General features: G+C 44.8%; 1 protein-coding gene across 1 annotated transcript; it reads right to left on the bottom strand.

Annotated features, from left to right (window-relative positions):
• Nucleotides 1-921: 921 nt before the first annotated feature.
• MEI1 (meiotic double-stranded break formation protein 1) lies at nt 922-48,042 on the bottom strand. The gene is made up of 6 exons (XM_033932829.1): nt 47,989-48,042; nt 28,901-28,982; nt 25,055-25,164; nt 16,986-17,117; nt 7,376-7,485; nt 922-1,057 (listed from the first exon to the last, which is right to left on the bottom strand). The coding sequence occupies exons 1-6, from the start codon at nt 48,040-48,042 to the stop codon at nt 1,012-1,014; spliced, it is 534 nt and encodes a 177-aa protein (XP_033788720.1). The 3' UTR covers nt 922-1,011.
• Nucleotides 48,043-72,089: the final 24,047 nt, after the last annotated feature.

A 72,089-nucleotide genomic window follows, 5' to 3' on the forward strand; every position in this document is an offset into this window, starting at 1 on the left:
CTAACAGAGCTGCTTGTAAGTATGACATCTCAAGCATTTTCAAAAGATTCACAAGAAAAATGACAGCGTTTTATATTTGTAGTACTGTAATCCAATACCTGTGTACAGTGAGCGTTGAGGTCTGAGGACTGGAAGGGATATGGTGGGGGACAGATGTGGCTGCTTGGGTATAAAACTTAAAAAAATGATTAGAAGCAATGTTATGGATGCTGCTTTGATTCTATTTGTTACTCTGGTACTGGAGGGGGGAGGGGGGTACTTTTTGCATATTTTCATACGGTTTGTATTGCTTTTTTCTCTTGTGCTTGGATTTCAATAAATGCTTCCAAAAATATTTTTTAGAAAAAAAAATTTAAAACAGGTACTTGGATAAGTTAGAGCAGAAACATAAAAGCAGAGGCAGTTGAAGATAAAGAATTAACAGGAGTATGGGTAAACAGAGATTTGGAGAACGTGATTCAGGAGAATACTAAATAATGGTAAGAGAAGATATACAGCCGTGGTAGGTTGTGCCTAACCACTGCATGTAGCTCCAACAGAATTCTATTTGACCCATTCATTAGCAGAATTTTATGGGGTACTCTGTTGGCGATAAGTCCTATAGAATTCTGTTGTGTTTCTTTGTCATATTAAAAGAATATTTGATTACTGCTCTATTCTCCACTTCTAGCATTTCCTCCTCCACTTTACTAACAAAGTGATTTACAGAATACATCAAAATACATCCAAGGTCCATACAACAAAACATCCAAATATTAACAGCAAATAGTTAACAACCCACACAGGAGCATCATCACTAATACTGTAGATAAAAGGTGAAATATCATTATAACTTAGGCTCCTCTGGTGATGCTAATGTAACAGCGTAAAAGAAAAAAGCACATTTGGAACAAATATACCCACAATGCACACAGTTCAACAGGCTGCAACCTTCATTAGCCCAGAGGCAAGAAGAGATGTTTCAAAAATATCCAGATTTTAGGCAGGGAGCTGTGTTTTTAATGCCTTCTCTCAGTTTGCCACGTGTGAAAGAGAGACAGCAACTCCTCCCAAATATCTGATGTATGTAGAATAAAGGAGCATATATATATAACATCTTGCCAACAAAAAGAATAACAAATGATTTTCATGCAATTATGACTCTGTATATTTGCTCATTCTGAAAATTCTAATCGCCTTTCAAAGCACAATGGTATTATTATCCATTGATGCGGAGAAAGCTTTTGGCAAAATTCGATGGGAGTTTTTATGGTCGGTGCTGGACAGGATGGGGCTAGGCAGGGGGTTTGAGCAGTGGATTAGGAGTTTCTATATGGAGCTGCGTTCATGTCTTTGAATTAATGGGTACTATACTGATTTTTTCTCTATCAATTGCGGTACCAGACAGGGGTGTCCTTTGTCACCGCTCCTTTGTGCTTTTTACCTGGAACCCTTAGCATGCTGTATTAGGGATCATACAAATATTAGGGGACTGCATAAGGGGGGACGGGAATACAAGCTTTCTCTGTTTACAGATGACATTCTTTTATATGTCTGAGATCCGTGTAGTTCTTTCCCAGTGCTTATGGAGATGTTTTGGGTGTTTCATCAGGTCTTGGGATTTACCATCAATATGGCTAAGTCTGAATTCTTGGGGGTCTATATAGAGCAGGGATCTCAAAGTCCCTCCTTGAGGGCCGCAATCCAGTCAGGTTTTCAGGATTTCCACAATGAATATGCATTGAAAGCAGTGCATGCACATAGATCTCATGCATATTCATTGGGGAAATCCTGAAAACCCAACTGGATTGTGGCCCTCAAGGAGGGACTTTGAGATCCCTGCTCTATATAGACCCCCAAGAATTCAGACTTAGCCATATTGATATAGAGGATGAAATTGAGCAGAGGTTGGTAGATGCATTTCCGTTTCAGAGAGCACGGGAATATATTAAGTACGTGGGCATACAACTTTTGAGGATTTGTCTCGGTTATATGAGCATAATTATGCTTGGATTGTGCAACTAGTTAGAGCAGACTTACAGTAATGGTGGGGATTATGGCTCTCTTGGTGGGGACGTATTGCTGTGACTAAAATGAATATCTTACCGTGGTTATTATTTTTATTCCAAACTCTTCCCGTTGCGGTTCCCAGGGGGGTGTTGAAGGCTTTACATAGGGAGTTTCAGCTGTTTATTTGGCAGGGTAAACCCCCACGGATTGGGCAACAAGTACTTTGGGCAGCCCGGGAGGAGGGTGGTAGAACTGTCCCAAACCTACATTGGTACTATCTGGCTGCGCAACTTTGCTTGGTATTAGACTGGGTCATAGCGGAGTTCAAGCTGGGAGTCCAAATTGAAAAGCTATGTACCATCTTGTTTGTTGAAGCATTGGATGTGGGCCTCCTGTTCGGATATAGAACGGTTGCGGGGAGTGTCTAATCCTTTTTTGGACATTTAGTAAGCACTTGGGGGGAACTGTGTAATAGTGATCAGGGCTGCAGGGGAATGTCTACTTTTAGCACCTGTTCAGGGGGAGCCGCAGTTCTTTGTAGGGCAGGCACGGGGAGCTTTTTGTAAGTGGGAGGAGAGAGGATATTTTACTTTTTGGGATGTGCTTAGAGGTGGGACAATTCCTACTTTTGATGCGATGGTGACTAGAGATGAGGGGTTTAAGGACAATTTTTTTGTTTACATGCAGTTACGCCATTTTATGATTTCTGTAGGGTGGGGGAGGGGGCAATTTCAGGAAGTGGAACACTTTGAAAATTTCTGGGGTTTGCTGGAAAGGACGCCTTGTCCTATTTTGGTTATCTATCAGTATTTGCAAGGGCAGACTGTAGTACAATTTCCCTTTAGGCAACATTGGGAGTCTGACTTACAGGTGAGGTTTACGACTGATGATTGGCTCAGGATTTGTGCAGAGGTACAGAAAGTATCCCATTTTGTTTTAGTCCAGAAAAATGCTTATAAAATTTTAACAAGATGGTATTTGACGCCAGAGTGGGTGCACCTCATATGTCCTCAGGTTCTTAATTTAGGCTGGAGGTGTGGGGGGAGTTCAGGATCGTTTTATCATATATGGTGGGATTGCCCGATAATGTCTTTCAATGACGACGGTTCTGACTCAGTGGGTACAAGACCCAGTTCATATCTTGCCCCAAGCCTGTTTGTTAAGTACCCATAATAAAAGGAGCTGGCCCTGGCAGACTAAATTGGTGCGTATGGGACTTGCGGGTGCTAAGTGTCTTATTGCACAGTATTGGAAACGCTCCGTTGCTCCTACTAAGGAGGAATGGCTACTTAAATGCAGCAAGTTGGCCCAGATGGAATGTATGGCAGTTAAATATTTGGGTTTTTATGAACAACAAGAGAGTACTTGGCATAAAATATTTCAGTGTCTTTGAACCAGGAGTCCCCAAAGTCCCTCCTTGAGGGCCGAATCCAGTCGGGTTTTTAGGATTTCCCCAATGAATATGCATGAGATCTATGTGCATGCACTGCTTTCAATGCATATTCATTGGAGAAATCCTGAAAACCCGACTGGATTCGGCCCTCAAGGAGGGACTTTGGGGACCCCTGCTTTGAACATTCCATGGATGGGGGGAGGGGATATCTGGTGGGTCCGCTGAAGAAACCACAGAGGGTTCATCCTAAGGGGCCTATGTGTGTGATGGGTTGGGTGGGGGGGAGGTTAGTTGTAAGACATGTGGGTCTGTTAAGAATGTGTAGGGGTTGGTGATTTCCTTAGAGGTTTCGTTATGGTTTACATAGGAATGTCCGGAGGAGCTCTTATGTATATACTTTGCATTCTGTTTTGCTCTGTACACTCTGAGGTGTTTGTGGGGAGAGACTGCACTTATTATTATTGTGGGGTGTTCCATTTGTATTGTAACTATGATTGTTATCACAAAAAATTTCTAATAATTAAAAAGAAAACTAGGAGGTAAAAACCTAACATCAATACCAACAGAGTAGTGAGATCTATGAAAAACAGCACAATATAAAAATGAAATATTGTGAATTGTCTATCAATAACAATAACTGTTTATTTATAGAAAATGGAAATAAGGTGATCCTGTTTATTGGACTAATTTTAATATATTTTTTACTAATTCAGAGACCAAATTCCTTTCCTCAGGTCAGTACAGGGATACTGTAACAGCAGCATAATTTACTGACCTGAATAAAGAGGTTTTAACCTCTGAGAGCTAAGTGAGAAATGTATTAGTCCAATAAAATGACGGGCCTAGTGTACTTGTGTGCCTAGGGGCCCTCAATGAATTAATCCTGCCCTGGGTATTAGACCCCTTGTATGTATTAAGTTAGGATAATAACTGGTATTGTAAACTGTACTTTAGTTATAGCAAATCATAACCTGTTAACTGTTTATTATGTACTAGTCTTTAAGCCCATTACATTAACTGGTACTAGAATAGATGTGTCTGTCTTTCTTTCTGTCTCTCTGTCTCCTTAGCCGCTGTCTGTCTTTCTGTTTCTCTCTCTCCTTGGCCACTTTCTGTCTCTCTCCCTGGCCCTCTGCCTATCTCTCTCTGCCCCCCCCCCCCCCCGCGAGCAAACCAAGATTGCTGCCTGCCCCCTAGCACACCCACCCCCAAAGCAGCCCCTTTACCCTCTCCCCCTCCACTTCTTTCTGTCTCTCTCCCTGGCCCCCTGCCTATCTCTATCTCTCTCTGGCTCCCCAAGCAAACCAAGATTGCTGCCTGCCCCAAGTAAACCCCTCCCCCCAAAGCAGCCCCTTTTCCTTCTCCCCCTCCACTTCCCTGTGCAGCAGTAGCAGCTAGACGCCTCGCAGCACCTCGAAGGATACATAGAAACATAGAAAAAGACGGCAGATAAGGGCCGCGGCCCATCTAGTCTGCCCACCCCAATGACCCTCCCCTATTTATCTCTGTGCAGAGATCCCACGTGACGATCCCATTTCTTCTTAAAATCAGGCACGCTGCTTGCCTGGATCACCTGAAGTGGAAGTCCATTCCAGCGATCAACCACCCTTTCGGTGAAAAAGTATTTCCTAGTGTCGCCGTGCAATTTCCCGCCCCTGATTTTCCATGGATGTCCTCTTGTCGCCGTCGGACCTTTGAAAAAGAAGATATCTTCTTCTACCTCGATTCGGCCCGTGAGGTATTTGAACGTCTCGATCATGTCTCCCCTCTCTCTGCGTTCCTCGAGTGAGTATAGCCGTAATTTATCCAGCCGTTCCTCGTACGGGAGATCCTTGAGTCCTGAGACCATCCGGGTGGCCATTCGCTGGACTGACTCAAGCCTCAGTACATCCTTGCGGTAATGAGGCCTCCAGAATTGTACGTAGTATTCCAGATGAGGCCTCACCATGGATCTATACAATGGCATAATGACTTCAGGCTTGCGGCTGACGAAACTCCTACGTATACATCCCATGATCTGCCTAGCCTTAGATGAAGCCCGCGCCACTTGATTGGCAGTCTTCATGTCTTCACTGATGATTACCCCTAAGTCCCGTTCTGCAACAGTCCTTGCTAGGATCTCGCCATTTAGGGTGTAAGTCTCGCATGGATTTTGGCTGCCAAGGTGCATGACTTTGCATTTCTTGGCATTGAAGCTCAGTTGCCAGGTCCTAGACCATTGCTCCAGTAGGAGTAGGTCGTGATTCATATTGTCCGTTGTGCTCTTGCTTGTTATATTACACAGTTTGGCGTCATTGGCGAATAATGTTATTTTACCGCGAAGCCCCTCAGCCAAGTCTCTTATAAAGATATTGAAAAGAATCGGGCCCAAGACCGAGCCCTGCGGCACTCCGCTGATCACTGCCGTCGTTACGGAGGGGGTGCCGTTCACCACCACCCTCTGAAGCCTACCACCAAGCCAGTCCCCAACCCATTTAGTCAAAGTGTCACCTAATCCTATAGAACTCATTTTGCACAATAACCTGCGGTGAGGGACACTATCAAATGCTTTGCTGAAGTCCAAGTACACAATGTCCAAGGACTCTCCAACATCGAGCTTCCCCGTCACCCAGTCAAAGAAGCTGATCAAGTTGGATTGGCAGGATTTCCCCTTGGTAAATCCATGCTGACGGGGATCCCGCAGATTCTCCTCATCCAGGATCATATCTAATTGGTGTTTGATTAGAGTTTCCATTAGTTTGCTCACTATTGATGTGAGACTCACTGGTCTGTAGTTCTCAGCCTCTGTCCTGCTCTGTCCTGCTCTCGCCGCCACTTAAACCACCGCACGTGCCTCAAACCCCCACACGCACCGCAAATCGAACATGGGCACGGAGTCACAAATCACGTTGTCAGGGATCATGGTGTTGTAAGTGCGCATGCGCACTTAGGGTTTTATTATAGAGGATGTATATAACCTGTAACCCATTCTGAACTCTTTGGGGACAACATGATAGAAAACAAAATAAAGAAATTAAAACTTACATTGAAAGTGTTTATCAAATTTATAACTCTCTTCAATCTTTTGAATCTTTTAAATATTTATTTTTATTTATTCATTTTATAACCATATGTGTCTAGAAAAGAAGGATCCCCAGAAGCCCAGAACAGGTTACAAGGATACATACACAAAGTTTTCAGGAACAGAGATACATACATTACAGAATAACATGCTACAGAATCAAAATACAAAGTAGAATCAATAACTTACAACTACATAACGGCTAAGAATAGTGGTAGAAAAACTTCAGACACCAGCACTTAAGTACGCTTACTACAAATGACCAGCAGGTAGTTGTCAATCATAGGTTAAAAAAACACCACTTTACTTAAATGCACAAACACAAATCTTGCTTCACAAAATATATGAGCTTACGATTAAACAATTTTATTGATGCAAAAAACAAATATAATCACCAATGGCAAATTTAGGAATATAGCTAATACAAAGAACATCTAAAGTCTTGCATCAATTTCAAATGGTTACATCAGAAGACAGAATAATATAGAAATATTGACACTGCAAGAATGAAAATACAATAGTGAAAAATTCATAATATAACAACATTCCTACCCCTCCACCCCCCCAACCTTAAGAGATGTGAACAATAGAGAGATTAGGCCATGACTATACAAAAAGAATAAATAACTCTTCGACAAGCCCAACAGAGGAATAACCCAAAGAAACATTATAACACACCAGGACCCTGAATTATTATGAACCCCAGCTTAAAAGGCACTCAAATACTATAATACTAAGTGCTTAAGCTGAAACACTTATCTGTCAGATATGAGCCAATTAAATTAGGTGGCAGTAGGGTGCCTACAATTGCCTAACTTCGGGCACTGTTTCTAGACTTGGGCCTTTAGTATTATTTAACTATTTGGCTTTAAATCACTGTTTAGCATACCTGCTATGGTTTACTTTTGCATTCTGTTTTGATAAAAGGATACACCAGATCTGGCTGGTCAGACTGGGTCTTTGTCCTGTCCTGCAACTGTTCCAGTAGTGTCTGAATAATTGTCCTATCTTCTGGTTCAAGGCTGTTTATACAGTTCTGCAGCTGAGGAAAGCATTAAGACAGATGCATTTAAACCCTAATTTATTAAACAAAAGGAATCACCACTACTTAATCAGTATCTTTACATTCTTTTCAACCCAAAATGCATGCATACAAACACACACACAGAGGAAATGGAAATAATTCTATGAAGAATCTCCACTTGCTTGCCCCACCATGCTGCCACACTCGTATTCATAATGGGCTACCTCTTAATGTAATGTAATGTAATGTAATTTATTTCTTATATACCGCTACATCCGTTAGGTTCTAAGCGGTTTACAGAAAATATACATTAAGATTAGAAATAAGAAAGGTACTTGAAAAATTCCCTTACTGTCCCGAAGGCTCACAATCTAACTAAAGTACCTGGAGGGTAATAGAGAAGTGAAAAGTAGAGTTAGAGGAAAAATAAAAATAAAATAAACATTTTAACAAGACAGCATTGATCTAAATACTTTGGAAGGTAGAAGAGAGGAGAGAAAGGAATAGAAGCAGAAGGGGGAGCCGTTGAACAGTAGAATTCTGGAGAAATTTAAATGATAGAAATAGAACAAAACAAAGACAAAAGGCAAAATAATGATTCAGATGTTTATTTTCTAAACTATAAATTCTACTGACTGAACTACATAGCTTTCTTAATGATTGCTATGTGTATCAGCACTGTTACCATGGGGAAGTTGCACCCTATGGATAAACTGCAAAATAAGTCCTTTGAAATCTGACAGTGACATATGCAGGGCAATTCTGTAACATAGGCACTAACATTTATTTACCCATTATGCAAGTAAATGTTAGGAATAATGATTGTGATGGAATGTATAAGAAACTGCTGTTCTCCTTTAAGCACGCTCCCTCATGGGGCCGCATAAAGAGGCCCAGCTTTCTAGTACTCACCAGGAAAGGCATAGTTCAGTCATGGGAGATAAAAACCTAGAGCAGAAATAAGCCAGAGAGGCCTAAAGAAGGAAGAAGCAGACCTCCAGAGAGCACCTATAAAATATACATTTGAAGGACCAGAGGAGTAGCTGCAAGGTGCAAGGCTTTTCTTGCCTCACAACACTGTTTTTCTTTTGATCCACGCTATTAAACATTTTTTGTTCCCTTTACACCAGCGGTCTCAAACACGCGGCCCACGGGCCGCATGTGGCTCTCCAGGTTTTATTTGCGGCCCGCGGTCTGGAGGCATCATTCTCTTCCTTTTGGAGCAGCAACCGGCTCGTTCGTTCAAAGCCGCGGGTATCATCAGAGAGGCTTCAGACGCAGGCACAGATCTCGCAAGGAGCCGCCACCCGCGACTTTGAACGAACGAGCCGGCCAGACACGCTGCTGCTCCAGTGGCGTACTAAGGGGGGGGCGGTCCACTGGTCTCTTCCCTGCAGGGCCGACCAACTCTGGCAGCCCAACGTCAATTCTGACGTCAAGAGGACGTTCTGGCTAGCCAATCGCTGCCTGGCTGCCCGGAACGTCCTTTCTGACATTAGAATTGACATCGGGCAGCAAGAGTTGGTCGGCCCCGTGCAGAAGAGAAGCAGGGAGATGGCCTGTTCCCGATAGCAGTAGCAGCAGCAGCAGCCTATTCCGTGGCGGCAGTGGCATGGGGAAGGGCAGGAAGGAAGGAAGAAAGAAAGAAAGAAGGTGGGGTGGGGACAGGGAGCCAGAAAAAAAAGCAAAAAATGGGGCACGGAGGAAGGAAGAAAGAAGGAGGGGGGACAGGGAACCAGAAACAAAGCAAAAAATGGGGCACGGAATCAGAGAAAGACAGACTTAGAGAAAGAAAGAAAAAGTTGGGGGAGGGAATGAGGTCTGGAGGAGAGGAAGCATACAGGAGGCTGAAAGAAGGGAAGAAGTATTGGATGCACAGTCAGAAGAATAAAGTGCAACCAGAGACTAATGAAATTACCAAACAAAGGTAGGAAAATGATTTTATTTTCAATTTAGTGATTGAAATGTGCCAGTTTTGAGAAAGAAAGGATATTGAACTTTAAATGTGAGTGCTGCATAAAAAAATAGAGTACTTGGAGGGCCGCAGAAAAAATAGTTAATGCCTTATTAAAGAAATGACAATTTTGCATGAGGTAAAACTCTTTATAGTTTATATATCTTTCCTTTTAACTGTTAAAGGAAAGTTTTATAAACTATAAAGAGTTTTACCTCATGCAAAATTGTCATTTCTTTAATAAGGCATTAACTATTTTTTCTGCGGCCCTCCAAGTACCTATAAATCCAAAATGTGGCCCCGCAAAGGGTTTGAGTTTGAGACCACTGGGCTAGATGGACTATTTATCTGACTCAGTATGGCTATTCTTGTGTTCTTAAGGATTTCGAGTCTGTGTTGCAATGCTGCAACTATAGTGATCTTCTCATATAAATATTGAATATGTCATAAATCACCAGTCATAAAGTACAACCAAACAAAAAATGGCGTTGAATTTAACAATTGTGACTAATTCTCCTGCTAGTGCTGTTAAGGATTTTCAGACTGCCAACCAAGTAGCATAACTCATCGTAGTGCAAATCCTCATTAACCCCAGCCTAGGTTTTCTTAGTGTACTTATACTTCTTAGTGTTTCAATCTTAATATTTTATATAAATTTTGTGCAGATTTGGAATATATATATTTTTAACTTTATTCAATTAATATATTTTTTTAACTTTATTCATTTTGTACTCGCAGCAGCAGAGTTTGAAAAGGCAGGCATAAGTTATGTATCTTCCCGACCTTGATAAAAAATAATGAAATGCATCGGCAAGGGGATGAACTATGCACAAGCTAAGTTAAAAATATATTTATTCCAAATCTGCACAACTACCTTTATGCTCTCATGTTGCTGGAACATGAACAGATGCGTATTTCCTTTAAACAGAGGTGATTACATATATTCTTTACATCGAACTCGTAGCCTAAATCTTAATTATTTTTGACACCTAGAGTTGAGATGGGAGGATTTGGTTGCTGCGCTTTACGGGAGGAGGGGAAGAGACCTTGTCTTTTTTTATTGTGACACTGTGGAATGGGCCTTCCTTCCCTCCCTCCTCCTTGCCGGGGTCCATAAGAACCCAAGACCTTGGCAGGGGTTGGTTTGGCTGCTCTGCATTGGGTTTTTGGGTGGGTGGGGACTTTTGGATTCTAATTGGGGGGTCCATTGAATTCTTTATAGTTCAAAATTTGATGATATATGATTTATCTGCTATTCTGTATTTTTGAAGTGCTGTTCTTTGTACTGAGGTTGGTTGGGGGAGGGGGGTTATTTTTGATTTTGTAATCCATTATCATCAATAAAAATTGTTTGAAACTAAAATCGATCCACTTGTACCCGTTCTACACCGCTCAGGTTTTTGTAGACTTCAATCATATCTCCCCTCAGCCATTTATTTTCCAAGCTGAAGAGCCCTAACCTCTTTAGTCTTTCCTCATACGAGAAGAATTCCATTCCCTTTATCATCCTGGTTGCTCTTCTTTGAACCTTTTCTAGTGTCCAAGGATCTCAAAGTGGCTAAACAATGTGACAAGGTGGTGGCTGTAGCCAGAAAGATGCTAGGCTTTACAGATAGAGGTATAACCAGAAGAAGAAAGGAAACATTGATGCTCCTGTACAAGTTGTTGGTGAGGCCTCACTTGGAGTACTGTGTTCAGTTTGGTGGACCATATTTTGCTAAGGATTTAAAAAGACTTGAAACAGTTCAGAGAAAAGTAACAAAATTGATATGAGCTTTGTGCCAAAAGACCTATGAGAAGAGACGCGAGGACCTGACTATGTATACCCTAAAGCAGGGGTGCCCAACGCGTCGATCGCGATCGACCGGTAGCTCAGGAAGGCAACATGAGTCGATCGCAGAGCCCATCCCGGGCTCTGTGATAGACTCGTGTTGCCGTCCCGATCTACCGGGCCTATCAGCCTTCCTCTCCCCGACGTCAAAAACGCCGACGCCGGGCATTAGGCTGTTTTTTGTCATTTCGGGGGGGGGGGGGCGTGGCGGCGGCAGCAGCAACAACCTGAAAAAGAAATCATCCTGGCCCGGGTCGGTGTCATACTCCGGAACTTCTACCTCTTCCAGCAGCCCTCTCCCTTCTACCTGCTTCCGGCCACACCCCCTGTTCCGCGGCTCTCTTCGTCAACTCAGCAGCAGCGATCGACACAAGCTTCTGACGTCGGGGCCTACCCTCTGTGAGTTCCGCTTGTTTCAACTTCCTTTTTCCACAAAGGCAGGACTCGTAGAGGGAAGGCCTCGATGTCGGCAGCTTGTCTTGATCACCGCTGCTGACGAGTTGCTTAAGAGAGCAGGGGGGTTTTGCCAGGTGCAGGTAGAAGGAAGAGGGCCAGATGCAGGACTCGTGGTTGAGGGAGCAGAAGAGAGAGAGAAAGAGAGAGGGGAGGGAAACAAAAGAAAATATTTCATACTGGGCTGGGCCGGAGTGGAGGGAGGGTGGAAAGATTCTGGCTACAGGGTGCATTAACAAAGGAAAAGGGGGGAAAGCTGAAAATGGAGATAGTGACACAAAGAAGAGAAAGAATAAGCAGGACCTACTGAATAAGGATAGAGATACAGAGGGGACATGAAGAGGAGGTGAAATAGAGACATAGAAGTAATGCTGAAAAAGTGTGTGGGGGGGAGATAAAGACATTGAAAGGGCAAATGGTGAACATGGGGTAAAGACAAGGACAGAGACAAATGAAGATTCTGAAAAAGTGGTGAGATAGGGATATAGGTGAGATGGACACAAAGAAGGGTGATGCTGGAAAATAGGTGGAATGGTAATTCTGATAGACACAGAAGGGAAATGCTGGATCAAAGAGAGATGGGGGTCAGGCTGGATGGAATGAGGAGAAATGCCTTGTTGGCCCGGAACTTCCTCTCCTACGTCAGAATTGACGTCAGGGAGCGGAATGCTGGTCAGCGCGATGCTTCTGCAGGGAAAGCTTGGGACGGCGGTGGCTTGGGGGCTGTTCCCCGATGGCGGTGGCAGCAAACCGAGTGGCTTGGGGGAGGGCACAGAGAAAGAAAGAAAGGGGGCAGACAGGGAGACAGAAAGAAGGGGAACAGGGAGACAGAAAGAAAAAGTTGGGGGAGAGAATGAGGTCTGGAGGAGAGGAAACATACAGGAGGCTGAAAGAAAGGAAGAAAGATTGGATGCACAGTCAGAAGAAGAAAGTGCAACCAGAGACTCATGAAATCACCAAACAGCAAAGGTAGGAAAAATGATTTTATTTTCAATTTAGTGATCAAAATGTGTCGGTTTTGAGAATTTATATCTGCTGTCTATATTTTGCACTATGGCTCCCTTTTACTAAACCGCAATAGCGTTTTTTAGCGCAGGGAACCTATGAGCATTGAGAGTAGCACGAGGCATTCAGCGTAACTCCCTGTGCTAAAACCTACTATTGTGGTTTAGTAAAAAGGGAGGGGGTGTATTTGTCTATTTTTGTATTTTGTTACTGAGGTGACATTGCATAGAGTCATCTGCCGTGACCTCTTTGAAAAAACCCGGAATATGAATAATTAACATTTTCTCTGCCTTTCAGTGTGCTTTGTGTTTTTTTTTTAATTTTATTGTTGGTAGATCATTTTGACTTAGTCATTATAAAAGTAACTCGCAAGCCCATAAAGTGTGGGCACCTCTGCCCTAAAGGAAAGGAGAGATAAGGGTAATATGATACAGATGTTTAAATATTAAAAGATATTAATATGCAAACAAACCTGTTCCAGAGAAGGGTATGCAGTAGTATGAGGACAAGAATTGAAATTAAAGGGGGCCCACTTATGGTGGTGGATGCCTGGAATACATTCCTACAGGAGATGGTGGAGACAAAAACAGTAACACAATTCAAGAATATGTGAGATAGGGCCAAAGGATTCCTACATGTTAAGAGAATGGAATCAAAACAACTTAGCTGTGCTTAGGCAACAAATCCAGTAGATGAGAAATAAGGCTAGTGTCATGCAGACATCTACGGCCTGTCTCTCGATTATGGCTAGATAGATCTGGTTGGGCTGGAATAGGCTCTGATGGCAACTCCCCATCATAAATAATTCTCTAATCTCTTATTTGTCCTGTTTATCTGTCTTGATCAGATTGTAAGCTCTGTCAAGCAGAGATTGTCTCATACGTATTTAGTGTACAGTGCTGTGTATGTCTAGTAGCACTACAGAAATAAGTAGTAGTAATAGCTCCAGTAGTTGAAAATTAAGCCTATGCTGGGCAGACTTCTACAGTCTATGCCCTAAAAATGGCAAGGGCAACTCAAGATTTAAGTATTCATATTTTGGGTAGGGAGTACTGCAAGGCTGGCATTAGTGATTGCAGCAGCCATGTGAGGGAGGCAACCGCAATGGGCAGGTGTGAGTGGGCATCGCTCTTGCCTAATTCCTCACTGGACCACCAGGCAAACAAATAGCTTGCAAACATGGGGGGGAGAGGGCTTGCTATTCTGGCAGGATGAAGGATGGGGGATGGAGGTAGATCTAGCAGGGGCTCCAGATTTAATTTCCAGTGGGAGGGAAGTGGGAGAATGGGCTTTGGAAGGATCAGAAGGGGCAAGATCTTATGTGGGTCCTAGCTGATATTCAGATACGACTGAATATCAGTTGGGACCCATATAAGCTCTGGTGGTTAGGATCTGATGAATTAGTCTTAGATATTTCAATGCCTGTGGCTAAACATGGCCCAACATTGACTATCTGGGTAAGGTGACCATACGTCCCGTTTTGAACGGGACCGTCCCATTTTTTGATCCCCTGTCCCGTTGTCCCCACGCACAGCTTCAGGACACTGAAATGTCCCGTTTTCACAAAGAGCGTCCCAAAGCTGTGCGCGGGGACAGTGGGACAGGGATATGAAGCAGTGTTCTTCCACCACTGGAGGTTTCAAGTTCGGAGGGACAGGGATCTGAAGCGGAGGGACCTAAAGCAGTGTTCTTCCACAAAAATGTCCTGCCGGTCCTTGGAGATCAGGGGGCCTGATGAACTTGCCTGCATCAGTGCCAGAAGCGTCAGCGCAGCGATCAATTAGGCAGCCTTGGGGCTTTTGCTGAGTCGCAACTTCCTCTTTCCTCAGAGGCGGGCACGACCCATCAAAGGACCCAAGGCTGCCTAATTGAATCGCTGCACTGATGGTATTGAAAGCTACTAGGAGGGAAAGGGAAGAGAGGAGGGCAGAGGGGAGAACAGGAGGGACGGATGGTTGGACGAATCCCCGCTTCCTGGTACCGGCTCTGTTCTTGCAAGCCCGCCTGTTCCCCGAGTCTTGTACATTGCACGCTGGAACATGAAGTTGGCCTGCACTTTTCCCTGGGAGGGCTGCAATTGCTCACAAATGACAGCAAATAGGTTCGGCCTCCAGTAAGATATTTGAACAGGAGTACAACCTGCAGACGCACACTAAATTTCACACTTTACCCCTCCCTCCCCCCCCCCCCCCCCCCCCCCCCGTTAGAGCTTCTTTCAGATCACTGGTCTTTAGCTGAGCTCACATCCAATAAGATCAGTGAGAAAGTGGTGAGCAGGATGTGAGGCCTCAAAATGTAATTTGTTTGAACTGGAACTTCTCTTTTTTGCATTAGGGTCATTGCAATGATTGACCCGGACCACAAGTCACATAACATGGCTCCTTTTGGAACGCTACAACAACCAAGACCCCTGATTGTGGCCATCTAGGCATAACTTCCATGGAATGACCACAAGTACACCCTCCCCAGATCTGTTCTTCACTAATTTGGGGACCAGGCATTCTGACCCAGAAATTGTAACTGAAGACTGTTGCAGTTGTCATTTGATCAAGTGGCAAAACAGCCTTCTTCTGCCAGTGTCAATGTATCATATGGTATCCACAGTGGAAATGTGTACTGGGGAGTTAGCTCTGCCCTCTAAAGCAGTGTTCTTCAACCGCTGGTCCGCGGATCGGTGCCGGACCACAAAATAATTATTTTATTTCCACTGTAAAAAGGTTGAAGAACACTGATCTACAGGTAACGCTTCTCCCTGCTTCGCCGATGCAGAAACAGATCATTTGCTTGCAGCAGCGAATACTCAAGCCTTCCCCCCGACGTCAATTCTGATGTCTTAGAGGAAGTTCCAAGCCAACCAGGTAGCGATTGGCTGCCCCGGAACTTCCTCTCCAACGTCAGAATTGATGTCGGGGGGGGGGGGGGGGGGCAGAGAGAAGACTTGTAAGCCTGGCGCTTGTGCAGTGCAGTCGCTGCACATGCCTTGATGTTGCTGGGTCAGGGAAGCAGGGTGGCTTGGCTAGGGTGCGTCGGGGAAGCAGGGTGGCTTGGCTTGTCGGGGGGCAGGGGAAGCAGGGTGGCTTGGCTTGTCAGGGGCCAGGGGAAGCAGGGTAGCTTGGCTTGTGGGGGGCAGGGGAAGCAGGGTGCGTTGGGGAAGTAGGGTGACTTGGCTTGTTGGGGGCAGGGGAAGCAGGGTGGCTTGGGGGGCATGGAGACAGAAAGAAAGAGAAAGAAATGATAGAGAGGATGCACAGTCAAAAGGAAGTGCAACCAGAGAGTCATGAAATCACCAGATAAAGGTAGGAAAAATTATTTATTTTAAATTTAGTGAGCAAAATGCGTCACTTTTGAGAATTTATATCTGCTGTCTATATTTTACACTATATTTAATGGGATCCGGAGGATGGGGGGAATGGATCCGAGGGTCTTGTCCCGTTTTGAGGAAAAAAATAAATGGTCACATTATATCTGGGGCTAATTCTGTCTGCGGTGGTCAGCATTTAAAAAAGCCACTGACTTCCACAGGCCGAATATCGACCCAAAGAAAATATATGTGACCTATGAGCATTTAGCTGAAAGTACTAAATTTAAGAACTGACCAAAAATTTTGCAAGGCTTTTATAGTATACATGCTTGCTAACACAACTTTCTGTAGAAATATTTCCTCTCTTGAAATTGCAGTATATTAAATCCTTGGGGAAAAGATGTACTACTTCAATACTCCAAACACACCAGGTTTTTTAATACTTTTTTGTTTTGCTTTACTTTGCTAAGCTTAAATCTGGCCCTTGATTTGGTTTAATATGTTTATACTGCAACTCTACAACTTGAAGTAGTTAACACTTTATACATACACAATTCAAATCCACATTATACATCTCAATAACATAAAAACAATCAAATCAACAAAGATCTAAAAACTGTTAATCTAAGATTACACACAGCTGTTTCAATACTGTCATTTTAAACTGCCATTCTTTCAATGCTGCCATATCATTCAGTACTGCCATAACAGTATCTCCCTCCTACATTAATCATAAGCTTTTTGAAACAATAACATTTTAAAACCTTTTTTAAAGGTTTTCAAATTATGCTCTAGTCTTAAATAAGATGGTATTGTATTCCACTGTTTCAGGCCCAATATTGAAAATATAGAGGACTGGTACTCCTCCAACTGGACCTCCCAGAAGGGTACATCCAATAGTGCTACAGGGTATATTGTATCAAGCTTTATATACTATCCCCCCCCAAATACATATTAATAGTCAAGGGCATTACCTGTATTAGAAACAAGTGTAAAGCATGGTAAGTTGGTAAGGGAAGATCTAGGACTTGCAGCTTCGCTGACTCTTGAAGGATGTGATTAATCTCATGTTGACAAACAATATTTCTGCTTTCATACCTTACAAACTTGGAAATGAAAAAAGAGTGGTTTCATTAAATACCTTTGTTTTTCCCCTAATTAAGGCTTCTCTCTCCTTTGACATTTCCTTCTTGATTGTGGTATAGTCTATTGGCACAATTAATACCAGTTTCATTTTAACTCAGAGGTGGTAGTATCTATGGGGTCAAATTTAGTGATTGCAGAAAATAGAGAAAATGCCAGTGGCTGATTTTAAATTAACATAATTATTCAGCACTTCCATGAGGGTAATTTTACAACAGGGTACTGGGTGGGGATAGTTAAAATTAGTTCAATTTGTTCAAATACCAAGTTGTGAAAGACTTATGGGGGCTACCACTTGAGTGACAGTTTCTTGGCAGACTGTTAGTGGTATGGTTTGCCATTGCCTTCCCTCATCAACGTTAGTCCTCGTCTAAAGCCAGGTACTCATTTACCAAATAAAAGTGGATAGATGGCTGAGATGGCCAGACTGGATACCCAACAGAAATCCCAGTGTAGTATTCAAACTCAGATTGCGGGCGAGCAACCCAAAAACTGCACCACTTAAAGTATGCACCTCTTTATATTACTACTATTTTCTATGGGGGTAATTTTATAAAGTAGGCACCAACATTTACATTCCAGGAATGCATGTAAGAGACCAGAATACTGGCATTTATGCATGCGTGTGCACACATATATGGCAATATTCCAGCTAAAACCTGTTCTTTAAAATGGTGTCTAAAAGTGATGGTATGTAGCTTGAAAAAGGGCATATGCATGGGTGGAGTCTGAGTGAGTATGGGTGAGATACACAGTTACATTTGTAAATTACTGTATAGAAGAAGCAGACAACATATAAGAAGAGTAGGGAAAGCAGGAGTAGAAATGGAATAGCAAGCTAAATAATGAGAAGCATAGAGGAGTGACAGAAGGAGGAGAATAGCACATAGAGAGAAAGAGGATAAAGTCAGACATCAGTAAAAGAGAGGAAGGGAGCAGATAATGGAGAGAAAGGACACGCAGATACCTAGTTCACCCCCAAGGCCACAAACATCACACAGGCTATAGGCCACCCCCACATCTATTTACAATGCTTCACTATTGAGGAAAAGTATATCCTGCAAGAGAGAGGGTAATCAAAATTGACATTCTGTGTGTGTGTGTGTGTGTGTAGCTATGCCCAGTGGCGTACCTAGGGTAAGTGGCACCCGGGACCCATCATTTTTTGACACCCCCCCTATGTAAAAAAATATTTTTTGTAATAACCATGAAACGGAATAAATGGTCAGAATAGAAACAGGCAATGAAAATTTTCTTTTATTGAACCTCATATATGTAACCATTATTCCAAACATAACATAACAATTATGTCTGAATTGTCATGACATCAGAAGTACATATGGAGTAGTTGCAGGTGATGCTTGGAACAGTTCTGATTGTGTTAGTTCGGTTTTATGTGTTTTTTGAATAGAAGGGTTTTTATTTCTTTTTGAAGGTTTTTTAGTCTGTGGTCGAGGTCAATAGGTTGTAGAGTTGGGGGTCGAGTGTTAGGAGGTTGTCGAACAGTTTTTTTCTTTTGACGTTTTTGGTTGGAGGGTGTGTGAATGGTGCGTGAGTTCTCCTATGTCTGGTTGAGGTGGATTGAATTATTTAGCTGAAGAAATTAGCTACCCCCCCCATTACACACACATTAATTCTCTTCCATTTTTGATCCCATTATAAAAAAACACTGATAAGTTCCCAGAAAAAAAATACATTAAAATAAGAAGTGAAAACAAAGGCCCCTACAGATGAGAACATAACATAAGAATAGCCTAACTGGGTCAGACCAATGGTCCATCATGCCCAGTAACCCATTCTCATGGTAACCAATCCAGGTCACTAGTACCTGGTCAAAACCCAAAGAGTAGCAACATTCCATGCTACCGATCCAGGGCAAGCAGACACTTCCCCCATGTCTTAATAACAGACTATGGACTTTTCCTCCAGGAATTTGTCCAAACCTTTCTTAAAACCAGCAACGCTATCTGCTTTTATCATAACTTCTGGCCACTTCATTTTAAGCTTTCCTTCCAAACAGAGACCTTGCTAGATGTCAAATACAGAAAGAACAAGGTAACTTCACAAGGACTTAGCTGTGCAGGAAATGTGAATCTCCTCATACATGCAAAGGTCTGGTTTTTGATCACTACATAGCCTAATGCCACACAAGCAGTGCTGTTACAAACATATTCTGAAGGTCAATGCTAAGGTTAACAAAGTTTCCTTCCTTGGACCACAAGGAGATACTGACAAACCACTGGAAGAGATCCCAAAACAACTACCCAGGCACAACACCAAAAGACCCACTCAGTGTGTGAACCAGTTGAGAGGAGTGGACTAACTGGAGGGTGGAAATGGACCCGGAGTTCCCAGACCACCTCTTCCTCTCAAAACACTGACACCACCACTACCATTAGGAACACCTCACCGGGTAGGCCAGCAATGCTTATAAACTTTATAAAACACATTATTAAATTTTCTTATAAAGCACATATTTTAACTGAATTCTCTGACATCCTCAGCCTTGCCATTCAAAAAATAGAAGGAAGAAAAGTTCCCGTTTCCTGTTGTCTCATATCCCCGGCCTATACAATATTTTTCTTCTGCAGACCCTTCAAAAGTCTGACCAAATCCTCATTTCACTTGCATTATAAAGTACTGAGAATGCCATCTCTCCCCATTCCCAGGTCCTAAAGTCTAAGACAGTAGCGCAAACTAGTGCTGCCCGATTCAGGAAAAAATTTTTTGATTTGATTCAGCCTATTGAATTGGTTTTTCGATTCGATTTTCCTGCCCAATTGGGTGGGTTTTTTTCAAACAACCTGGTGGGTTTATTTTATAGCTTTTTCACCCCCCTTTGGCTTCTCCTAACCACACTGGCGCTGTGGTATAAATAAAATAAAGAAACAAAAAGGACTTTTCCTCTCTCTGTTAAATCCTAGCTCACGTTTGCGGTCTAACACCATCTCTGGCAGGATACACATTTCAAATCTGATATATTGTAATCACAAAACAGAAAATAAAATAAATTTTTCTACCTTTTGTTGTCTGGTTATTTTTCAAATCTTGTTGGTCCAAGGCTCTGGTTGTCTTTTGATAACTTGCTTGCCAGGGTCTCCTTCTTTCTTTTTTCTCCGTGCTAAACATCTATCTGCCATCTCTGTCCTCCTCTTCCATTTCCCTTCCCTCCCCCGGAGGTCTGGCATCTTTCTTTTTTTTCGTCTCCATCCACAGATCCACCTTTTCTTAACTACCCTTTCATCCAGCATTTCTCCCTCCTTTCCACCACCCCAGGGTCCACCATCTCTCCCTTTCATTTCCCAACTACCCTCCTATCCAGTATCTCTATCCCCCCTTCACACCATCCCTTGTGTCCAACTTCTATCCCTTTCTGTTCCTTCCCTCCCTAAAAACCATGGTCCATCATCTGTCTCCCTCTCCTCTATTTTCAGACCCATTATTTCTTTCCAGCCAAAGTCCAGCATATGCGCATCTCTTTGAACCCCCCTTCCCTCCGTGTACTTCTACACCAGGGCCCCCCCTCCCCTGAAGGCCTGTCCCCCCTTAAAGGTCTGCATCCCACCCCTGAAGGCCTGTCCTCCCCCTTGAAGGCCTGCAACCTCCCGAAGGCCTGTCCCCCCCTTGAAGGCCTGCCTGCCTGTCCACCTTGAAGGCCTGTCCCCCCCTTGAAGGCCTGCCTGTCTGTCCCCCTTGAAGGCCTGCCTGCCTGTCCCCCTTGAAGGCCTGCCTGTCTGTCCCCCTTGAAGGCCTGCACCCCCCCGAAGGCCTGTCCCCCCCTTGAAGGCCTGCCTGCCTGTCCCCCCCTTGAAGGCCTGCCTGCCCGCCCCACCCTGAAGGCCTGATGCCCTGCCCCACCCTGAAAGACCGCTCGCCCCCCAACCCTGAAGGACCGCTCATCCCCCTGGCCTCCTCACATCACCTACAGTAGAGAAGCAGCCCGCAGCAAGATCGCAATGCCAGCGATCCCTGCACTGCTTCCTCCTCCGTGGTCCCGTCCCTCCTCTGATGTCAGAAGAGAGGCGGGACCGCGGCGGAGGAAGCAGCACCGAAGCAGCGCAGGGATCGCTGGCATTGCGATCCTGCTGAATGCTGCTTTTCCACCGCAAACGGAGCGGGGGGGGGGGTGTGGGGGGAGAATCTGGACGTCGGGGGGGGGGGACTGGATGCCAACGGCTTCAAGGCCAGGAGCACCCCCTCAGGGCTTGCACCTGGGGCGGACCGCCCCTCCCCCTGCCCCTGTCTTGGTATGCCACTGGCTATGCCCCCCTCTTTCAAACCTTGAAGTCACCAGATGATGCAAAGGCAGAAGAAGACCACAGGTGGGTGTAGGGAAAGAAATACCAATGGGGCGAGGGGGGTTATTCTCCCCTCTCTTTCAAGCTCCCAGCTTCAACAAGGTAAGTGCTCGCCATTACAATGGCCATGATGAATCAGCTGCAGTTAAATGGCTATGTTGAACCAGGTCTTGCTGAACTGGCTGTGCTGAATCGTCCTAGACCCCCCTTCAGGGGTCTCCCAGGGCTCTGTGACTAGGATCCTCACGTCCAGGTGCCACAGGAAAGATGTGGGTTGAGCCTGGGCCCCATTCAGAAGAGAATATTGGGAGGACGGGGTTAGAGGAGGATCTATCTTTAGCTCTCAAAGGACTCGGTAATGATCTTCAGCAATGCTGAGAACTTAAAGAGTTAGTGAATGGAGGGATCTTCTCTCTGGTCAATGACCAATATCACCTCCTGATCCTCCATGAGAGGCTGCTTCTCTCACTAGGGAAGTTTCACTTTAGGACAATAAACAGATTAAATTTGATCCTTTGTCAAGTTTAATTAATTTTAATATACCGACGATCGACGTGCACCTGGCCGGTTTACAATGCTAAAAATGAAAGGTTAAATTTGTAAGGGGGGGGAAATATGAACATTAAATTGACAAATTACAAATACGAACATGAGCTTGAGGGGAAAGGGGGAGGGGAAGTTAATAATTACATCATTAAAAACAAATTCATTAAAGGGAAGGAGGGGGAGGATAAAACACCAGGAATGGGTATCGCTTCTTAAAAGCGGTTTGTGTTTATTTTGCAGGCTGTTGGAAAGGAAATATTTAGACACTATGGTATGCATCTTAGAATAAGAACGTTTTTAGTTTAGTCTTGAATTTGTCGAGTGAATTTTCGAGGTGGAGTTGAGGTGGCATGGCATTCCATAAAGTTGGTGCTACAACAGAAAAGTTAGTTTTTCTGTCCGAGGGACCATCAAAGTTCAGAATAGCATCCACTCTCAGGGGAGAAGTGCTCTGAGTATCCAGAGGGGCCTGCATACGGGTCTGCTTGCCAGCAAACTGGATCAGTGGAGTTCTGCCTTAGGCATAAGCCTGCCAGAGATTAATAAACTCTGGGGTAAAGGCCTGAGTGGGCAACTCTATTTGCCCCTTAGGGTGGAGTGTGGCGCAGTGGTTAGAACTATAGTCCCTTGAGCAAAGGCCAATTTAAGATCAAGAAGATCCTTGCTTAGTAATGTCGGGGATAAAGACTACAAATCTCAAGTGCCCTCGGCCAATTACCAGAACTGATCTTGGTTACTTGGCCTACATGCGGGCTATCATTGATCAGAGTCTTTCCCCGCTATGTAAGCATTTTTTACATTTATTTTATTGCTATTAAAACAACTTATTGTTCTTAATGTTCAATAATGCTGTATAATACTTAGCTCGAGTGTTGTGTGTTGCCTGGCTTTTCTGACGGAAGATCTCCGTTTCGCTCTCGTATAATACTGAGAGCTTCTTCAGGACAACTCACAAAAGTACTGCTTCTGGTTTCAGCCAAGGCTCTGCATACTATGTTGCTCTTCCTCCTTGTCATCTGATGAACCATGCTAGTGCTGCCTGATTTGCCAATTCAAATCAGTTCACTTAGGTGAATTAATTCAATGTCTATGAAAATCGGACTCACTGATTCAGCGACACCCCCTCCCCCACCCTGGTGAGATCTGACATACCTCTGAGGCTTCCTAAAGCACAGCAGTGGTGGTGGCGGTGCTCTGAATGGGCTGCTTAGTGGTCTGCCCCGCCAGGGCCTTCTCTCTGCCGCATAACTGATGACATCATCAGTGACTCAGCAGAGAGAAGCCCTAGTGGGGTGGGGCAGACCGTGAAGTAGTCCATTCAGAGCACCACTGCTGTTGCTGCTTTAGGAGGCCTTGAAGGTACGTTAGGTCTTATGGTGAGGGGTCAGTGGGATGCTGCTACACAGGGGCATGGGAGGGTAGGAGGGATGGAAAGCTGCCACACAGGGGAATGGGTAGGAGGGGAGGAAAGCTGCTGCACGTGGGGGGGAAAAAGAGAGAGGAAGGATTGTTGGGGTGGAGGAGAGATGAAACAAAGAGGTAGAAAGGGGTTAGAGGGAGGAATCCTGCATATGGTGGAGGGGAGGGAAACATGCATGGAGAAGAGAGGGAGAAATGTTGGACATAGGGTGGAGGGCAGGGAGAGATGGTGCATGGGGAGAGAGAAAGAAATGTTTCACATGATAATGGAGGGGAGGAAAGAAGAAATGCTGCATGGAGGGGAATAGAGAGGTTTGACCCAGAGAGAGAGAGAGGTAGAGAAAGAGAGTGGGAAAGAAATGTTAGATATGGCAGTGGAAGGGTTGGTACAGAGATGGAAGATGGATGGTGAGCACAGAGAAAGAATAAAATGTAAAATGGGCAGGAGACCCTGGTGAGCAAGTTAACAGAAGACAAACAGAAACCAGAGCCTGGGACCAACATGATTTGAATAATAAAATAACCAGCTAACAAAAGGTAGAAAAAATAATTTTATTTTCTATTTTGTGATTACAATATGTCAGATTTGAAATGTGTATCCTGCCAGAGCTGGTGTTAGACAGCGAGAGTGAGCTAGGACCTAACAGAGAGAGGAAAAGTCTTTATTTTTATACCACAGCTCTGATATGGAGTTAGAGAGGGCAAAGGGAGGTGGGGTGGGTGAAGAGACTACAAAATATACCTGCCAGGATATTTGAAAAAAACACCCAATTGGGAAGGTAAAGTGAATCAAATCGAATGGGAAATTGATTCAATAGGCTGAATCCAATTGACAAATTTTTCTCTGAATTCGGCAGCACTAATCTGTGCACTCAGTGCACTATGCGTGGGGGAAGCAGGCTGTGAAACCACCTCATTTCCTGGTGCCTGAATTGTTAGAGAGCTTGTTTAATATCACTGGGGGTATTTGCCTTAACTGCTATCAGATTTGTGATGTAAAACCAAGATGTCTAACTTGAGTGCCAGATGCAAAAGAATTGACTCTTTAAGCAGTTAAGGGATGAGAGGTCAGCTTTAAGGCTGATGACACTTCCTCTCTGTTGAAGATTTTTATTTGATTTTTGTGGTAATTTGGATATAAGAGTCTAGATGTACTGACATTGAATGAACTTGAACTAATTTCTAACAAGGTATTTTGTATTTTTGGGAGAAATACTTCCTTATGATATGAAGTGGAATACATGAGGATAGAGAGAGAAAGAGTGGGAGACAGATGCACATGGAAGAAGGCAAGGGTGAGAAAAAGCAAAAAAGAGAAAAACTGGAGGACACAAAGTGAGAAAGAGAGAGACCGATAATCGTGGGGTGAGAAGGGTGTGGTGGGGGAGCCGAGTGAAAGATTGAGATACTGGTAAAACCAGCACAGGAGAATTTAGGGAGAGCAAAGTGAGATTGAGGGGATACAGTAAGCCTTTCCTTTGGGGGATCGTTGGAGGTGTTTTTGTGATGTGAATTCCTCCAATTCCGTTCTCCAAAATGTATTTGGTTTTCTGACTTTTGGCTACTTCAGGCAGAATGTTTGTTTGCTACAGACAGACACAGTTCATCTTTCCGTATTGCTCCATCTGCTTGCTCACCAAAGTCATTAGTTTAAGGACTGCAGGTTGCAGAAAACCTGTCTCCTCAGAGGAACTCAGAAGAGTTAACAGCACCAACCGGTTCCAGGGTTGTGATGCCACATGCAAAGCTGAAAGAAGAAAAATATTAGACAATGGTATACATCCTCTGACTATAAAATATAATTATTTACTATTGTATTCATTTATTTATGTATTGGGATTTATTAACCACCTTTATGAAGAGATTCACTTAAGGCAGTGTACAGCAGGTACAGTTTAACATACAAAGAAAGATTAGGTTCTTAACTTGATAATCTTCTTTTCTGTAGACAGGTGTAGAGGTCCTGAACAATTGGGTAGTCACCCTCAAACAGGGCCAGCATTAGGGGAGGACAAACAGAGCAACCGTCCTAGACCCTAAGGTTCTGGGGGGCCCCCACTGAGCCGACATGTTTTCCTCTTTCTAACTCCAGCAGTCTGATGTCACTCTCACCTTCGGTCTTGTGGACAAATCCATTTTTGTTGCAGGGGACTGCCGGCTGTGGTAACGATCCTCAACCGCTGCATGTTGCCCCTCTCCATGCTTTCCTTCTGCCATGGTCCATTCCCAATGATGCAACTTCCTGTTTCTGCCTGGGTGGACTGTGGCAGAATTAAAGCATGGAGAGGTACCATAGGAAATGGTTGAGAATCACTGTCGCAGCCGGTGGTCCCCTGAAACAAAAATGGATCGAAGGTGAGGGCAATGTCAGGCCGGCGCAGATAGAAGGGGAAGGACATGCCGAGTCAGGAAGCCCACTGGACAGCTTTTTTTTGGTTTTTTTTTTAAAGTAGAACAGGAGAGGGGGTTCAAAGAAGTGCCAGGCTGGGGGTGGGCAACGGTCTGGAGGGAGGGAAGATAAAGGGAGAGAAGCTGGACATGGGTGATGTGGAGGAAGGGGGAAAAGAGATGCTTGAAGGACAGTTAGGAAGAGAAAGGGAGAGGTAGTAGTGGACCAGGGGGTAGTGCATAGGGAGGGAAAGATATAGGATTGGATGATAGGAAAGCTGAAAAGAGAAAGGAAAAGATGGTGAGCTGGGGGTAAGGAAGGGATAGGGGAGGGTAGCTGGGAAGAAAATGGGAGAGATGGTAGATCTGGTGGAGGGAGGGAGAGATATGGGATGAGATGGCAGTTAGGAAGAGAAAGGGAGAGTTATGTAGATAGAATAGTCTGCCTTAGAATGCCCTAAATTACTTCTAAATTATCAGTGCTTAAGAGTAGCAAAAGACCTTTGGCACAGCCCTGAGGTTCAACAGATGTGCTAAGATCCGGTGCATAAAGTAAAGAATGGCTCCAGCTCAGTGGTCTCAAACCCGCGGCCCGGGGGCCACATGCGGCCCGCCAGGTACCATTTTGAGGCCCTCGGTATGTCTGTCATAATCAAATGTATAATAAAACAGTTTCTTGATCATATGTCTCTTTAGCTATAAATGTCAATATGATTATTAAGATTTAGCCAAAAGGAAAGATTTAGAAACTATAAAGAATTTTACCTCATACAAAATTGTCATTTTTTTAATAAGACATTAACTATTTTTTTCTGAGGCCCTCCAAGTACCTACAAATCCGAAATGTGGCCCTGCAAAGGGTTTGAGTTTGAGACCACTGCTCCAGCTGCATGTTTTGGCACAAATAGTTAGTGTCCATCAAGAGCCACTGTCAGAGATACTGAAAATTAACAGAAACTCAAGTTTATGAGGGACAGGCCTCGTCCCTGGTTTCACTCTCCACATCTCATATACCCCCATCCATGAAAACACAGAAACAGCATTCAGATAAAACCTCTTGCCTATTTTTTCAGGCCCTTCTTTCTATCTTCAGCTTCTAAAAACACAACCAAATCCCTGCCTCTCTCCATCTTCTTTCTCTGGATTCTGGCTTATTTCCCTCTCTCGGCCTCTCCCCTATTTAGAGATACACATTCATGCAGGTAAACTGTCCTTTCTCTCTCATTACACACAGAAACAGCTACATAACACTTGCCAACACTCATTTTGGTGTCTCAAATGTTAGACCTGTTCCTGGATATATTTAGCATCAGTTTTTCTCCTATCAGCTCTAGTTTTTCACATACAGAACATGTATCATATGCCACTCTTCAATCTGCTCACCCATTAAAAAAATATATATTTTATGCAACCACTCTTAGCTGTCATTGTAATTAATTTCACTTCCTACTGAACCCAGGACCTATGGCGGATTTTGTTTATGGTGCCAGGAACTGGGTGAAATAAACTCAGTGGAAAAGATTAAACCTGATTTTTGGATCAGTATTTATTCTGCCTCCATTCCCATATGGTCACTCTGGGATTGACCTGGTGCTGTGCTGAGGTGTAAGGGTGGGAAGTATGCTTCCCTTCTCTCCGCCACAGTACACAACTGTTGTTACTGAATACTAGTGTTAAGTCCAAATTTATGCACCTAACTTTAGTTGCAAGCAGCTACCTCAACTCAATGGCTTGTGCCTAAATGTTGGCAGTTAGGTGTGTAAATGCCCATATTCTATTAATTGTGCACATAAGTGCTAGGACCCTCCTGACCCACCTATAACCCTTCCCAAGTCTATGCTATGGATTTTGTGTGTGTAATTTAGAGAATACCAATTAGAGCAGTTATACCTGTAATTGCTAACCGCTTTCCCTCTCCCTGTCTCTCCATGGCCCCTTCTGTCTTCCCCCCAGAGCAAAGCTGTCTGTCCCCAGCACACCTCCCCCCCAAGCAGCCCCCTTTCCCTAACTGTCTCTCCATGGCCCCTTCTGTCTCCCCCACGAGCAAAGCTGTCTGTCCACAGCACACCCCTCCCCCAAAGCAGCCCCCTTTCCCTCTCCCCCTTGCCCCCTCTATTGTTCCCATTCTTACCCTCCCTCCATCCCGGCATCTTCTGGCCTGCTCCTCTTCAAAGTAGCCTGCGATCGTGGCCGGCTTTAGCGAACCTCGCAGGCCGCTCTCCAACTCGGTAGCACGTTCCCTCTGACGCGATCCCGTGCATCAGAGGGACCGTGCTACTGAGGTTGGAGAGCGGCCTGCGAGGTTCGCTAAAGCCGGCAACGATCGCAGGCTGCTTTGAAGTGGAGGGTCAGCGGCGGCAGCGGTTGGTGAGTGAGGGTGGGAGGGGGGAAGCTCCAGTGTGTTCCCTGCCGAGGACATGGGCAGGGAGAGAGCTTGCCAGGCTTCCTCCAGTGGTTGGTGAGTGAGAGTGGGAGGAGGGGAATGGCAAGAACGTTCCCTGCTGCCGCGTTCTGAAATAGAATTCGGCCAGGGAACAGAAAACACGGTGGCAGAGAGCATGAAACCCTAAGTGCGCAGGCGCGCTTAGGGTTTTATTATATAGGATAATTGGTCATCAAAACTAATTAGCAACTAATTATTGAAGTAAGTTGTATGCAAAACTAAGTTGTACATTCTAGTTACAGAATACTTTACATGCTATGCGTAAAATTGTGCACGCAAATAAATAGAATTAGGGGCTATCTGCATAGCTTATCCAGATAGCACTTATGAAAGATTTTTTTCTGCTATCCTAAATTATCCAGATGGTAATCTAACCTAGATGGTGGTACTGAAAATTACTGCTATACAAATAACATGTGTCTCTGCCCTGGTACTATCCCATCTGGATAGTGTCAATATAGTGAAGATACTCAACAGCACTATCCTGGACTGCCTTCTTTTTGATATTTGGATGAATTAAAGTAAGTTGTAGAGTCTGAGTCTTGTGCTCAGTGATGAAGTTCAAAAACCAACACAGGTTGAGAATGGTGTGCAAGAAAAGGGTAGTGCAACAGAAGTTTGGCTAGACAAATTAGAAGCATACAAGCTTTACCCATTTCCTTATTTCTGATGTGCAAGTAGTCCAAAAGGGTCTCCAGGAATCCAGTGACAGCTTCTGGAAGCAGTGAATCCTTCTATAACAACAAAAGAAACCATATTGTTAAAAGTAACACAATCCTGCTATGTGAAAAGGCTGTGGCCAATTAAACTGGCTGGATAAACAGCCTAGATATGCAGTCAGACAGATACCTTTCCCAGAGATGCAGACCATCTGTCAGTTTTGTATTTCTGCAGTTTTATGATTTCATATACAGTAAATACATTAGGAATTGTACTTTTATAATCAGGACTCATTCTTTCATCTCTTCTACAGCAGATTGTAGAGACAAACATTTTTCTCCTTTTTGTTGAATGTTTAACAACAAATCTTTTGAGAGATCAATGTTATCATCTTGAAAATGCAGAGATACATTTTCTGTGGTGCACATAACTTAGAGTTACCTATATAATTTCAAGCATGCAAGACACATCAGACACTTGCACAGATTGCCACTGTATGCCACTAATGCAGTGGCATACAGTGACATGTGGCAGGACCTGGGTTGAATTCCTGAGTTTGATTTTCTGCTTCCTGTTTTTTGTGTGTTAAGTGAATGAGTGGGTCTTTGTATAAGTGCAGTGGGTAGACCTGGTAGTGTCTAGGTAGGTCTCTCCTATGGTTTCCAATAGGGCATACACCATTCATAACTCCTGAGGGTAGTGAGTCTGCCTATGTCAGGACAGTGTAAGTGCTCTTTTCAGACCATCTCTCCCTTCTTCTTTACCCTCCTAGTGTTATCTTTGGTACATCAGATTCTACACCAGGGGTGCCCAATACGTCGATCGTGATCGACCGGTAGCTCAGGAAGGCAACGTGAGTCGATCGCTAGACTCGTGTTGCCGTCCTGATCTACCGGGCCGATCAGCCTTCCTCTATGTTCTCCCTAGCTGTCATCTGCTGCTGCCGCCGCTGCTGAACATTAAAAAAAACAAACCCTGCTTGGAGATTTCAGCCCATAGCGAACTTATGCTCCGGGCTCTAACGTGTGCGTGCCGGCTTCTCTTCTTTTCCCTCCGAAACCGGAAGTTATGTCCGGGGGGAGAAGGGAAGCCTGCACGCACATGTTGAGAGCCCTGAAGCAAGCGTTCGCTACGGGCTAAGGCGGGAGACAGGTTAGTGAAGCATTTCCTCTTCTTGCTGCCGGGTCCTGCCTACTTTCTGTTTCCGCGAAGGCAGGACCCGGCAGCATTTCCCCCAATAGTCAATCGTGATGCTGGTCGGCCGAAGCAGGGAGAGCTTGGGGCGTCGTCGGCTTTCGGGCCTGTTATTGGTGGCGGTTTGGGTCTTGGTCCCCGATGGCAGTTTGGGTCCTGGTCCCCGATGGCAGTGGCTTGGGGGAGGGCAGGGAGAAAGAAAGAAAAAGGGCAGACAAGGAGACAGAAGGAAAGAAGAGAAACAGAAAAATAAAGAAAGGGAGGCAGAGAGAAAGAAAGGGCAGGGAGAGAGGAAGGAAAAGTTGGGGGAGGGAATGAGGTCTGGAGGAGAGGAAGCATACATGCTGAAAGAAGGGAAGAAGGATTGGATGCACAGTCAGAAGAAGAAAGTGCAACCAGAGACTCATGAAATCACCAGACAAGGTAGGAAAAATGATTTTATTTTAAATTTAGTGATCAAAATGTGTCTGAATTTATATCTGCTGTCTATATTTTACACTAAGGTCCCCTTTTACTAAACCGCAATAGAGGTTTTTAGCGCAGGGAGCCTATGAGCGTCGAAAGCAGCGCTGGGCATTCAGCGCAGCTCCCTGCGCTAAAAACTGCTATCGTAGTTTAGTAAAAAGAGAGGGGGGTATATTTGTCTATTTTTGTATGGTTGTTATTGAGGTGACAGTACATAGAATCATCTGCTTTGACCTCTTTGAAAAACCCTGGAATAGGAATGATAATTAACATTTTCTATGCGTACAATGTGCTTTGTGGTTTTTTTTTAATTTTATTGTTGGTAGATCATTTTGACTTGGTCATTTTAAAAGTAGCTCGCAAGCCCAAAAATTGTGGTCACCCCTGTTCTACACCAATCTGCACTCCATTGGTTCCAGTTCCTATGGGAGATTTATAGATCAAACAGAGCCCCGAGATCAGAGGGTGGCATGAGATTAGTAGTAAAAACAGCTGAGAATATGAGATATGTGGCTACAAAATTAAAAATGTTCTCTATTGCTGGAATGTCTTTTTGGAACAAGCTGTCTGGTCACCTGAGACTATGGCCTAGATTCACTAACCTGCCCGAATTGGAACAATCTGTTTCCGATTTGGGCAGATCCGACTGATTCACAAATCAGTCATATTCAAATGGGGGCGATCGGAGGAACGCCCCCATTTGCGAGCAGGGATCGCAAATGTGCAATCCCTGCTCATGTGCAGTCTCTGACAGCAGTGACAGGAGAAGCAGCCTCCTGTCACTGCTGTCAGGGCTTGTAATTTTTTTTTTTTAATCGGGCAGATATTTTGCAAGTTTTACACAAGCAAAATATCTGCTCATTAAAAAAAAAAAAAATAAAGCCCCCCCGGAACTGCTTTCTCCTTCCCCACACCCCTACAAAATGCCTCCCCCCAAATGCGGTCCTGCAAGACCGGCAGGACGAACAGATGGACGGCCGGGCCCGGCCCACCCGCTCCCCCCTACCTTTAAGAATCATTGGGAGCAGGAGGGGTGCTCATTCCCTCCTGCTCCAGGCCTCCTCTGAGGCCAGCAGGATGACCGGGCAAGGCCCACCCCCTCCCTGTACCTTAATATTGTTGGGAGCAGGAGGGGTTCTCAGTTCCTCCTGCTCCACGCCTCCTCTGCTGACGAATGCGGTCTTAGGCCACGCCCCGATGCATCAACTGATGCGCGGGGAAGGGCCTAAGGCCCTGATTGGCTGAGGCGCCCCATTCCCAGGGATGGAAGGGAGCAAAGAAAGAGGGCAGATACTGAGTAGAAGGGGGAGAAAGAGGGGACAAATTATTAAAGAGGGGAAGAAAGTAGTTAGTGAGACACTGGGAAATAAGAGGAAGAGAAAGGGGTCACGTGATGCACTGAGCTGAGGCAGACGTTAGCTGCCTTAGCTCCTGGGCCCTGAATCGCAAATTGCCCCGTTGCTGGCTGTGGGAGGAGCGTCGAGCAAGCGGGCATTACAGTGTATTTGCGCTGAAATCAGATGGACAGGTTTCTGTCCTCGCTGGTTCCCCCGATGGCGACAAGAACGGGGAAAAAAGAGCGTGAACGCCCGCAGCATGGAGGAGAGAAAATGGCGCCGTCAACCTCGATGGCGGTTCATCAAATAGCGCCGGAGGCGCTGGCGGCTCTCACACAGGCGGTGGCGGTGGCTATGCAACCGAGTCTTGACAAATTGTCAGAGCAGCTTTTGAAACTGGAAAATATTTTATCTGACACTACAAGCCGAACAATTGCTTTAGAATCTAGAGTATCAAATTTGGATGATGCACAGGTCTCAAAAAACTACTTTACAGGAACTGCAAGCTCTCACAAAGAAGCAGGCAGAGCGGCTGGAGGATTTGGAAAATCGCTCTTGCAGATCTAATCTACGTTTTTTAGGTATTCCAGAATCAGTCTCAGGCCCAAAGTTGCTGCGGGCGCTTGAGTATGGATGATGAACACCTTTTCTATGCCAGAGAGCTTGGGTCCTATTCGCATAGAACGGGCGCATCGGCAAGGTAAGGAACAGGCCCGGGAAGCGCGGCCTCGGATGGTTATTGCTAAACTATTGAATTATAACCATAAAGTTGAAATTCTGCGCAAGTATAAATAACTCCAAGAGGACTTAAAGTTTGAAGATTCTGAGGTGCGCTTCTTTCAAGATTATTCAGCAGCCCTGTCAGAGCGCAGAAAGCAATTTTATCCGATTTGTGCCTCATTAGCGGAGAAAAAAGTTTGCTTTCTTTTTTTTGTATCCATCTATATTGCGCATATTTCATCAGGGGCAATGGCATGTTTTTGAAGTAGCCGTGGAAGCAGCTCTTTATGTGAACACCCATATGCTTACCCAGTCGGATCTAACATGACTGAGAGACTGAAATATGATTGCATAGATTCCTTTCTAATTGCTGCATTATGGATTTTAAGCTTCCATTGTGGGAGCTCAGGAATACTATTGTTGGCTATCTTGGTTTGAGCTGGTATTCCTATATATGTTAAATTATTACTTTTCAAGGGATCAGATATTACTGTTTTATGTTATGGATAAGCTGTTGCTTATAGGTTGCTTATAGGCTAGTAATATAGATATAATATTCTTGTACTAGTAGCGCCTCAGGGCCTGGAGTGGCATTGTTTTGTGATCTTTCACACCTCTGGGACCGCCTTAGGACGGACCTTTAGTTGTGACCACAAAGCTATGCGAAGGGGGGTTAGGCTGGAATGGGAAGGTGGGGTGGGAGGGGATCGATTGGGGGGGAGTCCATTGCTATTGTATTGTTATTGTATTGCTATTGTTATTGTTAATGAGTAAGAGCTATTGGACACAAGAGGGTGAACATCTTGAAGTTATTGTAAGATTCTTGCCAGATAAATCACTTATTGTAATGAAGACACTCAGGCAGGTCCTGAGTGTATTATGGCTGTCCTGGGTATGGCTGGGAACCTGGGGTGGTCTCTTTTTCCACATGGTATATTTTTCGTTTGTATTAGTTTTGTTTGAACTTAATAGCTAATAATTTGAGAATAGCCTCATGGAATGTGTCTGGTATTACCTCCCCTATAAAAAGAACAAAAATTTTAACACAACTAAAACGACATAAAGTTGATATTGCTTGTCTGCAGGAAACCCGCTTGACGGAGGTAGAACATCAGAAATTAAGGAGATCCTGGGTGGACGCAGTATATGCAGCCTCATCTACACAAAAGCAAGCGGGGGTAGCGATATTAATCCGTAAGTCCTTACCATACACAGCGAGAGTGGTTGATATGGACCCACAAGGTAGATATGTACTGTTACAAATGACGGTAGGAACATATTCTTTCTTTCTTTTGAATATATATGCACCCAATACCTATGATCATTCCTTTTTTGAGGGAATCACAGCATTGCTTTTACAGCGACTTACAGATCCGGTATATTTAGCAGGTGATTTTAATCAAGTTTTAGACCCGAGTTATGACCGGTCTGGGCCAGGACAAAACACGAGCTTGTCCCAAACTAGAGGTATACCTTTCCTTTGTGCCACCTTGGATTTAGTTGACCCCTGGAGACTTTTACATACTACAGAATGGGATTATACTCATTGCTTCAGGGCACATAACACACAATCTAGAATAGATTATATTCTTAACATGAATAGAGCATTTTTAAATGTGGATGCAGCGGTCATTGACCCGACAATAATTTCTGATCATGCGATAATCTGGATTGATGTGAACACGGGATTTGGTATTCGGGGATCTGTACGTTGGCGTTTCCCTAGTTATTTATTTTCGGATGACTATTTTAAAACTTATATAATTTCTAAATGGAAAGAATTCCTGTCCTTTAATGATCAACATTGTAATAATCCGACGCTGTTCTGGAACACTGCTAAGGCTGTGCTTAGAGGAGACTGCATAGCTTATGTTATAACACGGAATTGTCGATTATCTCGGGGCATCATTAGGTTGGAAAAGGAATTAGTTAATGCCAAACGACACTATACACAACACCCTACACGATCATCTAGGGAACATTTAATTTCGGTGGAGGCGACCCTTAATTCTTATATACATGAACGTACGGTTAAAATGCTTCTGTATCAAAAATATCGCTACCATCGATATGGTAATCGTGCAGGGAAATTACTAGCCCGATTGACAAAACAAGCTCGGGGACATCGTTATGTAATGGGATTGAGGGATGTTGCGGGGCATATACAGCATACTAAAGCACACATTGCGCAGATGTTTACAGCTCATTTTCAGAAGATATATGGTTGCCAGGACTCAGGAGCTGCTCCCCTCATTCGGGATTACTTATCTGGCTCTGGATTATTGCCACTTTCAGAGCCAGATGTTGAGTTCCTAAATGCAGACATTACATCTAAAGAATTGCTACAAGCTGTTAAACATCAAAGAAATTTTTCGGCCCCAGGGCCGGATGGCTTCTCGGCAGAATTTTATAAGCTATTATCAGAACAGTTAAGTCCTTTTCTTAGGAATTATTATTCTCAGGTAATACAAATGAACACTTTCCTGTTGAAGTGAATGAGGCTTTGATTACTTTGATTTTGAAGCCTGGTAAAGACAATACGGCTCCTGAGTCCTATCGTCCTATCGTCCTATTTCTTTATTAAATGTGGATATTAAAATTCTCTCTAAAATACTAGCTGAAAGATTAGCAATTCTTCTCCCGAACATCATTGCTTCAACACAGGTGGGCTTTGTAAAGGGCAGACAGGCGGTACATAATGTCCGCAAGGTGCTCTTATCGTTGGCTCATACACAATTTCATGATACCCCGATGCTATTACTTAGCTTGGACGCCACTTAGGCCTTTGATCAAGTTGATTGGACGTTTCTATTTGAAGTGTTGAACTTTATTGGAATTTCGGGTTGGTACGCGACAGCGGTACGTACGTTATACTCGACACCGAAGGCGAGAATACTTGTAAATGACATTATTACTGAACCTATACTAATTGAAAGAGGTACCCATCAGTGGTGTCCCTTATCCCCTTTATTCTTTAGCACTCTCCAGACCAGTAGAGGTTAACTTTACGAATGGGTATATATCTAATCATGACCAGCAGGTGGAGACTGAAAACAAAACTTTGGGACAGTATATCCTAGCCCCTCCTCTCTATTTCCCTCAGTCTTCTTTCAGTCTCCAGCAGGTGTTGAGTGATCTGTACCCATCTCCCTTGGTAGGGCTGTTGGAATTTGTTTAGGGGGTTTATTGTCCCTGTTTTTAGCCGGATGGAGCTTGGGCGGACTCTGTTTGGGGGTTCGTCCGACCTCGGGGGTGTCAAACCCGGCGGGTCACGAGCGGGGTCCCTCCCCCCACTTCCTCCACCTCCCCACATTTTTTTAGAGGAGCCTCAGCAGTAAGCCTTGCCCCCTAAATCAAGCAAGGCTATTGCTTTGAGAGCCTGTGGAGTCTGTTCTGTAAAAAAAAAAAAAAAAAAAAATCCTGAGGTAGTGCTGGTCTGGAGGGTTGTATCCCTTTAAGAAAACTGTATTTTACTGTAATTTTTCAACTAACCGGCACTTTTTTACAGCTAGGTCGCGTATGGAGCAATGAGCACTTCTAAAGGGAAAAAGTGCTCATTGTGCTCCAGACGCGAGGCACTCGCGGCCGGCCTGTGCAAGCGGTGTTCAGGCCGGTGCGGTGGAGGAGCTCCGTCGGCAGCGGCTGCAGGCGCCCAGAGCTCCCCGCCGATGGTGCCTCGCGAGTCGGCAGGGAACGGTGGGGAAGCCCGGTCTTCTCCGTCCGCCCACGGAGGGATTCCCCAAACCGCCGACGGTCGGGTTTTAGAGGATTCCCTCTCAGCTGATTTTTTGACAGCTGATGCCGGCTTGCCTGCTTTAGCGGCTGAGACTATTCAGGTCTCTCAGCCGCTTCAGGCTATGGAGGGAGCTTTTTTGGCGGGAAAACCGCCATCTTCTCTGTCTGGCCCCTCCATTTTGTCTTCCACCTCAGGTGACCTTCCCCCTGTTTTGACTATGCAGGGGCAAGGTTCTGCTGGGTCCCCTGCTGTGGCAGGGAGTCCCTTGGGACCCTCGGGGGGGTTTTCTCCTGAATTTTTCTTTTCTTTATGCAGAGCCTATTTTCAGGCGGCTGGGGGTCCTGGTTGCGCCCAGGGGGTTTCGGGGGGTGGGTTTTCCTCCGCGCTCCCTGCGGCTTTGCCTCTTTCGTCTGGCGTGACGTCCCCTCCGCCGCCTCCCTTGTCCAAGCGTCCGCGGGTGTCGTGGGACGAGAATTTGTGGTCGGAGGAACGGGTCGGTCTGGAGGAGGACCTGGACCCTTCTGAGGAGTTCCAGGACTCTCTGGAGGGGACGGAAGCTGGCGGCGGGTTGTCGGATTTCCCGTTCTCCAGTGACGAGGCGTCCGTGGTGCGTCTTTTTCAGAAAGATGAGCTGCCTGACCTTATTCAGCAGGTTTCTTCGGTCTTGCGTTTTGAGGACGCGCCGCCGGAGACTCCGCGTGTGGGGGACCCCCTGTTGCGGGGGATCCGTTCCGTTTCCCGCTCTTTTCCTATGCATCAGGATATTCGGGATATTATTCTGGAGCAGTGGAAAACGCCGGAGACGCCGTTTCGGCTGGCGCGCAGCATGGCTCACCTGTATCCCATTCCTGAAGGGGATCGGGCTACGTTAGCTTCGCCGGTCGTGGATGCGGTGGTCTCGGCAATTTCCAAGCGGCATACCGTGCCTGTTGAGGGCGGTTCTGCCTTGCGGGACCCTGAGGAGCGCAAATTGGAGAGCATCCTTAAGCAAAATTTTCAGGTCTCTGCCTTTGGGGTCCAGGCGGCTATTTGTGGGGGACTGGTCGCTCGCGCTGTGTTTCGGTGGGCGGAGCGGGTCTTGGATCGAGAGTCTGACGACTGGTCTCTGGTGGATCAGGAGGTAGCGAAGATTGAGATGGCGGCCTCTTTCCTCTCAGATGCTCTATATGACTTGGTGCGGATCTCGGCTAAGTCTATGGCTTTTGGCGTGGCCGCAAGGCGTGTGTTGTGGCTGCGCGCTTGGGCGGCGGATGCTGCGTCCAAAGCTAAGCTTACTAAATTTCCCTTTCGGGGGTCGTTTTTGTTTGGAGAGGACTTGGATAAGTTGATTCAGACTCTGTCGGACTCGAAAGTTCCCCGTCTGCCGGAGGACCGTGCCCGCCCGGCGTCTCGGGGGGGTGCGGCCCGGGGGCGTTTGCGGGATTTTCGCAAGTATCACCCTGGGCGTGGGGCTGCTTCTTTCCAGTCTCCGGGATTTTCCCGGGGTCGGTTCTTCCAGCGCATGCAGCCCTTTCGGGGGGCCCGTCGGGGGGCAGGGAATCCCTCCGCCGGTTCCCCCGCTTCCCGTCCTGCACAATGACGCCTTGCCGGCGCCCCCTTTGGTTCCGGTGGGGGCCCGGCTGCGCGAATTTTTCCCCAAATGGGCCGAGATCACGTCCGATCAGTGGGTCCTGGAGGTGGTGCGGGACGGTTATGCCCTGGAGTTCGCCCGCTCTCTGCCGGATTTTTTCCTCGCTTCTCCATGTCAGACTCCGGGGAAGACGCAGGCTTTTCGCCAGACCCTTCAGCGCTTGCTAGATCTCAGGGCAGTTGTTCCGGTGCCCCCTCCGGAGTGGGGCACGGGCAGGTACTCCATTTACTTTGTGGTGCCCAAGAAGGAGGGGACCTTTCGGCCCATCCTCGATTTGAAAGGGGTCAACAGGGCTCTCAAGATTCCCTCTTTCCGTATGGAAACTCTGCGGTCGGTCATTCTGGCGGTTCAGCCGGGGGAGTTTCTCACTTCTCTCGATCTGACGGAGGCCTACTTGCAGGTTCCCATTCGGGCCTCTCATCAGCGTTTCCTGCGCTTTGCGATCTTGGGTCGGCACTTTCAGTTCTGTGCGCTTCCTTTTGGGCTGGCCACGGCTCCTCGGACGTTCACCAAGGTGATGGTGGTCGTCGCGGCAGCCTTGCGGTCGGAGGGCATCCTGGTACACCCCTACCTGGACGACTGGTTAATTCGGGCAAAGTCGTTGCAGGAAAGCTCCCGGGTTACTGCTCGGGTGGTGGAGTTTCTCCGGTCGCTGGGCTGGGTGGTCAACCTTTCCAAGAGTCGGTTGGTCCCGGCTCAGCGTCTGGAGTACCTAGGGGTGCTGTTCGACACCTCCTTGGGGAAGGTCTTCCTCCCAGAGGGCCGGGTGAGCAAATTGCAATCTCAGATTCGCCTGCTTTTGGCGTCCCGGTGTCCTCGGGCGCGAGATTTCCTCCAGGTCTTGGGGTCGATGGCGGCGTCCCTGGACGTGGTGAGGTGGGCGCGGGCCCACATGCGTCCTCTCCAGTATGCTCTGCTCCGGAGGTGGTCTCCCCAGAGGCTCGGGATGGATGTTCCGGTTCCCCTGCGAGGCTTGGCGCGCTGCAGTCTGCGTTGGTGGCTCCAGACCCCTCACCTAGTTCAGGGGGTGGGTCTGGATCTCCCGCAGTGGACGGTGCTCCTGACGGATGCGAGTCTCCTGGGTTGGGGGGCTCAGTGTTTGGGTCACTCAGCTCAGGGCACCTGGTCCGCGGAGGAGGCCGCCTGGTCGATCAACGTGTTGGAGACCAGAGCGGTCCGTCTGGCGCTGTTGGCTTTCCACTCCCTGTTGCGGGGCAAGTCGGTCAGAGTGCTGTCGGACAATGCCACGGCGGTGGCTTATGTCAATCGTCAGGGGGGCACCAAGAGCACTCAGGTGGCGCAGGAGGCGGCTCTGCTCATGGTTTGGGCGGAGTCCCATCTTTTGGACCTCTCGGCTTCTCATATAGCCGGAGTAGAAAATGTTCAGGCAGATTTCCTCAGTCGTCACTTCCTAGATCCAGGAGAGTGGTGTCTCGGCGCCGAGGCGTTTCAGTTGATAGTGCAGGCTTGGGGGCAGCCCCTGATGGACCTGATGGCCACGGGTGGCAACGCCAAAGTGCCCCGCTTCTTCAGTCGTCGCAGGGACGGTCTGGCCGAGGGTCTGGATGCTCTGGTCCAGCAGTGGCCAACGGAGGGGCTGTTGTATGTGTTCCCTCCTTGGCCGCTGGTGGGCAGAGTGCTTCTTCGCATTGTTTACCATCCGGGTTTGGTGGTGCTGGTGGCGCCGGATTGGCCTCGCCGTCCGTGGTATGCGGATCTGGTGCGGCACCTGGTAGCGGATCCTCTTCCTCTGCCTCTCTCGGACGACCTTCTGATGCAGGGTCCCATTCCCATGTTCGACCCGTCTCCCTTCTGTCTTACGGCGTGGCTCTTGAAAGGGGTCGCCTTAGCAAGAAGGGATATTCAGACAAGGTGATCTCTACACTGTTGGGGTCCCGGAGGCTTTCTACCTCTCGGGCTTATGTGCGGGTTTGGCGTCTCTTTGAGGAATGGTGTCGGGCGCGGGGAGTGACCTCTTTTCGCGCTTCTCTGCCTAACATTCTGGAGTTCTTGCAGGATGGCCTGGATAGAGGCCTGGCTTGGTCTTCTCTCCGGGTTCATCTTGCGGCCCTGTCGGCTTTTCGAGGGTTGGTGTCAGGTCAGCGTTTATCGGCTCTTCCTGATGTGATTCGGTTTTTGCGGGCGGCCAAGTTGCTTAGGCCTCCCCTACGGCCCTCGGTTCCCTCTTGGGATCTTAATCTGGTTCTCTCTGTTTTGGTGCGTCCGCCTTTCGAGCCCTTGGACGACTGTTCTTTGAAGGACCTTACTTTGAAGGCGGTCTTTTTGGTGGCTATTACTTCTGCTAGGCGTGTTTCTGAGCTGCAGGCTTTCTCTTGTAGGACTCCCTTCTTGGAGTTTTCTAGGGAGCGGGTCGTCTTGCGGCCTGTTCCTTCCTTTCTGCCTAAGGTTGTTTCTCCTTTTCATGTCAATCAATCGGTGGTTCTCCCGGTCTTGGGTGGTCGGGAGGGCTCTTCTGAGCAACGGCAGCTGCGCAAGTTGGATGTCGGTCGGGTCCTTCGCTCTTATGTGCAGCGGACCCAGGAATTCCGGAAGTCCGATCATCTCTTTGTCCTCCTGGCGGGTCCTCGTCGGGGAGCTGGCGCTTCTAAGGCTACTATTGCGCGCTGGATCAAGGAGACGATTGCTTCCGCTTATCTTCTGAAACAGCAGCCTGTTCCGGAGTTTCTCAAGGCTCATTCCACTCGGGGTCAGGCGGCTTCTTGGGCTGAGTCGTCGCTCGTGCCTCCTGTGGATATTTGTAAGGCTGCGGTTTGGTCCTCCTTGCATTCCTTTGTTCGTCATTATCGGGTTGATGTGCAGGCGCGTCGGGACGCGGTGTTCGGTGAGCGTGTACTGGTATCGGCCCTTCGGGGGTCCCGCCCGTGAGAGGGACTGCTTTGGTACGTCCCATTCGTAAAGTTAACCTCTACTGGTCTGGAGAGTGCTAAAGAAGGAGAAATTAGGTTCTTACCTGCTAATTTACTTTCTTTTAGCTTCTCCAGACCAGTAGAGGTCCCCACCCTGTCTGTTGTTGTTGTTGTTGGGGCTGTTGCGCGGGCAGTTTTTGGTTTTTGCTGCGGGTTCTAGTATTTTTCTAGGGCCGGGGAGAATTGAAGAACAGCGGCTGTGGCTCGGCTGGCTTAGCTGGCGAGCTGTGGGGACATTCTTCCTTCGGGAATTTCTCTTCTGCATTTTCCAACAGCATTTTGGGTTTGTTATTTGTTACTCCTTTCGGAGTATTGTTTTTTCTCTCTGTTGTTTTCCAGTTCTTGGTTCTGCTTGGCTATTCGGCAGACTGAGGGAAATAGAGAGGAGGGGCTAGGATATACTGTCCCAAAGTTTTGTTTTCAGTCTCCACCTGCTGGTCATGATTAGATATATACCCATTCGTAAAGTTAACCTCTACTGGTCTGGAGAAGCTAAAAGAAAGTAAATTAGCAGGTAAGAACCTAATTTCTCCTTATTTTTGCTTTACTTGGAACCATTTCTTCGCACAGTGTCTCTGGACTCTGATATTGTAGGGGTGGACTTTGGGGATCACTCTTTAAAAGTGTTAGCCTATGCAGATGACATATTATTTATGCTCACTAACCCACATCATTCTGTTGAAAAACTTTTGCAGGCGCTTAATGAATATAGATTTTACTCAGGTTTCACCTTGAATTACCAGAAGTCTGTTGCATTAGCTAGTTCAGTGACACTGCAACAGACATGGAGGGGACACTTTCCTTTTACATGGCAGTGGCCTCGATTCGTTACCTGGGTGTTTGGATCCCTAGAGATCTTAAGACTCTTTATGATAGCAATATTTCCCCATCGCTACATGACACCTTACATAGTTTACAAAACTGGTTCACTTTTCCTCTCACAGTAGCGGGTAGGGTAGCTCTTTTTAATATGGTGATATTTCCCAAATGGTTATATCGTTTTCAGGTCCTGCCTCTGCTCTTATCTTATACACATAATGCTCGATTAACTAAAGGTTTACGACGCTTCCTTTGGGCTGGTAAACGATCCCGAATGTCATTCCTTAGGATGTGTTTACCTAAGGATAGGGGGGGTTATGGTTTATTGAATGTGCGTTGGTACTCTATGGCATGCCAGATGAGACATATTAATGATTGGTTTAGGGGGACATCTGATTTTACTGCAACGTCACTGGAGTTGTCTTTGTTGGCTCCGTTTCATGTGAGCTATTTCTTACATGTGGCGGATCCACAAATGCGTTCTTTGGTGTCTCACTATCCGATATTTGCGCCAGCTCGGCATGCATGGAAGTGGGTTTGTAAATCTGCAAAATTGTCTTCTGGGGTTTCCTTATATTTACCCATCCAGGGCAATGGAGCCTTTCAACCTGGAATGCAAAATACTACCTATCAGAGATGGAGTGCTCGGGGACTTCAATATCTATTTCACTTGTTTTTGGAGGAGGGGAGACTAGCAACTTTTGTAGAATTGCAGCAGACATTTGAATTACAGCCAAAGGATCTGTTTGCATATTACCAAATCCGACATTATGTTCAGTCTCTCCCAATGATTCATCTTATGGAAGATAGAAGGGAGGCTCTTTCGGAACTCTTTAGCCTTTCTGCACAACAGAGCATTCCTCTACGGTTTCACATAGTGGGGATTCGAGATGGTCAATCCGGCCCTAATTTGGACATTTTAGCGGCAGCTTGGGCTGAAGATTTGCAATGCACGATAATGGCCCACCAGCTCCAGCGGGTACTGAAGAATATCCAGAAGGTGTCTCCTAATATCACCCACTGGGAAATGCAGTTGAAAATTGTTTTGAGACTTTATATTTCACCAGAACGAGCAGCCCGGATGGGGATAACTAAATCTCATTCTTGTCCGAAATGTGCACAGGCTCATGCTTCATTGGGACATATGTTTTGGACCTGCCCCAAAATTCAACAGTTTTGGAGACATCTTGGTCATTATATTACGATGCTTTGGAGAAGGCGTTGGCTTCCGCAACCGAGAGCACTATTCGGATTACAATATAGCCACTCCTAAACCTAAGGGAATGACAGCTTTTATCACTAGAGTGCTTTTGATGGGAAAGAAAGCAATTCTTACTAACTGGTTATCACGAGATACTCCTTCTAATGCTCAATGGAGAGCCTTGATGATAACTCATGCTACGCTGGAGCGAAGATCGGTGGGAGACTTGGAACATGGGCCGGGTCGTGGATTTCGTCAGACCTGGGAATGTTTCTGGCAGGATCTCACACCATATGCACGAAGTAGACTCTTGAATCAATAGATTTACTTTTCACTCTCAATTTTACTGTGGCATTAGACTCTTGGGGTGGTGAGGAAGGGGAAGGGAGGGAGGGGGAGTGTTTTACAATATTATTTCCTGACTATGCTATTTGTTTTATTTGTTATTTGTTGAAATAATAAAAACATTTGAACATAAGAGGAAGAGAAATAGGAGAGCCAGAGTGAGGGAAAAAGATAGCAAACTGTAAGGTAGTCAAAAAAGGGAAATTGAAGACTGTATAGTAGGAAAGAACTAAATCTGGACAGAGGCAGAAAAATAATTTGAAGAAAGCTGAAAGGAAAAGAAGAAGAAAGGAGAGAAAAATGACAAATAAGAAATCTTAATAAGAGATTTAAGAAGACAATGACAGCAGTATACTGTCCTACCTGAGGAAGGTGATTTTGGGCTCTGAAAGCTAATTGAAAATTTTATTTAGTCCAATAAAATGATATCATCATATTTTCTATTTTTTGTTTTATTTGTATTTGTTAACTTATAGTGTACTGACTGGAATATGTCAGTTTTTCAAATTTACATCTGTACAGTACAGGGGGACATGCATCACTGTTTCTCTTTCTCTGGTGTTGCACTGTGAGTTTTGGGGGGTTAAGTTTAATATTTGCCTACATATTTCTATTTTTAATCTGTGGTTAGTTATTTGTACTGCATGAGGGTCTGTCTGTGTTCTGTGTATATGAAAGAGAGATAGTTTTCTGTTAGCATTAACTGTGCAGAATGGAGTTGTACTAATTTGGTTTCTTTAGTTTTCCAATAGGATATATTGATGTTCTAGTACACATTGCAGTGTTTGTGGTGCTGTTTTCCTAAGCAGGTGCTTGTTATGTGAATCAAGGAAGTTACATTGCTATTATGTTATGATAGAATTGCTCTTTAGGTTCTGAGTGACATTTGTAGTGTTTTGTATTTCTTCACAGTATGGCTGTACTGGATTTTGGATATAGATCACACCTTTCTCAGTAATAGCTCAAAGCAAGTAACATTCAGGTACAGTAGGTATTTTTCTACATACCTGATTCAATAAGAGTTAAGTGACTTGTCCAAGATTTCAAGGAGCAGCAATGGCCTCCCTGGTTTTCAATCTGCAGCTCTATTAGGGACAGCTAATATAGACAACGCATACTGTATTATCTACATATTAACTGTACCTAATCTTTTGTAACTCAACTGCCTACTAAAAGCAAGCTGAGCTGAAGCCTGGTGGTGATTTGGCAACCTGCCAAAAAGCTTGATGGGTAAATTATTTTATGGTTGCCAGTAACCTCAGGATTTCTGTTACAGTGCTGCTGAACATCGCTGTTCACATGGCAAAAGAAAGATGCTAGATTGATGAGCTACTGCTGACAGAAAGCCAAATATTAAAGCACCTGCATATATTTCCAAAATATGCAAATACTTTTCCGTTTAATATGCTGCATTGTTTTGCCATGCATTATTTTCATTTTTTGGTACACAATTCCCTCAAGTGTATTACAGTATGCATAATATCATCAGTAACAGAGTGTTCCCTCTAAGCTGTGCTATATATTGTGGCAGGGACACCTAGCTGGCCCATGAAAAACCAGACTAGGTCCCAGCCAGGCTGAGCAGTGTGATTGTGCTTTCCAGAAGACTCAGTGCCTCACACATGAATTGCTGGACTGCCTTCCGGTTTTAAACAGCTCAAAAGATTTAAAAAAAGCACAACAGTCTCTTTGCAACACTAAGGGCTAGATTCACTAACAGTAGTGACAGGAGAAGCAGCCTCCTATCACTGCTGTCAGGGCTTGTAATTTTTTTTTTAATCGGGCAGATATTTTGCATGTTTTACACACGCAAAATATCTGCTCATTTAAAAAAAATAAATAAATAAAGCCCCCCCCCGTAACTGCTTTCTACCTCCCCAAACCCCTGCAAAATACCCCCCAAATGAGGCCCCGCTAGGCCGGCAGGATGGCCAGGCCACCCGCTCCCCCCTACCTTTAAAAATCATTGGGAGCAGGAGGGGTGCTCATTCCTTCCTGCTCCAGGCCTCCTCCGAGGCCGGCAGGATGACCGGGCAAGGCCCACCCCCTCCCCGTACCTTAATATTATTGGGAGCAGGAGGGGTTCTCAGTCCCTCCTGCTCCACGCTTCCTCTGCCGACGAGTGTGGCCTTAGGCCATGCCCCAATGCATCATCTGATGCGCGGGGAGGAGCCTAAGGCCCTGATTGGCTGAGGCGCCCCGGGCCTGGGGAAGGACAGGAGAGGTTCAGGGTTGCAGGCAGGAGAAATCCGTGGACAAGCAGGGCGGTGATTCAGGGCAGAGCAGGCAGGAAAGATTGTGGAAGAACATCGGGGCGGCAGGCAGGAGAGATTCGGGGCAGCAGAGAGCAGGGCTGTGAGCTGGGCTTCTATGGAGCAGGAGAGTAGGAAAGATGTTTGCGACTGGTCCCCAGCAGTTGCTTTTTCTGAGCACAGTTGGATTTGAAAAAATGGTTAGTGAATTGCGTCCCTGCCTATTTTGCATGCAGTTCCCCTCATTTACATGCACGGATCGGAAGAGGGTCGCTACACAGGTTAGTGAATCGTGTTGGGGAGAAATTGGGTCACAAAGGGCATGAAAACCAATCGGTATACGATCGGTTTGCTTAGTGAATTTGGGCCTAATAGTCCAACTTTATTTCTAGCTGTTTTATAGCCTATATCTAGGCATATCAGAATTGCAGTTCAAATTAATCCTTTAATTTTTGTAATCCTTGTGAACAAGACTGGCCCACCACCTTTCCCCAGTGCCGATTCAACCCCCCCAGTCCGCCGCAGCCGCTGCTTCTTAACGCCCAGAAGCCTTCTTCCTGACGTCAATTCTGACATCAAAGAGGAAGTTCCGGGCCAGCCAGAAGCAGCGGTGGATGATGTAGGGGGTGGGCGGAGCTACCTCTCCCCGATGCCCCTTGACCTCTTCTGCCTTCTCTTGCTCCTTCTTCCCTCTCCAGTTCTCTTCTCTGCTTTTCTCTCCTTCTTTCCTGCCTCCTGCTTGCTTGCCCAAGCCTGTTTAACTGAGCGCTGTTGGCCCCTCTCCTTTTAAGGAGGAGTATCCGATTTACTGAAAATATCTACTGTCAAACCTATGATTAAAAAGGCACAGCTAGATGGATTTGTTCTGAGTAATTACAGACCGATAGTGGTGGTACCTTTCATGGGGAAAATAATAGAGAAAATTGTACTTAAACAATTAGAGGATTTTGTAGAAAATGAGAAATTACTTGATAATTATCAATTTGGGTTTCAAACAGGATAACAAGAAAAGAGATTGTTTTTAATTTTATCAATTTGTATGGTCTCCCTTGACCGCTGAGGACCACTGCAGCTGCAGGGATTGCTATAGCACCAGCGATCCTGCAGGCTGCCATATTAGCTTAAGGTAAGAGCAGGGAAGCTGGGGGAATATGCCGGCCTTTCCGACTGACCCTCCCCCCTCAAGCAGGAGCGGCAGTGGACGGCCAGCAAGAGGCAGCGCTGCCACTCCTGTTTTAGGAAGGCACGGAGGGAAGGGTTGGTCACTGAATCGGGAGGCCGATTTTTTAAAAAATTGAATCAATTTGAATCGATTCACCTGTTTCGAATCGTGCAGCACTAGTAACTACAGTACATTATGTTAGAACAAGATATTCTGTGATTTCGGTGGCAGGGGTGGAACAATCTGACAGGATTACTTAGAATAATTTCTGACATTCAGAAATTAAAAAAGGTGCTGAAGATTAATCTATTTGTAGAGGTTTTTCTATGAAAGATGATTTGTGCTAATTATGCAGAGTGCGCTTTTAAGTATAGTTTATTTATTGTTGTATTGTCTTAAAATTATGGACATATCATGTGGACTGCTTAGGTGTAAGCGGGGTACAAGTTTTTAAATAAATAAATAGTTTCAAATTATATCAGCCATATTGAAAAGTATCCAGAGAATATGCAAATATGAATGCTAAAGGTCTTCTGATGAGGTCTTATCTCCCTGCTCAGAATCTAATACACAGAAATGAGATGCATCATATCCCTGTCTTCAGTGACTACTTAAAGGTACCTGGACCAAGAGGTTTTGCAAGCCAGCCACCAAAAATTGCACACTCTGTGTATTGAGAGGATAAAGTGCAACATCTTGCTTTGTTAATGGCCTGTTTCGCATTTCAGAATGGATGACTGTCACCAGAGCTGAGCTGAAATTTAGTCTCAGGATTGATTTCAGGAACTGAAGAAGGCTGACTGAAACACAATGATTATTATAGTAAGTACACCAGTTCACATCTGGAAAGTTATAGATAACATTTCAGAATGAAGTTCTGTGAATATATGGCAACTAGCTTAATATATTTGTGACTAGTTTTTGAAACCTATTACCAGATAAAAAGGGGCTTGTTTCCTATTGTGCCCATATTGTCCACTAGATAATGGAAATTACCCCAGCTGAATTCTGGTTAAAGAGTTGTGCCAAAAGAAAATGGATCTGATTAATGAAGGGTTTTCTCTTACTTGATACCTTCAGAAGCAACCATTATAAATCAGGCTTACTAGTCAAGTGGCCAATGTATTTACCTATGCAGATATAGTGGTGAAAACCAGAAAGAGTAGTTGCTTACCTGTAATGGGGGTTCTCTGTGGATAACTGGATAATACAGACACATGTGGTTATTCATGTTCTGTAGCCTTTAATGCGGAACGGCCCTCTCTAGTGATAGAAAATTTTAGTCCAATTACCAGTCCATCCTTCTCCACATTTGGTGACATCATTGGCTCTGAAGAACAGTCCATAGCTAGCTAGTGGAGTTAGTAGCAAAAATATGTCCTGAAATTACTCAAGAATGTAGTGTATAATACAACAATGCTGAAAAATGAAGAAGGCTGTATGACTTCATGGAAAAGGACACTGCATCTTGTATTCAGTTATCTTTTTTTTGAGGGGACAGAAGGTGAGAGGTGTGTCTGCATTATCCAGTTATCCACGGAGAACCCCCATTACAGGTAAGGAACTATGCTTTCTCCTTAGACTGGATAATGCAGCCACACGTGGTATTTCCCAAACTGAGGGTTGTCCTAATTGAATGTTTTGAGGTAGACAACCTGATGTCTAAAACGGGTGGAAGATAAGTCAAGCAAAAAGTCTGGAGCACAGCTTGTCCAAGTCTACTGTCAGATCGTGAAGCATTATTTAAGAAATAATGTTAGGTAAATGTGTGAGGTGTTGACCAAGTCGCTGAGAGACATTAGTCTTTACCTTGTTTCCAAAAAGACTGTATCCTTTACATGGAGCATCAACTAAGTGATCATGGAGCTCATCACAGAGACCAGAGACATGTAACCAAGCAGTTCTTCTAGCTGCTATGGAGACTGCAGCAATTCTTGAAATGGTATCATACATATTATATGTGTTTTTTGTAGAGGGCTCATTCAAAAGTAAAGGTTCGAGACTTTAAAAAACTAACTTTGTTCAGATGTGGGAGTACATCAAGGAATTGTCTGGATGGGAACATCTGGAAGAAGGAGGAAAGCAGTAGGCAAAACTGAAAGGAGCTATTGTAAGGGCAACAAACCATTTTGTAAGGAAAGTAAGAAAAGTAAGAGGACAAGAAGGCCACTTTGGTTCTCAAAAGTAGTAGCTGAAAAGGTATTCATTGGGGAAATTCTGAAAACCCGACTGGATTGTGGCCCTCAAGGAGGGACTTTGAAACCCCTGTTCTAGACAGATGGGATGTATAAAAGCAGTCCCCAAAGGACCCAAAGGCAGAGTCCTATCTCACCGCCAGATCCACCACGCTGTAAAACTTGGCAAACGTGTGTAGAGAGGACCATGTTACCACCCTGCAGATTTCCTCAGGGGGGCAAGAGCTTGACCGGTGAGCTTGACCTCGGTTCCGGGAAAGATGATGGAGGCACTGGTTAAGGACAGCATCAGTGATCACATAGAAAACAATGGACTGCTGAAGGCGAGCCAGCACGGCTTCTGCAAGGGAAGGTCGTGCCTCACAAACTTACTGTACTTCTTTGAGGGGATAAACAGCCAGATGGATAAAGGGGAATCCATAGACATCATTTACCTTGACTTCCAGAAAGCCTTCGACAAGGTACCACACGAACGGCTGCTTAAGAAGCAAGGGGATGTCCACCGATGGATCAAAAACTGGCTGGCAGGCAGGAAACAGAGGGTTGGAGTAAAGGGCCATTACTCAGACTGGCTTGGGGTCACGAGCGGAGTTCCACAGGGGTCGGTGCTGGGACCGCTCCTGTTCAATATATTTATTAACGACCTGGAGGCAGGAACAAAATGTGAGGTTATTAAATTTGCGGATGACACCAAACTCTGCAGCAGGGTTAGAACCGCGGATGACTGCAAAGACCTGCAAAGGGACCTGATACTGGAGGAGTGGGCAAAAAAGTGGCAAATGAGTTTTAACATAGACAAATGCAAGGTCATGCATGTAGGGAAAAAGAACCCGATGTTCAGCTACTGCCAGGGGTAAGTAACCTTGAAAGAGACCTGGGGGTGATGGTAGACACAACATTGAAGGCGTCGGCACAGTGCGCGACGGCGACAAGGAAAGCAAACAAAATGTTGAGTATCATTAAGAAGGGTATCACGGCCAGGACGAAGCAAGTCATCATGCCACTGTATTGTGCAATGGTGCGCCCGCATCTGGAGTACTGTGTCCAGTACTGGTTGCCGCACCTCAAGAAGGACATGGCAGTACTTGAGGGAGTCCAGAGAAGAGCGACTAAACTGATAAAGGGTATGAAAAACTTTTCATATGCTGACAGGTTGAAAAAGCTGGGGCTATTCTCCCTAGAAAAGCGGAGACTTAGAGGAGACATGATAGAAACCTTCAAAATCCTGAAGGGCATAGAAAAGATAGACAGGGACAGATTCTTCACACTGTGGGGAACCACGAGTACAAGGGGGCACTCGGAAAAATTAAAAGGGGGCAGGTTTAGAACAAACGCTAGGAAGTTCTTTTTTACCCAGAGGGTGGTGGACACATGGAACGCGCTTCCAGAGGCTGTGATAGGCCAGAGCACGTTACAGGGCTTCAAAGAAGGTTTGGATAGGTTCCTAGAAGATAAGGAAATTGAGGTTACAGATAGGAGTAGAGGTAGGTTATAGATATAGAAATAGTCAGGGACTACTGCAACAGGTAATAGGCCTGATGGACCGCTGCGGGAGTGGACCGCTGGGTGGTATGGACCTCTGGTCTGACCCAGCGGAGGCACTTCTTATGTTCTTTGGCTCACGATGAAGTTACACTCATGGTAGCATGCATCTTGATGAGAGTTCGGGCGGCACCGGCTCTATGACCTGAATATTCAGCAAGTATTGAATAGTGGCCTTGAGCACTTTGTCCAGCTGATGTGTGGCAGAGTTCACAAACCAATATGTCAGAGCCTGGGCAAATTCCATCTTGTAGCCTGACCAAATAATGTCCAGAACCCACTGGGCAGATGAAATAGGAATCCAGGCATGTAAGAATGGTGAGAGTCTGCTCCCTATCTGTAGAGGGCATCCCTCAGCCTGGCATCATAGCGCCTTTTTGGCAGAAGCCGCTGAACTGGAGACGGAGGGCTGGGATCACCTGTAGCCGGCATACCGTTGCCAGGAGCTCTGGGAAAATCTCTGCAATGTGGCACTTGTATATGGGCGGGATCACCAGGAGCCATAAAAATTAGAGCGCCCAGAACCTCTAGAGATCCTGGGTCTGCTATCAGGCAGGGTCTTAGGGTGATGGTCCACCATAGAATTCATGAGGTCGTCAAGGCCCTTGCCAAACAATAACTGCCCCTTAAAGGGAAGTTTATTCAAAGTAACCTTGGAAGTGGAATCACTAGCTCATTGTCTGATCCAGAGCATCCTGCTGGCAGAAATGGAGTACGCCAACACTGTTGCCAAAACCCGTATAAGGTCATACAATGCGTCAGCATCATAATTTGTCCCAGCCAAAAGAAGTTGAGGAGGAGGATCCACAGCCTAACTCTCCAGTATCTGCAGCCGAGAGAGACAGGCGTGTGTGACAAAGGACACCGCTGAAGCAGCATTTATGCTTAAAGCAGCTGCATCAAAGAGTTTCTGGAGAACCACATCCACACACAGTGGTCCTGCATATCTTTAAGCACCACATCACATTCACTAGGTAGAGAGGTGCGTTTAGTCACCTGCGCAACCAAAGAATTCACCCTAGCTGTTGGCACTTCAGTGCCAGAGGATACAAGTGAGATATGGCCCTTGCTATCTTAAGAGCACCTTCCAGAGAGTCATACTGCTCTGAGATTACTACGCTCATATCAGGGTGCCAAGGGAAGGTAGCAAGCGCACACCACAAAACCAGGAGGAAGAAGTGGAAGGAGATGGATGAGTGACTAAATTCAACTCCTGCAAAGACTCCGAAATAAGATCTGGCAAAGCCACAGACTTAAATAAATGTAGAACCTTGGGATCATTCCCAGGTTTGAAAACCCCAGAGGGATCTGAAGATCCAGCTGATAGTCCCTGTACCCTCTTCCCAGGAAGCACTGCGCCTGTAATAAGGAGTCAGCAAGCTAGTCATCATAAGGATCTCCCAGGTCAGGATCAGGCAGTGTAAGAACAACGGCTGACTGAGATGAGGACGTGCCCATAGAAGCAATACCACTAAGAGACACATCTGAAGCAGAGTGGGACTGCACAGGGGAAGAACGCCGGCTTTGAAACTCATTCCACAAATGTTTCATAAATTCTAAGAAAGACTCCAGCTCCTGTGGCATACAGTCACCGTCACCCTTTGATGACTTAACTTTACGTTTCGTAAGCTATGGAGGGTCCGCAGCCAGGCACACGGAACTAGCAACCGTGCCAAGCCCTGAAAATAAAGAAGGCTGCCTCACTGGGCTAGCCAAGCATTTTACCACCTGCTTAATCATGCTAAGCTTTGTGCTGCCGCCTATCCCAGCAGTACCTCATGGCACGTGGCAAAGGATGCTCTTGATGCACTAAATTTGCACAATCCTGGCAAGAATTCACAGTAGGATTGCCCAAGGACTCCATCCCAACAAGTTTTGAGGCAAAAACTGCAGTTTTGGAGAAGCAGGAAGCTGTAGAAAAAAAGATTGCTAAAAATCCAAGATGGCTTACACAAAGAAATTCACGCCAAAATCGCAATATTTTTCACATTAAATAATGTTCAAAAATGTTGATTTTAGGATTTTTCAGGTGGGGGAGCACAGGGGGACATGCAGAAATCTTCAAAACTTCAATTTTTGAGGGGGGCGGGCCAAAATGGCAGCGTTGTGAGGAGCCGTGAGAGACTCGCTGAGATCTCTCTGAGTTTGCTTCTCTTAATCAATTATACCTTTCTCCAGATGCCCCATGCAAAAAGGAAAGGGGTGGTCAGGGTCCTTTCCTCGCTGGCCCTGGCGTCCACCCCGCTGAAGCAAACTGGATCACTTTTTTTCGGCCCTTCCGGTGCCTGCATGTCCCAGAGTGGAGAGTCCGGCATTGGGCGGCGAAGTGAGGGAGTCGCTTGCCCTTTCGGGCACTGAAACATCTCTGTCTCCTCCGGCATCCCTCATACCTCCATGTCCGGAAACTGCTGAGACGCTGAGGCGAGAGACACACGATCCCGGAAGTGGAGATGCGGGGTCTCCCGACGAGGGCACAGCATCTGTGGCTAGTCAGCTGATGGAAGCAAGCAAGAGAGGGGAGAATCTGACCTTTCCGATGGAGGTTTCCCTGCATAGCATCTGGTTTTTGCTTCAGTGGATGGAGACCGAAATGGAAAAATCGTCTGAAGAGGTAACTAAAATAGTGGAGAATTGGACTCATTAACTAAAACTGTGGAAACAATTAAATTGGATTCTATAGTCCAAACTAAGCAGATGCAGGAGGATATATTGCACTTACAACAGTTCAAGATGGCTTCAATTAAAGACAGTTCCTCTACACAGACTTGCCCCTAAATATATAACTGATCTTTTCATCTTCTCAGCCAACAGACACAAGAGAAACTCACATTCCAACTTCGTTTCCCCCCCAGTGAGAGGTTGTAAACTGAAAAAACATCATGAACATCTTCTCTCGCACCAAGCAGCATCATGGGGTAAAGACCTAGAACAATTGCTTTCGCCCACTACTTATGAGGAATTTAGGAAACGTCTGAAAACACACCTGTTCCTAAAGTATCTAGACAACTGATCCTCTCTTCTCTCTTCCCTTTTTAGTGATTAACTTGTTCTATTGATCACTCTCTCCTCAAAAATGGATTTCCTGTCCTATTAACCCTCTTTCTTCCTCCCCTCTTAAAGTCAATCAATTTGTACCTTTGCTTAATCTTTGTAAACCGCATAGAACTTCACGGTATTGCAGTATATAAGCTGTTATTATTATTATTATTATACATAAGAAATTAGAGCAATTTGAAAATTTTAATAGACGCCTGAACCTCTGTATTTTAAATTTTTCACAAATTCCGGGTGTATTGCCTCTTGATTTATTGAAAAGGTATTTGATTGAAAATTTAAAGATTTCTTCAAATTGTATACCTCCAATAAATAAAATTTACTATTTACCAAACAAGAAGATATCTGGAAGAGAAGGAAGAGAAAATGAGATTGGAAAAGAGAAAATGAGGAAAAATAATGAAATGGAATTTGCTAATGTGACTGCTCTTCTTGAACAAACAATAACAGATGACACTAATAGAGCTACCCTCTTAGTATCATTAGTATTCAAGCAAGATGTAAATATGATTATGAAAAGTTGAGGAGCAGATCTATGTGGTTTGGTGCGTTCTAAGTAGAAGGCCAAAGCACGCTTACAGTCCAGGGTAGGAAGAGCTGATTCTCCAGGATGAGAATGAGGCCTTGGAAAACACTGGAAGTACAATGGATTGATTGAGATGAAATTCTGAAACCACTTTAGGTAAGAATTTAGGATCAGTATGGAGGACCACCTTGTCATGATGGAAAACTGTGAAAAGTGGATCAGCAACTAAAACTTGCAGCTCACTGACTCTTCGAGCAGGTGTGAGGGCAATGAAAAACACCACTTTCCAAGTGAGATATTTCAGATGAGCCATATCCATAGGTTCAAAAGGAGCCTTCATCAATTGAGCAAGATCCCAAACCACTGGAGGCAGATTGAGAGGAGGTTTGACATTGAAAAGTCCTTTCATAAATCTAGAAACCACAGGATGAGCAGAAAGGGGTTTCCCTTCAATAGGCTGAAGGAAAGCAGCAATTGCACTAAGATGGACTCGAATGGATGTAGACTTGAAGCCAGAGGTACATAAGTGCAGAAAATATTTCAAGACGGAAGACAAGGAGGTATCTTGATGCTCCTTGATATGAGAAATGCACCATGTAGAAAATCTAGTCCATTTTTAGTGGCAGTATTGTCTAGTGGTAGGCTTTCTGGAAGCCTCTAAAATGTCTCGAACAGTTTGAGAAAACTGAAGAGGAGTTATGTTGAGAGGTACCAAGCTGTCAAGTGCAGAGACTGCAGGTTGGGATGAAGAAGAGATCCTTGACTCTGTGTAAGTAGAGATAGAAAAACTGGTAGAAGGTATGGCTCCCTGCTGCTGAGCTGAAGTAGAAGGGTTGCCTGGGCCACCGAGGAGCTATTAGAATCATGGTGGCATGATTGTTCTTGAGCTTGACCAGAGTCTTGAAAATGAGAGGGAATGGAGGGAACACATACAGGGGCAAAAACAGGGGAAAAAAACAAAACCACAAACTCAAATGTACCAAAGGCTGAGTGGAGTTGTCCAGATCAGAATGATGTGCACTAATGAAAGTGTCCTCCAATGCATCTGATAATATAGGAATCTTTATTCATCCAATGATATAAAAATACATCCACGTTTTTAGCAGCGAGACGCTTGTTACCTGATGTTATATTCGTTTTTTGAGAAGTTTTAGTTGACTTTCTTTTTTGTTCAAAGTCTGGTAAGACCTATCAGAGTGGGAACATATTCTAGATATTCACATTGGTGGCGCTCAAGATCCTGAGGAAGGCCTGTTGGCTGAAGCATGTGCATGTCGAGTCATTGAGTCATTGGGTGTATTTTTATGTCATTGGATGAATAAAGATTTCTATATTATCAGATGCATTGGAGGATACTTTCATTAGTGCACATCATTCTGATCTGGACAATTCCACTCAGCCTTTGGGAGCACATACATGAACAGATTTGTCCATTCCAGAAGGGAAGCATCTGCCTCCAGTCGGTGAGGGAAGTATATCCTGAAGCAGAACTGAGGCAGCTTGTTGTTGTGGGGAGATGCGAAGAGATCTATTTGAGGAGTTCCTCACTGAGAAAAAATGTGATGAAGAGACGAGGAATTGAGTGTTCATTCATGAGGTTGTAGAAGACGACTCAATTTGTCTGTCAGACAGTTTTTTTCTCCTTGAATGTAGACAGCTTTCAGGAAGGTGTTGTGAAGGATTGCCCAATTCCAAACCTTCAGAGCTTCCTGACAAAGAGTGAGAGATCTGTTCCTCCCTGCTTGTTGACATAGTACATGGCGACTTGATTGTCTGTCTGAACAAGGACTACCTGGTCATGAAGAAGATGCTGAAAAGCTTTGAGAGGATTGAAGATCACTCTGAGTTCCAACAGATTGATGTGACACTGACGATCCATGCTGGACCAGTGGCCTTGAGTACGGAGACTGTCGAGATGAGCCCCTCCAAGCATAAGTCGAGGAATCTGTCGTGAGGACCTTCTGATGAGGGTTGTCTGAAACAATAAATCTCTGGAGAGATTGGAAGAGAGCATCCACCATTGGAGACTATGTCAACGAAGGAGTGACTGTAATGTATTGAGAGAGTGGGTCTCAAGCCTGCGCCCACTAAGAGGCCAGGGTCCACAGAGGAATTCTGAGGTGAAGTCTGGTGAAAGGAGTCACATGAACGGTCGAGGCCATGTGACTGAGTAGTACCATCATGTGTCTCGCTGAGAATGAAGAAAGGGAAGACACTTTGCAGCAAAGCTGAAGGAGAGCCTCCAGACGTTGTTGCGGAAGGAATGCTCTGAGTTGGACAGTGTCCAGAACAGCTCCGATGAACTGTAGGTTCCTAGAGGGCTGAAGGTGGGATTTGGGAAAGTTGATTTCGAATCCCAAGCTTTGTAGGAACCACGTAGTCCGTTTGGTCACTACAATAACCCGCTGAGATGATGAATCTTTGATGAGTCAGTCGTCCAGGTAGGGGAACACCTGAAGACCATGGTTCCACAGAACTGCTGCCAGCACCACTAAGCACTTGGTGGCACTCTGGGAGATTATGCCAGGCTGAAGGGTAGCACTCTGTACTGAAAATGCAGATTCCCCACCCAAAATCTGAGGTACTGACGGGTTGCGAGTATAAGCCTCCTTGAGATCTAGAGAACATAACCAATCATTCTGATTTAGAAGGGGTTAAAAGGATGCCAGGGACAACATGCAAAAGCCCAAGATCCAGTATGGGCCGCAGTTCGCCTGTCTTCTTAGGAACTAGGAAGTAACAGAAATAAAACACCTTGCTCTGCTGTTCCAAGGGAACTTCCTCAATGGCACGGAGATGAAGCAGAGCTTGAGCTTTCTGAAGAAGAACGGCGGTCTGGGATGGATTGGAAGGATACTCTCTTGGAGGAAACTCTGGTGGAATCTGAGTGAAATGAAGAGAGTATCCTTCCCTGATTATTGACAGCACCCAGAGGTCAGATGTAATGGTCTCCCATTGATGGTAAAAATGATGGAGATGACCTCCGATGGGAAGAGGACAGAGGCAAAACTATGGAGGTTATGCTTTGTTTGAGACAGTCAAAAAGGCAGAGAAGCCTTGGGTGCAGCAGAAGGCTGAGGTTTCTGTTGCTTCTGCTATTGTTGCGGTTTCTTGGGAGGTGCTCAAGTGTAAGGAGCTGCCCTCGGAGAATAATGCCTCTGATAGGATGGAAGAGGTCGAGAAGGCTTGGAAGGAGTTGGCTTAGGCTTTGGTCTGACAATGGAAGCAAAAGATTTCTCATGCTCAGACAACTTCTTGGTGGCGGCCTCTAAAGATTCATCAAAGAGGTCATTGCCTTCACAAGGAATATTGGCCAGATGATCCGGAATGTTGGGGTCCATATCAATAGTGCAAAGCCAGGCAAGGCGGCACATCGCTACTGAGAAAGCAGTGACCCTCGAGGAAAGCTCAAGGCACCATAAGATGACTGAAGAAGGTGCAACCTGAGTTTTGCTAATGTAGCAATGACTTGCTGGAACTCTAAAAGCCTGTGTTGACCAAGGTCTTTAGAAAAACCAGGGAGTATATCAATAAAATACTTGAAATAAGTAGTAACGATAAAATTATAATTTAAAACCCTGGAGGCAATCATCGAATTTTGATAAAGACGATCGCCAAACTTGTCCATGGTCCTGCCCTCTCTGCCAGGAGGTATGGTAGCATAGACCCTGGAAGGATGACTCCTCTTTAAGGAAGATTCCACAAGAAGGGACTGATGAGATAGTTGGGAGTTCTCAAAGCCCTTGAAATGTACAGTTCTGTACCTCAATTCCAACTTGCCTGGAACAGCAGGAATGGCACAAGGAGTTTCTAGGTTTCGTTTGAAAGTTTGATAAAGAAGTCTGTTAAGAGGAAGTTTGAGAGACTCCGCAGGAGGCCGGGGCAAACTCATTTTCTCTAAATACTCCTTAGAGTACTTAGAACCAGAGTCCAATTTAAGATCCAGGTCCTCAGCCACTTGACGGAGGAAGGAGGAAAAGAACAATTGATCCGCAAGAGGATGGCCTCGAGAAGGACTCGATCACCTCGAGTAGAAAAGGAAGGCGAGGCCTCTCTGGAGTATTGATATTCCAGCGAATAAACAGACTGGGATGAGGTACTGGGAGAAGCGGAGCCCTCAGGTTCTGCTATCGTTGTCCTGGATCGAGGAGTTGGAGGCCTCGAAGAGCTGGAAGGCCTGGACAAGGAAGGCTTCTCTCTGGAGGAGGACCTGCGCCTCGATGAGTGCCTCGATGAGGGCCTCGACCGATGATGAGAGTGCTGCCTGAAAGCAGGTCTCGTGCAAGGTTGAGGAGACTTCGCCCTGTGCCTCGAAACAGGCAATGCCTTATGTGAGGATATAGGGCTGAAAGCTGTAGATCGAAGACCCATAGACTCTGTGGTTTGAATCGAGGTATCTCGAAGCACTCCCAAAGACTTGGCTCCTTGTATGGAGTGTGAAGATTCCAGATGAGACACTCGCAGACTGGACTCCTTGCATAGAGTGTGTAGATTCAGCTCGAGGCACAGGCAAGGACTTGATCTCTTGTGAGACTGCTGAGTGCCCAGACTGGACTGCAGGAAGCAGAATCGAGGCAGGACTATATTTGGTCAGTAACTGAACAAATTCCTGCTCCAAAATAGTCTGGATGGTAGCCTGCAATTGTGGATCCGAGTCTGAAACTGGACCACTTACTGAGGCTAAAGGCTCCATGAATGAAGAGGAAGAATGCTTTGAATTGGAGGAATGATGTTTAGGTAGCTTGAGAACCACCGCTGGAACTTTCTGCTGAGGTATCTGACCTGAGGGAAGCTCAGGAGACTTGGCAGATTTACTCGAGGTCGAGGACATTCCAAATGAGGAAGGTCTGATGAGAGTTGAGATCAAAGTCGTGGAGGCAGGAGGAAACCCCGTAGCAGGCCTGACTGAATCGGAGGTCGAGGGTGTAGCAGGGGTTTCCATACCGAAAATCTTCTCCAACTTGAACTCGATGATGTTTGAAGGCTCAAGGTTGAAGGGTAGCACAGCGAATGCATGACTCTGGGCAATGGTCAGGCCCCAGACACTGAAGGTACCAGCGGTGTGGGTCAGTGAGGGAGATCGCACGCTGGCACTGGCTACACTTCTTGAAGCCCGTGACCAGACAGGACATAGAAGGAAAAATAGCTGCCACAAAGTCAAAGCCCGCAGGCTGAGGGTGTGCGACAGGCCCCACCATCACTTGACGAAAAAATGTAACTTTTTTTATTTTTAACAATGACCGAAAGAAAAGCACGACATGGTAATAAGAAAATAAAACATGAGCTGTGGTGAGAGAAGGCACGAAGCAAACTAAGTTCAGCACAAAGCGTCAAAGACAGACTTTTTGGCTCCGCGGAAAACTGAGAACTGAGGAGACACGCCCTATGCTGAGCGGGAAGGCACTCGTGCATGCGAAGTGCAGCAGACTCGAAACTTCTGAGTTTCTTCAAGCAAGTCTCTTTGCAAGGCTGTCCGCATCCGGGCTCCGTGGATGACGTCACCCACATGTGAGAATAGGCTGCCTACTTGTCCTGGGATAAACTATATTATCTGTTGGTCAATTAGGCCACTAACACTATGAGGACTGATTGATTACAGTGGTGATTTTCAGTAATATTGTTTAAAATAAAAGTTTGTTCCATTGAATTTTCAAACTCTGTATGAGGTGTATTGGCAGAGGAGGAAATTAAGGTCTGAGGATACTATGATACTAACTTCCATGAAGGAGAAAACTGTTCAGTATGCTAAATCTAGAGCAGCAATGTGGCGGGGGTAAAATTTTGGAATTCCCTCCATGGCATCCTGAGGACCTGTTCTGACCGTTTACAGTTTAGAAAGATGTTGAAAAGACACAACTGTTTGTGGAGGTTTTTCTTTGAAATTGTGCTGGTAGTCATATCTAATAAGAATCTCAAATTTTGACTGCTGCACTTTATTTGATAGGGATGGATAACATGTAAACTCGTTGAGTTTTGGTATTATTTTAAGTGGATTAAATTACTATGTGATTGGAATGTAGTTGAATGCATTTTGTAAATGTACTGTCCTTTGAACTACTGTGAATGTTTTAACTGTTAACCGCTTAGTTATAGGCGGTTTAGAAATTTGAGAAATAAATACATACTCATTCCTCCATCTATCCCCACCTCAATATCAATATCAAAATTTTCTCATCTATAATAGGTTGTTAATATTGCCCACCAACCTCCTTACCAGTGCAGCTTAGTTGCATTGTAAAATGTAACATCTCTAGCGCATTTGTTTGTTACACAATAGGGCACCAAAGATGGCTCTATATAACATAGTGTATCCACATACGCAAATGATGTATGTCTTTCGGACCTTAATTCTGACCAAAACAAGGTTGGGTCCAAGATGAAACAGGGTGACACTTGCAGCAAACAAAAATGCTCTTTGAAATGACATAAAAAAGAAAAAGATTTAAAACTACACAATAGTGATAGTTGTACCCAAAATGTCAACAATTTGCATTAAAAAGTGACATAAATTCTTTGTCATTTTATCTTTGCTTCCAGTTGGCTTCAAAGCCTCCTAGTGCAAATCCTGGATATATGTCATGGGCCATGACTACTGGTTCAGTTATGGCCTCAATCAAAGAGTAGATAGGGGTAATGAGGGGTCAAAGTAGGTCTTAAAGTTCTTACTGTAATATTTTTCACATAGTTTGCTGGCCCATAAAAAGGGACGCAATCTCATGTTAGATTCCAAACTTTGCCCAGGATCTTAGTACCAAGGGTTATACTAATCCAAAAAATTTCATTCTCCCGATATGTTTTGTTGGACTGAAGTGCATGGGAAAAGTGGCTGTTTTGTGTTATGTGGAATGTAGCACTCTGAAGGTTGCCTCCATTCAGCTACCTGTAAATCTTGAACCAACAGAGATCCAGGAAAAATTTTGCATGATTTAGTTTGAGACTCTAGTAAATGTCCACACACAATTTTATTCAATTTGGAGGCAGTCAAGTGTGGACAATTTTCAAAATTGTCAATATGTTCAACCAGCCCTAGAGCTTATACCTAATTTTCCTCCTGTATTTTAAGGCTTATACAATACTGATATCCAGGCACCAATTCTAGAACCCCAATTGGAGTTAATTATTGCACAAAATAACTGAGGTTTGGCTAAATAAAAATGGTTGCGTGAGGCACTAGAAGCCCTATTCTGTGTCAGGAACTCTATGATTACATACCTAAGAACAAAAATGAACTGTCCTTCTTCCTGAAGGAAATAATACTGAGTATCTCATCCAGATCTACAGAGACTCCTTTGTGAACCTATTCAGTGCAAAAACAAATAGAATAAAGGACTTGTCAATTCCTTACAGACAAAATACAATTTTAAAATGGAATTTCTCACACTGTTATGACAGTAACCTAGGGCTCCTTTTACGAAGGTGCGCTACGGGTTTTACTGCACGCACCGGATTAGTGTGCGCTAGCCAAAAATCTACCGCCTGCTCAAAATGAGGCGGTAGTGGCTAGCGCACGCAGCATTGTAGCGTGCGCTATTCCGCACGTTAAGGCCCTAGCGCGCTTTTGTAAAAGGAGACCTGGTTGCAGGAACATAAATCATGTCTCCACACGAATAGAATGGAGGAGCCATTGGTTGCCCACTGTAAGCAATTCCAACATGAATTTAGTGTACTGAAGTGTATAATATTGGAATAATGTAAAACAGCTAAGAGAAGAGGCAATTGGTGTCGTTTTCTCTGGCAGAGAGAACAAAAATGGATATATCATTTGGATACAGTGAGCCCTAGAGGTCTGAACAACCAAGTGGAGTGGTCGGCATTCTATTAAGGTTTCTGTGAAATCTCCCCCAGCAAAATGAAATCAGAATGGGTGAAGCTTTGACCGATAGTTTAAATTCTGTCTGAGCGTCTGTGAGCCACAGCACCATTTTGAAACTTGGAGAGTTTGTGCGAGTGTATGAATTCACAGCAGCGCTGTTTCGATGTTATAAAACCTCTGACGCAGCTTTGACCAGTGAATTGGGGACTTCCTGTTGGGTGATTCGGAAGGGGAACTTGATGCTTGGAACTGGAGGTAACCAGCAGAGATTTGGACATGGCTGGATCCCAGGCAAGAAGCTAAGTACTTCCTTCCGTTTTTGTGAATGCAGTGCTAATGTTAGGTCGTCCTCTGTGACAAACAGCACATTTTGGATGGACATGGTCTTCTATGACTCAACCCTGTGAATACATTAACCAGAGACTTTGGAGCATTTACAGTTAAAGTTTGCATTACTGAGTCGTAGCACCTCCATTGGAGTTTTTTTAATAAGACCCATGAAGCCCTTTAACTAAGATCTTTTTTTCTCCAAGGTAATTTTTTGGTGCTCCAGTCGCCCGCTTCCCAATAGCAGCCTAGGCCCTGCCCCGGCGCATCATCTGATGCATGGGGAGAGGCCTAAGGCACCTCAGGCTCCTCCCAGGGCAGGCAGGAGAGATCGGGGTCTGGGGGGGTGTCGGGCAGGGCCAGTGTGTCAGGCCGGTGCCCGATCTCTCTTCCCTGCTCACCGGACTCTCCTGCTCTCTGCCACCATTCCCTGCAGTGCAGGCCCGCTTTAAAACCATGGGCTTGCACTGCAGGGAACAGCGGCAGAGAATAGGAGAGTCTGGGAGCAGGCAAGAGAGATCTGGGCAGAGCAGGGTAGGCAAGAGAGATCGGGGCTGAGCCCTGACAGCAGTGACAGGAGGCTGCTTCTCCTGTCACTACTGTCAGGGTGTGCACAAGAGCGGGGATCGCTCTCTAGTGATCCTGGCCGTGGGTAGGGGGGCGTGATAACGATCGTCCCCATTTGCATGCAGGCCTTTACTGAATTAATCGGCCGGCATGCAAACGGAAATGGATCGTGCACGATTTGGAGGTTTAGTGAATTTGGGCCTAAGACACTTACAATTAATCTAGAATGCATTTATAAAACTCATCACTAACTCTAAAAAATTTGACCATGTGATGCCCCTTTTACAAAACGCTCACTGGTTACCAATATCTTATCAAATTACATACAAAATAATTTTGCTCTGTTTTAAAACATGATAGTCAAATTTACCAGCATTCTTTGATAAACTCTTAATTCCATATACACCATTTAGGACCCTAGGATCGGCAGACCAAAATTTGCTTGTAATCCCCTCCTTAAAAATAAATAATACACGAAGAAACGTAATCTCCGCAACTATGGAATACATTACCCTCCCATCTCAGAGAAGAACAAAATCTTGATCGCTTTTTAAATAAAGATGCATTTCACACTTAAGTAGGCGTCAGAAATTCTCCCTGTTAACCCTTTATGTGCTTCCCTAGTTTGTTTTCTTTCCTATAACTATTGTAGTTCAACCTCTGTCCTTATTGTATCATGTCAGTCCCTGTCTGGTTTGTCATATATTCTTATTTTATAATAATGTACCCCGTTTTTAAATTGTACATTGCTTAGATGTATTATAAGCGATACAATCAATTTTTTAAATAAACCTGAAGATGACATGGATAACTTGACATCTTTACTCTGCTACTCTCTTAAGCACTCTTGGCTTTCTTTCACCATTTGTTAAACCTCTCTACTAGGACTCCCTAAATGTTTTGATTCAACAGTATCCTTCAAGGATACTCCATACCGAACCTTCTGCTCCTGAGTGACTGTCAGCTTTCCCCCCCATCTTAGTTTAAAAGTTCCTCTATCTCCTTTTTAAACGCTAGCACCAGCAGCCTGGTTCCATTCCAGTTAAGGTGGAGTCCATCCTTTTGGAATAGGCTCCCCCTTTCCCAGAAGGTAGCTCAGTTCCTAACAAATCTAAATCCTTCATCCCTGCACCATCATCTCAACCACACATTGAGACTTCAGAGCTCTGCCTGCCTCTTGGGTCCTGCACATGGATCGTGGAGCATTTCTAAAAATGCTACCCTGGAAGATCTAGATTTCAGCTTTCTACCATATTTTCCTATGTCATTAGTACCTAAGAACATAAGAATAGCCTTACTGGGTCAGACCAATGGTCCATCAAGCCCAGTAACCCGTTCTCACAGCTAGCTCCTCCTCAGCACTATCTAATATCTTATCTAAGTGACGCATGAGGTCTGCCACCTTCGCACCAGGCAGGCAAGTGACCAGGCGATCTTCACATCCACCAGCCACCCAGCTATCTACATGCCTAATGATTGAATCACTCACTACAATGGCTGCCAAACTCTGCCCCTGGAGACATATCCTTGGTGCGAGAAGATATTGCATTCCCTGGTAGGCAGGTCCTAGCTACAGGATTATTTCCTACTTCACCATAGTGATGCTCTCCTTCTAGGAGACCTATCTCCTCCAAGGCAGAACAGGGGCTGCCAGACTGGAGGTGGGACATCTCTACAACATTCCTGTAGGTTTCCTCTATGTACCTCTCTGTCTCCCTCAGCTCCTCCATGTCTGCAACTCTAGCCTCAAGGGAACAGACTCGTTCTCCGAGAGCCAGGAGCTCTTTGCAGTGAGCACCCACATATATTTTCTCACCAACTGGGAGATAATCATACATAGCTTCCTTCTTGCTGATGGACTACTGTCTGCATCTTATTATTGAGCTGCTTAATTAAATCCTATTAAAGTACTAGGTATGTTAGACTATACTAGTATAGAGAGCCTTCATATAATTTGTATGCTTTATTAATATTTGAATCTTAGCAAGTAATGAAATGTAATAAGAATATGTAAGAACTTGTTGTCCTAAGTAGGATAATTGCCGATTTAAATTAAGACTATAAGTAAAGGAAATGAGCTAGCGGTGGGTGGGAGGGATGGAATGCAGACTAAGCTAGACCCTGCTTGAGACTATCTCTAGCAGAGCGTTCAAGTTTAAACACTATAGCAGGCTTTTACTTTATGGAAACTAGCTAAGTAAAGCTTGTTCTTTTAAGATCTAAAACTATCTTTATAAAGGAACCTACATAAGAACATAAGAATTGCCACTGCTAGGTCAGACCAGTGGTCCAGCAGTCCGCTCCCGTGCCAGTCCTTAGGTCAAAAACTAGTACCCTAACTGGGTCTAGCCTTACCTGCATATGTCCTGGTTTAGCAGAAACTTGTCTAACTTTGTTTTGAATCCCTGGAGGATGTTTTCCCCTATAACAGCCTCTGGAAGAGCGTTCCAGTTTTCCACCACTCTCTGGGTGAAGAAGAACTTCCTTATGTTTGTACGGAATCTATCCCCCTTTTAACTTTAGAGAGTGTCCTCTCGTTCTATCTACCTTGGAGAGAGTGAACAACCTGTCTTTATCTATTATCTAAGCCTATTCCCTTCATTATCTTGAATGTTTCGATCATGTCCCCTCTCAGTTTTCTCTTTTCAAGGGAGAAGAGGCCAATTTCTCTAACCTCTCACTGTATGGCAACTCCTCCAGCCCCTTAACCATTTTAGTCGCTCTTCTCTGGACCCTTTTGAGTAGTACTGTGTCCCTCTTCATGTATGTCTTGAAGTTTTTTGCCTCCTTGGTTTATTTTTTCCTTGTAGTCTCTTTTGACCCCTCTTACCTGCTTTGTTGTTGTTTGTGCTTTTTTCAGTTTTCGTCCGTTTTTGACCTTTTCCATTCCTTAAATGAAATCTTTTTGTATCTGATCGCTTCTTTCACCGCTACAGTGAGCCACTCCAGTTCCTTGTTCTTTTTCCTCTTGGATCCCTTGTTGGTACGCGGTATATATAGATTTTGCGTCTCGGTGACTGTGTCGTTAAAAAGGGACCATGCTTGCTCTAGCGTCTTTACAGTGCTTATCTTCTTCCCCACCATGAATCTCTTCCCTTCGTAATTCCCTTTCGGAAGTTCAGTGCTGTGACCTTCGTTCTGGATCGATGTGTTGCTCATGTGTCCAGGTTGAAGCAGATCATATTGTGATCACTGCTTCCCAGCTTCTACTTCTACACCTTGCGCCGGTCCTCATAGTCCATTTAGAATTAAGTCCAGAATTGCATTTCCTCTCGTATTTTCCTTGACAAGTTGTTCCAGGAAGCAATCACCTACAGAATCCAGGAACTTTGTCTCCCTTCCACAGCCGGAGGTGCCTAGGTTCCAGTCTATCCCCGGATAATTGAAGTCGCCCATGATAACTGCGTTGCCTCCCTTGTTGTTATGTTTAATCTCATCCGTCATTTCTCCATCAGTTTCGTCAGACTGCCCTGGGGGGTCGGTAGTAGATGCCGATCTTTGTTTCCATTCCATTTGTTCCCGGAATTTTGGCCCATAGAGACTCTACCTTATTTTTCGTTTCTGGCTTGTTCTCTCCGATAGACTCAATTCCCTCTTTGATGCATAGGATAATACCCCCACCTTTCTGACCTACTCTGTCTCTGCGGTATAGCTTGTATTCTGGAAGCATAGTGTCCCAGACGTTTTCCTCGTTCCACCATGTTTCAGTGATGCCAATGATGTCAAGGTTATCTTTTTGTGTCATAGCTTCCAATTCCCCCATCTTATTCCTTAGACTCTTTGCATTCGTGTACATACACTTGAGTTTGCGGCCTGTTACTTTCTTGCATTTCCTTCCCTCTTGTGTCCCTTTCGATCCATCAGAATTTCTGCCTTGCCTATGATCCCGTGAGTCTTCCCCGCAATCTTCCTGCATGGAATACTCTGAGTATACCGGTTCCCGAACCATCGACTCTTGGTCAACTGTCGGCTTTCCCCTTCTTCCTAGTTTAAAAACTTCTCAATTTCTCGCTTATATCCCTCAAATTAGAAAAATTGAGAGCAAAATAATGTATACTTACCTAGAGAAATATACAGATTAAGACTAATGATATAAAGAATTTCTAGAGTAATAATGCTCACAGAATATAAGTTTCTGTTACAATAAAACAAATTGCATTAATTGATTTGAATAAAAACTCAGCAATATTTTTTTCTTGTAATCTGGAGTAGCTGAGAGACTAAGGTTTTACTCCACAGAATAATCCTACCTTCTTCCCTTTAAGTGACCTTGTCTCAAATAAAAATTGAATCATTATTCCTCCAGGAACACTAACCTCAGAGCCATAACTGTGTTGGTAATGCAGAAGAGAAGAGAACAACAGCCAAGCTGAGCAGAGAAAGGACTGAGACAGGAGTCTGCATGAGGAGGAGGAAGATGATTTAGCCCAAGACACCTCTAGCACCTTCTGCAACAGTTCCATCAAAGGTACACTGGAAAGGAGCATGGCTACAGCTATAAGGAGAAAACACAAGGACTAAACCAGTAAGAGAGATAAAATGGCAGAATTCACACAAAGTATTTTCCATTCAAAAAATACTGTTAAGTTACAAGAAAATCAACAGATTGACCATAACATAAAACAACTTCAAAATTCACTTGAAAATATGGTGTTCTTACCAAATTTAGGGGCTCTTTTGCTGAAGCTTAATGAGTGCTAAAAGCTATGAAGTCCATAGATATAAACTGGGGTCCTTGGCATTTAGCGCAAGCAAATTTTGTTAGCATGTGCTAAGCTTTAGTAAAAGGGCTCCATGGTTAGGGTTGATGATTTTAAGTTTTAACTGATAAACATAGATAAAACACCCCTGATGCAAAACAAATAAACTATGGTCCAGAACCAAAAGGCGCCCAAGTTCGGTTAAAAATGCTGTTCAAACAATGCTTTTAACCAAGTTTCAAGGTGCCTACTGGTGCCTATAATATTGTTATTGGAATCGTGCCTCCATAGGCACTTTAGGGCGCCTAATGACACTCTGGGCATGGCTAACACCAGAAGTGGCATTAGGCATCCTAAAACACCTACAGAAGTACGATTAACATCAATAGTAGGTGCCAAAAATGTAGGCCTGGAAAACCCTGACCTATGTTTCTGGCACCTACCTTTACCAGAGGTATGATTCTGTATCCAGAGGCGTCACATGATTGACAATTGATGGTGGCTGCTTTTAAGGTGGATGCCAACAACAGCGCCAGTTACAGAATCTGGGCCTATGTGTTTATTGGTCAAACACCAGAAAAATGTTACTTCCACTCATATTCTCTTACTCATTTATTGTGCCTTTTCTGAACTTAGTTTGAAAGTCTTTTGTTATATTACAATAGTTAAAAAAGGTTAGACCATATTTTTCCAGCAACATTAAGAACTCCAGCTAATTTAGACCAAATTTATGTTGCAATTGTGAAAAGTCAAGCAGTTTACCATTAGTTATTACATCCTCTAAAGTACGTATCCCTGCCAACATCCAATGCTTCCAAATGATTTTAAAACCACCTATTTTGATCTTGGGGTTTAACCAAATTGTTTGAATTGTTGATTTATTTATTTGAATAGGAGTCAGACTACTTATATACCTTAAAGTTTTCCAGGTATCAACAAATATTTTATGATCTTTATATAACCTTGGCATTTTGATACTAACAACGTGACCAAGACGTAATGGAAACATAAGTCTCCACTCTAACCAGAACCAATCTGGAATATCGTCAATGGGCTCTGGGAGGATCCAATACATACCTTGTCGCAAAATATAGGCCTGATGGTACCTATAAAAATTTGGAAAATTTACCCCACCCTCCACAATATTTTAGATGGTTTCCCTGAATGGAAAAATCTTAACAATTATCATAGCCTAGAATTCTTATGCTTTCAGGTGGCTTCTACTGGTCACCAGGCCGCAATGTGGTATAAATTAATAGCTGGATTTGTAAATAAAAAACCAAAACATGGTCTTAGAGACATTTGGAGCATTGAGATTAAGCATCAAATTAATGCATCTCAATGGCCACGACTTTGGTCTTGGAGGATAAGATGTACAGTATCAGCATCTATGAGACAAACATGGTTTTTTCTTTTACATAGAGCTTTTTAGACCCCTGTTCGTTTACAAAAATTAGATAGCTCTAAGTCTAATAAATGTTGGCACTGTCATCTTGAGGCTGGGACAGTAGATCATCTTTTATTCTATTGTCCATATATATTATTATTTTGGAAATCAATATGGCCTCAAATAAATAGGATGATGAACAATCCAGTAGCCTTGACTTATGATACTATTTTATTTGGTACAACAATGAGAGCAAAAAGTCAAATTTCGTCACATAATAATAAACTTTTATTCATATTAACTGGAGTAGCAATTCAACAAATAACATGTAACTGGAAAAATTATGACAGATTAAGTTATAACTTTTGGTGGAATTTGGTATGCCATATATATAAAATGGAGCGCACAATAGCAACACAGAAAGGTTATTTTGGTAAATTTATGAAGATTTGGAGACCATTAGCAGATTTTTGTAATGATTAATAACATTTTCCCATAATAAGAGATTTGTTAAGTGGGGATGTGGGTGGGTATTATTTTATTTACCTTACAATATGTATGAATTAATTAATGCATTTTTAAGTATTAGGTTAGAGTTTCTGAAATAGGAAGGGAGGGCTTGGGGGGGGGTTATTTTATTTATATTTGTCATACATATTAAATGATTTACATATTATCTAAAACATTATAAAAATATGAATATAAATATGATATATTGTACGGTACTTAAAGTATTCATGAAGGAAAATCAAGTGTGTTTTTTTAAGATTATATATATTTTTCTGATACATTTGTTGTAATATGAAAAAATGAATAAAGAAATTAAAAAAAAAAGAACTCCAGCTAATACAGAACAATGCAGCAAGACTTATATTTTATAAATCAAGATTTGATCACATTACACCATTGTTTATGGAGTTACATTGGATCCTCGTCGACAAGCGGGTCACAAAGAGATTATGTCCTTACCTTGATAATATCTTTTCCAGTAGAAAGGTGAGACATTCTAGACAAGTGGGTTGTATCCCAATGGCTGCATGCTATATGCAGAAGGAATCCACTTTGGATTTTTTTCTGTGACTCCTATACTTTACTGGGAGCTATAGCAACACCTACAGTTAGTACTCAAGCACTCACACTCTGCCAGTGTGAGCTCCGGGGATATCTCCTTTAGTTTGGGAAGAGTTAGTTAGTTGTCTGCCGAAAGTCAGCTTTATTACATGAGGGCATGCTTTGTTAGTTGGATATATTTGGTTGCAAATATTCTTACTCAGAAGTCCTTTTAGATTCAGTTAGATATTTTTGTATATTGTACCGTTCATTGTGTGTTTGCATTTTTATTATTATATAATATTTATTATTATATAATAAATAATATATATATACCATCTTGGCATTGCTTATTGGGTATTTAGTGAAAACTGTTTTTATTAAACAACGAACCACAACAAGTACAAACAGTAGGCAAAAAGGCAAATATTGAGTACATAACTCCCCTCCCCAAGAGGACTGGACTCTTATGTCCTCTCAGGTCACACGGTTCTCCAACCCCCCACCCCCCCCCCAGCACACCCCCTCCCCCCCTCAGAACCCCACCCCCCACCTCACCCCCACCCCCCAGTTCAGACAGGCGGAATGGCATACATCTGCAATCTATTCAAGATACGACTACGTATCCGGGGAGATAAACTGTCCAAATATGGAGTCCAAATATGAACAAAGTCTCTGCTGCGGCGGCGAGAAGCAGAGACCAACGTGGCCTCCCACCCTAAAAGTTCGTGTAATTTATTTCTCCAGTACCAGAAGGAGGGCGGGGTATCCGCCAGCCAGAAGTTCAATATACATTTCTTCCCCAAAATATAACATTTGCTCAAAAACATTTTCTCTGCCGATGTATACACCGAAAACAAAGAAAAATGAGCGAACAACATATGGTATGCAGAGACAGGAACAGACACCCGTAGGAGACCCTGAAGATAGGAAGCCAAGGCCCCCCAAAAACTCTGGATACTCTCACATTCCCAAAGTCCGTGAAAATAAGAGTTCACCTCCACCTGACAGGTGAGACAGTATTGGGTATCGACACACCCCATATGGTAGGCCCGGCTCTGGGAGGCATACCCTCTTAGCATGGTCCTGAAGTGACATTCTCGAAGCTCCGCACTATGCACCAGAGTAGGAGTATGACGAATAGCCCGCAGCAAAAACCCCATCCCCAGCTCCTGCCCCAAATCCCTCTGCCAAGCCTCCAGCACCACAGTAAAATCCCTCGGGGGCCCCAGTGCCCCAAGCTGCTTGTGATATACAGAGACTGAGATCCCAGTGGCTAGGTCCTCTCCCCCCTCCAAAAAGGCACGAAAACTGATCCCAAACTCCAAAGAAAGAGCGCTCTGCGGAAGGGACTTCACATAATGCCGCAGTTGACAATGAGCAAAGAGAAGGCCCGATGAAGGCAGACCACATCGCAACAACTCCTCGCAAGAGAGGAGCGTCCCATCCTCCCGCATCATATGAAAAAGACATTCAAACCCTCGAGCCCGCCAACGCCCAAAAACAGAAGGAAACAGCCCCGGGAGAAAGGAGCGATTACCAGTAATGGGCAATAACACACTAACATGAGGATCCTGACGCCATAAAGACAACACCCGTCTCCACACTTCCCAAAGGGGGCGAAACAAAACACTACGGCGACAAAACCCCGGCAGAACCGACAGCCGAGACTGCAATAGAAAGAGCAGATGAGAAGGATAAAAATAATCGCGCTCCAGGGATATATCAGTATAAAGATCAGTACCCAAGACCCAGTCCCGGACATGTCGCTTATTGGGTATTTAAGTGCAGAGATATTTAGCCTGGGCAGAACACCACATGCAAAAATTGGAGAAAAAAAAGACTTCGGTTCTCAGGCCTTCATTAAAGCAATAATGTGCAGCAGAAAGGAGCCTTTCAATAAAACACCATCATAGGTCAGAAAAAAACTCCACTTTCTGAAAAAACTATTGCATCTGCCAAACTAGAAAAAAAAATCTAATTTCCAAAGAAACAGGATCACAGAGCCATTACTTGAACATTGTACTGAACTGTAACATTCTTTTATGGATTTAAGATGCTTCGCAATTGATTCTGAACCTATCTCTTTAAGGGGTGGGAATAGGAAGAGAAGGCTTTTACCATGTGGAGCTTGTTGGATTCACAGATTGCAGACGGTAAAATCATCTGGTTTAAATAGTATGTTAGAGCTGAACGTGTTTATGGGATGAATGCTGAACTGTGATTGTGAGG

Source organism: Geotrypetes seraphini, chromosome 2 (genome assembly GCF_902459505.1).
Source record: "Geotrypetes seraphini chromosome 2, aGeoSer1.1, whole genome shotgun sequence".
NCBI lineage: Eukaryota > Metazoa > Chordata > Amphibia > Gymnophiona > Dermophiidae > Geotrypetes > Geotrypetes seraphini.

Excerpts from the sequence above, each read along its gene's own strand:
- MEI1 (XM_033932829.1), bottom strand. The coding sequence starts at position 48,042 with ATGGACTGTTCTTCAGAGCCAATGATGTCACCAAATGTGGAGAAGGAT. Across the intron at positions 28,983-47,988 it reads ATGTGGAGAAGGATGGACTG|AAGGATTCACTGCTTCCAGA; the intron begins GTAATTGGACTA and ends TTGTTGTTATAG. Across the intron at positions 1,058-7,375 it reads TCTGACCAGCCAGATCTGGT|ATATTTGGGAGGAGTTGCTG; the intron begins GTATCCTTTTAT and ends TACATACATCAG.